We start from the raw sequence: 68,825 nt of genomic DNA, 5'->3' as shown, positions 1-68,825 counted from the left end.
TTTATTTATTTTTTTTGGTGAGGATTTGATTACCTCTATAATTAAAAAAAAAAAAAACAAAAACAAAAACAAAACTCATTACCTAATTTAAATAAGGTATCATTTCTTTAATTGAGCGTTATCTCTACTCATTTCATCGCTTTGTCATTTCGTCGCCTCCCCACTGGCCACTACACAAGATTAGTGCTTTTAGATTTTTTTTTTCATATTGGTGCTTTGGATGTTATTATATTACGATCAATTGTCTTAAAATTTTTTATTTTTTATTTTGTGTTTTGGAACATTTATTTCAATTATAGGGTCATAAATAACCAAACAATCATATCTAGAATTAGACAGATTCTAAGCAAATAATTTCTCCAAATTTGACATCTTGTAGTATATATGTACAATTCAGGCCCGGATTTTGGGTAGGGAAAACTGGGCTACCGCACACGGCCCCAAATTTTAGAGGATCAATATTTCATCTTTACTTAGTTAGTTTAGAAATAAAAACTAAAAGTTTTCAATTAAATTTAAAAGGTGTTATGAAGAAATGGTAAGAGTGTGTGGTTATTGTATTTTAATTTGGAGGTCTAAGGTTCAAAACTTGTGAACACTTTGCGCACAGTAACATTTTATCACATTATTTTTACCCGTGCGTTGCACGGAATAGATTTGTTATAATCTTTAAAAATATTTTGATCAATATACAAATATAAATTATAATAACGAATATTATATAGTGCAATTGATGAAATTTATTGTATTGATTATGTTTTTTTGATGTTATCCTTGTTTTTTTGTATAATCACGAGCTGCTAACCTAGATGAATGTCCCTGCCTGGTAATTAAACATATACAGTTCGTTCGAGATGTGAAAATATCTAGCTATTTGAGTGGGGCCATATACTTTTTGACCTTATATATTTTTCCAGTAACAACATAAACTAGGTGTTATTATCAAATCACATGCCTCTTGGCATCATGCCCACCAAGAACATGAAATTATGCCAACCAAGAACGTAACATGAAATCATAGAATTAATACTGACCGGAGAAAGAGAATCTACAGATACAACACTTTAATTTGTTCACAAGGTGTTAACCATTTTCTCTTTGCGATAGTCTAGGACCAAACAATCACTTATTCATGTAAATTACATTTCCTGTGGCTTACTACAGTGCTAAAATTAAATGGCAAATTATGCTTTCCAAAAACTATAGTTCTATAATTATAAATATAGATTTGTGAACATAATTATAAACATATAATTTTGTAATTATGAATATAAAGATTCAATAATTGTGAATATGAAATTAAAAAATTATGAATATATTGTTTTATAATTATGAACATAGAGCTCTATAATTGTGAATATAAAATTCAATAATTATGAATATATAACTTTATGATTATGAACATATAATTCAATAATTATGAACATATAGTTCAATAATTATGAACATAGAACAGTGTCCACCTTGCAAGGTGGACACGGTTTCACAACATAACGATTGAAACTAAACATGGCTTTAAGTTACCGTAACAGTCAACAACTTCATAATATTTTTGCCTTAGTTTGGGATTAATTATTAGAATTATTTATTTATTAGAATTAGTTTGGGTACTAGACTTCATTTTTTATATAAATTAAGCTTCGGTTTTTCGGTCGGTTATTAATTTTTTTGAAAAAAATCGATAATCGACCGAAATAACCGACTTTTTTTAAACTATATAACCGAAACCGAACCGATAACCGAACATTTCAGACGGTTCGATTATTGGTGATCGGTTTTTCGGTCGGTCCGGTTATTTTGCTCACCCCTAAACATCCCCAAAGAATACAACATACCATCCACATAAGATTTTGAAGGGAATGTGATTCCGATACATTTCTTAGATTATCCAAGATTACCATGTATATTTAAACATTTTACCCTTTTAATTCTAACTATTATAAAATATATATTTTATGTGGACTTATTATATGTATCATTTTTATTAATTGTTTTTGTAATTATATATTTTATTTTATTTTTTATTACACCATATTAACTTATAAAATAATTTTTTTTCACAAGTTATATTAGTTAATTATATCGAAATGAAATTGTAGTTGTGTTGAACTGAAACTGTAGTGTATACAAAATAAAACTGAAGAACATAGTTATTTTTTGTGAAGATTCTGTTTCTTTTCATTAAATAAAACGACATCGTTTTGACAGTATCGGTTTAGACACACTGTAGTGTCTGACCCGCGGTGCATGATATAATTTGCTAATTATACCAGAAACTAAAACTAAAAAAATAAGTGTAGAACAATTTTAAACAAGAGATTTAAATTAGCCCGAAATGAAAGACAAAAAACAGTCTCATAGCCCAAATTAATTGAGCCCAGCAATTCAAATAAATCTGTTGTGCATCACTAAAGCAAATCCAGTGCATTGGAGGCCCACTAAAGTCCACCTTGAAGCCTTAAACACATCTAGATCGAAATTAAATGACCCAGTCTCGGCCGGAAAACACAAGCAACCTGCTTCAAACAACACCGGAAAAACACCATGGGCCATGAACGCCGAACAGAACCTCGCCGGATCTATGTCCACCACCATTGCAACCACCAACATGACCGGAAAAATCGGGGACCATCGGATAGAAGGCTGGGATCACCCACGACCATCTCATGAACGTCGGTTATTTCATAATAACTGACGTTTTAAGTTGTATTAATTAAATAAATAAATAAACATACAACGTCGGTTTTAATTTAGCGACGTTGTATGTTTACTATACAACGTCGCCTACAACAACGTTGCTTTTTAGTCGACGTTAAAAGTCTTTAATAGTCGACGTTAAAGGCCTTCTTTTTAGTAGTGTATATATGTAATCATGTGACTCCTTAACCAAAACGTACTAGTTAGTATAAGTTCATTCACATGCATTAATGGATTTTGGACCCATTTTAATTTTGAGGAAATGTCAGTTTAGGTTGAGAAAATGTGGTCCCGGCCGCATGGTTTTAGATTAAGCATAGTTTGCGTTAGCTGGCAGAAACAAAGACGGTGATGGTGATGGCGAACGGTAGCAAGGGAGATTTGGAAAAATATTTTGGAAGTTTGACATTTTGAGTATATGGTAGCTAGCTAAGTGTTTGGAGGGTTTTAGGTATAACGAACGCAGTAAGTTTATATCTACTATCTAGCTACTTCATGCCTTGAAAATGTAATATGATTTTATCCTTTAAATCCTTGTATTTATCAAAGTATAAATATCCAGACACCCGCCATACTAAAGAAATGCACTGTCAAATATTGATAGATTCATTTTATTTTCTTCTATTTTAATGTATACATTTAAAACGTACACTTGTTGATATGGATTGAAGAAGATTTTCCCTTTAGTTGAAATTTGGCATTTGATGGTGGATGTCTACCTTATAACGCTGCTACTGGGAATGAGAGGCACATGCATGTAATAGCTGCTCTTGTTTCACTACATTATATTCACATAAAAAATCAATTTTTATTTTCCTACCTAGTTTGAAGCTAAGGTTTTTAGTTGTTAAAATTACTTTTTCCCATGTGTTTGGAGTGTTTTGGGTATAAGGAATGAAAGTTTGACATTTTGAAATCAGAAATGTAAATTAAATCAAAAGTCAACGGTATACATAACATCGGGACATACAACTATTATATCATGCACCACAGTGCATGATCTATCATGCACCACGTGTCAAACACTATCAGGGCCGGTTTTTAAATTTTTGTGGTCCTATTCGAATAAATAAGCAAGGCTCTACCAAAATTAAAATATTTAAAACTAATACCGTAATTTCATTATCTAAATATATAACAAAAAAAATTATCCGTGCATTGCACGGATAATTGGGCAATTATTTGCTCGAATTCATGGAAGGATAACATAAAAAAACACAATGGATACAACTCATTTCATCAATTGCAGTATATGATATTCATTGTTATAATTTAAAGATTATAACAAATCTATACCGTGCAACGCACAAGTAAAAATAGACATATTATGGAATAATAATAATAGTGTGCACAAGTTTTGAACCTTAGACCTCAAAGTTTAATAAAATAAATACATGTTACTATCGTTTCTTTATAAAGCATTTTAAATTTAATTAAAAAACTTTTAATTTTTATTTCTAAACTAACTAGGTAAAAATAAAATATTGATCTTCTAAAATTTGGAGACCTATGCGGTAGCCCATCTTGCACAGCCCAAAATCCGGGCCTGGACACTACAGTGTCAATCGTTATATCCTACACCACGGCGCACATAGCACTGTGCGCCGCGCGCCTCCCAAAACGACGTCGTTTTGGGGTCGTGTTGGGAGGCGCGATAGGAAGTTGCTGAGATTATGTGTATTCGTTCACAACGTTATGTGTATTCGTTCACAACGTTATGTGTATTGGTTCATACAGTTATGTGTATTTTTTATACAATTATGTACATTGTTTTTATACAATTATGTACATCCGAATCAGAAAATTTGTGTGTATTATGTTAAGAGTTGATGTGTATTATGTTAAAAGTTTATGTTTATTATGTATTATGTTAGATTATGTGTATTATCTTTTAAAAAGAGTATGTATATTTTGTTATAACATTATGTGTATTCATGTATAACATTATGTGTATTCAAGTATAACATTATGTACATTCTTGAACAGCGGGTTTTTTTTTAAAGAAAAGCCTACTGCCATTCACTGGGGTGGGAAATTTCAAAAAAAAAAATAATTAAAACGACGTCGTTTTGCATCTGGGCGCATAGTGCAATGTACGCCGTGTGTAGGATATAAATTGCCCTACAGTGTCTCTAAACCGACACTATTCTCACGTATTATTTTTATATTATCAAATGAAACTACAGTTAGATCAAAATGATAATGTAGTTGTTGTGAAATGAAACTACAGTATATATAAAATGAAACTGAATAACATTTCACATATTTTAGTGTATATTGTACAATGAAGCTGTAATTATATTGAAATGGTCATGTAGTCGTGTTTTAATGAAATTATAGTGTATATAAAATAAATTTAATTAACATTTTCACATATTTGAGTTTATAAATATTGAATGAAACTGTAGTTATATCGAAATGAAATTGTAGTTGTGTTGAATTGAAACTGCAGTGTATACAAAATGAAATTGAAGAACAGAGTTATTTTTTATGGAGATTCTGTTTCTTTTCATTAAATAAAACGACATCGTTTTGACAATATCGATTTAGACACATTGTAGTGTCTGACCCGCGATGAATGATATAATTTGCCAATTATACCAGAAACTAAAATTAAAAAAATAAGTGTAGAACAATTTTAAACTAGAGATTTTTAATAGGCCCAAATGAAAGACAAAAAACAGTCGCATAGCCCAAATTAATTGAGCCCAGCAATTCTAATAAATCTGTTGTGCTTCACTAAAGCAAATCCAGTGCATTTCCGGCCCACAAAAGTCCACCTTGAAGCTTTAAACACATCTAGATCGAAATTAAATGACCCAGTCTCCGCCGGCAAATTGTCATGCACCGCGCATCTGACACTATAGTGTGTCTAAATCGACATTGTCAAACGACGTCGTTTTATTTAATGAAAAAAATAGAATCTTTGCAAAATTAACTATGTTCTTCAGTTTCATTTTGTATACACTGCAGTTTCAGTTCAACACAACTACATTTTCATTTCTGTACAACTACAATTTCATTCAATATTGATACACTCAAATATGTAAAAATGTTATTTAATTTTATTTTATATACACTATAATTTCATTAAAACACAACTAAATGATCATTTCAATATAATTACAGCTTCATTGTACAATATACACTCAAATATGTGAAATATTATTTAGTTTCATTTTATATATACTGTAGTTTCATTTCACCACAACTACATTATAATTTTGATTTAACTGTAGTTTCATTTGATAATATAAAAATAATACGTGAGAATAGTATCGGTTTAGAGACACTGTAATAGTGAATTCTCCCCCATATCTCTTTTGATGTAGATGCTCTTATGCCTATCCAGTTTTTCGGTTCTTTCCACAACGTGCTCATTGTTTGCTGACTGCTGTGTATTCATTGCAAATTTTGGGTATATATAGACATACATTTACAAGACCACCTTCACACTCACCCCAACTGCACATCACTATTCACATTCCTTCCAGTTTAAAATGTCTGGACAATTTGTGCTTGCATCTCATATGTCTGGCCAAAATTTTAATTTTAGAATTCTACATTTTTTTATTTTGAGTCTAATTTACCAACTTTCAAATTGACCGGACAAAAAATCCTACAAATTTGTGAGGAGACTAGAAACCTTCATGGAAAAACTTGTAGATCTTGAATGCAAGAGATAACATAAAGGTTCCTACTAAATTTTAATTCAATTATTAAGCTGGACTAGCTCCAGGATCTACTCTAGACAGAATAAATAAACTAATTATAAAAGCAATAAATGGAACCATGCACCAAGAAATGTTTACGCAGTTCGGAGCCTCAGTCCTACATCTGCGGGGCCACTCACGTCACCCAAATTCACTAGATGAACAACAGGAATACAATAGGAGAGTACATTACACTCTAAAGTATAAACTACATTACTCCATAGCCTACTTCAGCAGCATCTTGGACTTGATGTGCATGTTATCTTCTCCGCAACATGAACCAGTTGAGAAACCTTTTTCACTAGTAAATATTAAGTAAATAATCAGGACAAAGTATGAGGAATAATAAGAATAGATAGGCTTGTTAAAGTGCAAACTTGAATGCTAAACAAAGTAGCATTTTATAGAGTATATAGAAACTTCCTTGGCCTGAAATAATGCAGTCATTAACTCCTCAATTTAAGCTGCATCTCTTGATTTAAAATATCATGCAAATAGGGTCTTGACCAAAATTAAATCTTGAATAAGCTTGTTAGGAACATTTGTAGCTATATTTTGATAATACCAAATTAAGCCCTCTATAAATTTAAAGTTATTTTGATATAACCCGAGTCACTTATGCTGTGAACTCAGAGTCTATAGAGTAGCAACAATTTTCTAGTCAATAGAAGTTAGTGTGACACCCCGTAATCCAAATTCAATTAAGGGATTAATTAAGTAATTAATCTCAATCCAATTGATAATTTAATTCCTTAAATTTATGGATGGCAACGGGGCGGGGAGTATACTCCCCGTTCCCGTCCCCGTCCCCGCTACCCCGATCCCGTCCCTGTCCCCGTCGGGCATTTGAAAAAATTCCCCGTTCCCGTCCCCGCTGGGCATTTGGCGGGGACGGGGAATACCCATCCCCGATCAACCGATAGTCAAAGTGCCAAATTAGTACAATTTTTTAAAATAAAAAAGAAAAAAATTAAAATAATATATAATATATTCGAATATATACACAGTATCAGTATGTATGTATATGCTTTATGCTTAATTCCACATTTAATATTCAATATTGAATACACAGTACACAATATATGGTTTATACTTACCGTTTAAATGAAAATTTTAAATATAAGTATGAGTGTATCGTGTATGACTTACCTGTGCGACATGCAGAAGCAAAACTTCTAATAATCAAATTTCTAATTACTAATATATATATATATATATATATATATATATATATATATATATATATATATATATATATACAATACAATTCTAATAAGAGCCAATAATGTTAGGCCCTTAACTGGAATAAAAAAAATGTCAGTACTACTTGTTTCTTAAAATGAATACTTCATAGTATTTTGATTTTAGTATTTTTAATGATTTTGTTATAAATATTTCAATTAGTGGCCATTAATCTTGAGACTCTTCATTTGCCTTCTACTTAATATCTTGTTTATGATAAGTATGTGAAAGGTTGTAATAGTCCCTATAAATTGAGGGTGAAGGCTTAATGAAAAGATGGTCTTATGAAATTGTGTTCTATACATTGTGTTCTTCATCTCCCTTTTTACTTATCTATTCTATATACTCATATACATACAATCACGAAGCAGTACCGTGCAAACATCACGCGAGAACTGAGCTAGTTGATAGGCAGAATTACAACACGTTATCAGCACGAGTCTCTATCGTAATCTTCGGTGAACGGTATGCATGGTATCTTGTCTTGTGCATTTTATTCCAGAATCTACGACTTTGTTTGTTCATAGCGATCATCCATATATATATATGTTTTTGAGTATGAATTAGATTATCTTCAATCTTTGTTTATGAGGATGAGTACTATATATATTCCTTTTGATTTTATTATATATATATATTTGTATGCTATGCAACCATTGAAGTTAAATGCGCAAAGTACTTCAATTTTAAAAATTCATTTTACTGTCCTGGATGGTGTTAGGAATTCCCAAAAGGTTAGTCCTTTATTGCTTTTTTCTCTAACATAGATGAGAGCAAGTGTTCATTTCAAATACACAAATTGTGAGGTAGTTTGATCATAAAGTATTTGTGCAGAATAATTATAAGCATGCCGCATAGTGTAAAGCATTATACTGTCACTTTTTTCTCTCAAATTCACTTGTCTTGTTCTCTAAAAAATTTGTCTGTTGTTCTTTGCAGTTAATTAATTACTTGCATATATCAATTAATGTATGTTGTGCATAAGAATATTCAAATTAAATTGTACAAAGACAAACATGGATGTTGATCATGCTTATTTTGTACTTTATTGCTGCAATATGAGCATGGTATTTGAAAGGTTGCAATGCTTCGAAATGTTTTCATGTTTGTAAATGAAAAATGATGTTTTCCTTGGATGGATTCGAAAGGATATTTTGTTTTATGTCAAAAGGTTAAATACTTGAAAGGTCATTTTTATGGTCTCTTGTGTGTTTTTGAAAGGTTAATTTGTTCTTTCAGACTTTACTTTTTGACTTCATCTCTGAAAGTGTGATTTGCATCTAGAAGATGTCAAATTCCTTATTTTTGCTATGAACATGTGATATTATGAATGTATATGAGAGCATATGATATATGTTTTGTAGATTATGCATTCCATTGTCAAATGTGAATTTATTGAGCTCACTTATGAATGAAGCAATTATTTAGCTTGGGCTCTTGATATTGAAATATATTCGGCATCTAAAGAATTGAGCCAAGTTTTTTTGTTGTTACGTCACAGAGCACCGATGCCTAGAAGGCACAAGCTCTCATTTTCATATGTCACCACTTGAACCACAATCTTAAAAATGAGTATCTCATTGAAAAAGAACCCCTTGAATTACTGGAAGTTCCTGAAGGACTATTCCGACCAAAAGTCATCAAATGTTCTTCCCCAAGACACATTTTGACTAGTTTAATCTCATGTTTAATTTTAAGATTATAAGTCAGTGATTAACTATAATTTAGCTATGCACAAAATAGTCTCAGAAGTGAAACTCTAAACAAGAAGTTTTAGAGAAATATTTAATTGAAAAGACATTGCCAACTTTTCATGCGAGTAATTTGTACTCCAGCAGTAGTACAACACAAAATTATGAGAAGTATCCTAAGCTGACTTTAGCATTCCTTGGGTTGGCATGAAAATTTTTGTGTACGTTCTTGACTTGATGAACTACATATTTGCAAAATTTTGAGCCAAAATGTGTTACCATTTTTCCCCAGAAAATTCTGAAATTCAGATTTTCTTGTTGGGGACATCAGTTTTATATGCTATTGTGGTCTGACCTACTTCATATCATAAATTCCCCCTAGAACCTAGTACGTGGTATAAAACCAAACATTTTCCATCTGCGTTTTATTCACAGTGTGCAGTCTTTTTCCTATATCACCACCATAGCGTACCTTTTGTGGGCATGTATATGTTGATTATAAGCCTCCGTCTATTATTTAAATCATTAGAGCCCATGATATGGGATCAATATATAAATAGGTACGCTAACTGCACAGTTTATGAAGATCATTTCACGGCATTAGGGGGAGATAAGATCTCAAATTTAATAGAATGCCGAGAAATTCTATGGATGTTTGATCTTCAATATTTTAATCCACGTACTAGGTAGACTGAATTAGAAGTTCATAAGAAGTAAACTGAACTGGAAGTTCAGAAGATAATTAATCTGTCAATATATATATACTGATAAAAGGAGTGACTAGGTCCCATGTATCTTCCCGAACATGGACCGTATGTATTTACCAATGCTCCTTGACGCTTGAAGCGTAGAGACATGTTGGTATAATCCGCGGAAAGCTAAATCTAGTAGAAAATGGTGTCACTCTTGAAATCGCTTAAAGAAGTATGTCATGAAGACATTCGTCCTGAAGGCGAAAACCCCAGTAAAATTTTAGATGCACCCAAAATCATAATACTGGGGATGCGGAACGACCAGATAAAAATATCTTTGGGAAATGTCTAGAGTCTGGTTGAATTAGAAATTGCCATTATTTTATATATATGGGAGAAATTTATGAAAATGTTATAGTTGTCGACAACAGATGGGTGTTTGTACAAAAGAGAAATACAAATAATCTGGTGGTATGATATAAAGCGAGACTGGTAGCTTAAGGGTTTACGCAGAGACCCTAAATTGATTTTGATCAAATGTTCTCTCCCACAACAGATGGCATTACGTTCCGCTAATTAACATTATTGCCAGTGAATTATGAATTTAGATATGCAGTTGATGAACGTCATGACCGTAATTTACTGGTCATTAGACGCTAATATTTATTTGTAAATCCCCGATGGATTCAACATTTTTGGAATGCGAAAAGTGAAAATCGCAAACGTGTATCATTAAATTACAAAAGTCTTTGTAAGAATTGAATATTATTAACTGAGTGTTTTTCCTCCTGAAGAAGGAATGCATATTGAATGATTGAGTTGAATGTGTATTTTTCCTCCCGAAGAAAGGAATATGCAAATATGTACCATTATGTGTTCGTTAAAGAATTGCTAATGGAGTTATTTGTTTATTATCATAGTCGATATTGATGGTTTAAATATCATTGAAGCACATAGAGAGCTTGGTGATATCAGTTCATGCCGAAAGACAGAGTTTTGAAATAAAAGACTTGGAAACCCAAGTATTGTCTCGACCTGAAGATCGAGCTTCTCCTTTGAAGAAGTTTTATACACCAGTTAGCCTATTTGAAAAATGTCTTGAAGATGTTTTATATGGATAAGTATCTTTTACTTATCACACTAACAGTTGTCCAATAATCTCTTGTAGTAGATAAGGGACCATTTAGACTCGAAGATGCTAATGAGGATATTTTGGGACTAGAAGTCCATTACTTCGTTGTTATTGGAGCACTATTATTGAACTATAAGTTCCATAATCGCATCAGGCCTGATATTGAATTTGCGATGAAATTGCTAGCAACATTTAGTGTTCCCCCTACAATGAAAATTGGAAATGGTATTTAACATATCCTCCAGCACCTTCGAGGTACAAAGTTTTTGACGTTTATGTGAGAAACTCCTATGTGGTTTTGATGGGCTACTTGGGCACTGGTTCTTTTATTTGATCCCTATAATGCCAAGTCCAAAACTGGTTATGTTATATTTTTACCCCCAATGTCCCATATGAGGACAAATAAGATTGGGTTGCACAAGCAAGTAATAATTTTGTTAAGGGGAACCTTACAAAACATGTTGCACGTAAGTCCTTCTACACACATGAACTCTAGAAGAGTTGTAAAATTCTTGTTGAGAATGTTTTCCCCACTGAACAATCTTGCAGATATGTTCACTAAGTCTCTACCTACATCCACTTTTGAGTAATATGTTCATAAAATTAGGATGCGTGGACTTAGAAGATTGTTATCTTCAGGGGGAGCAACAACCCCTAACTGCACTGGAATGGACAATCTAGAAGGCTTTTGAAATCCTGAAGATTATGCTCCAAAAGCATATGGTTGTACTCTTTTTCCCTTAGTTAAGTTTTTTCCCACATGGTTTTCTTAGGCTAAGGTTTTTAATGAGGCAATCGATGTTGGTGCACTTGAGTGGATAGTCCTGAAGACCTTTGAAATCTTGAAGATTATGCCCGGAAGGCTTATGGTTGTACTCTTTTCCTTAGCTAAGTTTTTTTTCCCACTGGGTTTTCTTAGGCTAAGGTTTTTAATGAGGCAACCGGTGCAACACAATGGTTTAATATACTTCGTGAACTCTTTTCCTCGTCTAGTTTTTCTCACTGAGTTTTCTAGCGAGGTTTTTAACGAGGCATGAGTATAGTTACTTAATGGCCAAGGGGGAGTGTTATAAATATTTCAATTAGTGGCCATTAATCTTGAGACTCTTCATTTGCCTTCTACTTAATATCTTGTTTATGATAAGTATGTGAAAGGTTGTAATAGTCCCTATAAATTGAGGGTGACGGCTTAATGAAAAGATGGTCTTATGAAATTGTGTTCTATACATTGTGTTCTTCATCTCCCTTTTTACTTATCTATTCTATATACTCATATACATACAATCACGAAGCAGTACCGTGCAAACATCACGCGAGAACTGAGCTAGTTGATAGGCAGAATTACAACAGATTTTTCTTATTTACCATTTATTATATTATTTTATTTCCTTAAATAACCTTAAATTCCGTTAGGATAAACTTTATTAACGGAATATTCCGTTAACTATTTATTATTCTTAACTTACTCATTAATTTCTATAAGAAAGGTCTTAGGTTCGAACCTCATTCTAATTAGAGTTAGCATAATTGTTAAGCATATACTACGAATATGTTAAAATGTATTAAAAAATAAAATATAAAACTTAACATAAACTTTGGTCAAATAATTAGTCTGACTAAATACATAGCATTCAATGATTATAAATCAAGAACTTTGATAATCATTTAATTTTCTTTCATTAAAAAAAATAAATAAATTTAAGTTCAATTTTTTCCCGTTTAATTAATCTTCTTTTGATTATTGAGAACAAAACTTAATATTTCAATTATGCTTTTATCAATGCATGAAAACTTCTAAAGAAATTTGTAAGTTAATTTTTACTATATTATTATAATAATATCTATTGTAACCTTATATTCTGAATTATTTATTATCATCATCTATTGACAGCAATTGTCATTGACAAACTCTCAAAACAATTTGTCTCAACAACGAATGGAAATATTTCATTATTGTGGATGAAAAGTATGTACGCCACTTTATTCAATCGTTATGCTGTGGAACTATGTCCACCTTGCAATATGGACACTATTTTATGTTCATAATTACTGAACTATATGTTCATAATTATAAAGCTATATATTCATAATTTTTGAACTTCATATTCATAATTATTGAACTCTATATTCACAATTACAGAACTCTATGTTCATAATTACTGAACTATATGTTCATAATTATAAAGCTATATATTCATAATTTTTTAACTTCATATTCACAATTATTGAATCTCTATATTCATAATTATAGAACTATATGTTCATAATTATGTTCACAACTCTATGTTCATAATTATAGAACTATATGTTCATAATTTTTGAACTATATATTCATAATTATGAATAGTTTTGGAACCGTGTCCACATTTGTCCACCTTGCAAGGTGGACACGGTTCCACATCATAATTTTCCCACTTTATTGCTCTTATTACTTAAATTAAAAAATAAATTAGTAGCTACAACAAAAAATAATATATATGCATTTAATTCATTTAGAATTAGATATCTCACAACACATGAAACATGTAGGTGAAAACTACCACTACCAAATATCAACATCTGCTTGTAAGATAAATAGTTCATAGCACAACTAAGATATTAGTCATATACACAACAAGACAAATCTAAAACTTCATACACCATAATCTCATTGCATGATGAATCCCTCTATAATACTACCAATAAACCAATTGCACGTGACACACTACCAATAACCAAAAAAAAAAAAAAAAAAAAAAAAAAAAAAAAAAAAAACATGTACTGAAGATGAAAACAATAACAATGCTACCTAAAAGAGAATTAGAAAAATTTAAACCAAAAATAGTATTTATTTAGACTATCGCTTTTAGACTCAGTACTTAGATTAACGTTATTACAAAGTTGCAAACATTTATTGTTGTGACAGTTATATATAATCAATCTCTCATATATTATCATGCATTTATATACTTTAAATTACCGATTTAAATAAACAAATTCAACATTTATTTACCTATGCATGAACATCTTCTATATAATATTGCATTGATATACTTTGAAATACTTATTTAAAAATAAGTATTGGGCATTATCCTATTCGCGCAAAGTGCGTAGAAAAATTAGTATATATATATATATATATATATATATATATATATATATATATACTAATTATTCGGGGACGGGGACGGGGCGGGGCAGGGAGGGGTATCCCCGTCCCCGTCCCCATCCCCGCCGGGGAATTTGTGAAACTCCCCGTCCCCGTCCTTGATCCCCGAATTTTTTCCCCGTCCCCGTCCCCGTTACGAGTACAGGGCACATTGTCATCCCTACTTAAATTCCTGAAAATTCAATAGTTGGGGACTAGTAATTGACCCGTCAACCCAAAGTCAAGAGTTGTACCTAAAGCTTTGTGAGTAGTTCCCCTTGTTCCCCTACACCTCTTCATTTTAGTAAGGGTAATAAAGACCTTTCATCCTAAGTTAGAATTGCAAGCTAACCTAGAGGACACTCCTCATTCTTTTCCCTTACACTTTCTAAACTTGAGCTACCCCTTCTCTTTAAAAGTTAGATAGCTTTTCTTTCAAGCCAAGTTGGGGTTTTACCAAATCCTCAAAGTTTGTCTTCAAGATTTCACCTTTCCTATCTTTGAGCATCTAGGAGGGTAAGATCTATGTTTATCTTGTGTTTTTAGTGTTTTCTAAGGTGTCTTTCCTTAAAGATAGAATCTTTATGATCTTTTGGTATGTTCTTGAAGTGGCTGTGGAAGGTGAACCTTACTAGGAGCTTGGTAAAGTGTTTAGTGAAGGTTTTTGTCTACAAGAGGTAACCCATGCTCTACAAAATCTATTTTCCTTACCTATATGATGATTTCTTGGATTCTACATATGATTTTGCTATAAATTGTGAGTGTTGATGCATTGTCTTGTGAAAATGCATATCTAGAGCTTGTTATTAGGGTTCATGTATGTCATTGCTTGGCTATTCCTTTGATCAAGTCATTTTGTTGTATTTGGTGAGATTTGGCATGTTTTGGACTTGAATTTGAGATTGGAGTTGAAAATCCCCGAAGGAATTGTTTTTGGTACAGGGTGTGTACCCGCGGGCGGAACGGCGGGCGGGGCACCACTCATCGCCCCACCCGCGGGGTACAAGGCCTCGTGGGAGTGGTTCCCGCGGGAGGAACCACGGGTGGAGGTCCACCCGTGGCTCCACCCGCGGGTACATATATGGAGTTTTTCGGGGATTTATTCCCCGTGATTCTTTTGACTCGGTATTTGATCTTTTGACTTCCCGATGTTCTTTTGTGGAACTACTTGAGTGTCTTCTTGATGTTTCGTATGTCTTGAACTATATGGTAGGAATCCATGTAGGTTTTAGTGTCTTGAATCGTGCTAAGTATTCAACATTGTGATTCGTTGAACCGTGATGAATCTGGTGTGTTCTTCGGAACTATGTTTGGTTTACCCGTTTGATAAGCATGCTAGTTCGGTGTTTAAATGCTAGCATGTGTGTTGTTTGTACTTTCCTATTGTTGATGATGACTTGTGTTAATCGTCGTTGTTGTTGGACTGTGATCCATTCCTTGATTGAGTATGGTTTCATATCATATCTTCGTTGTGATCCATTGATTGATTCCTGTTGATGGTGTGGTGTGTGTGGCAATACCTGGATTGCACGATTAATGGTATGGGACATTAGTCACCAAGGTACGGCAGTGGTCCTCGTGGTGGCTATGACGCGATTATGGAGTTTGTGACCTATGTGTAAGGTTCACGTATTTCTTGGGTGGCATGCGTTGCCGTGTGTGTTCGGTATCCTCGTGTACTATGAAATCGGTGGTCTTGTTGGAGATTTTCGGAGAGGGGACGATGGTCCTCGGGGGAATAAGGTTGGACTTGGTGTACAAAGGTCCTGGAGGTAAAGGTTGGAACTAGATATAAGGTTAAGGATACCCATAAGGTTGGAACCGGGCATAAGGAAGGCATATCAATTCGTGATGGGTGATGTCACAAAGGCTTGTATAGCCGTTGTTGTGTGTTTCTCTATTCGTGACGAGTGATGTCTCGAAGGCATGTGTTGCCAATGGTTTTTTCTTTATTCTCTTGTGTTATGCATGTCGGTTGTTAATCTACTGTGTGATGGTAGATTATGCCTTGAGCCGTCCTTGTGAGTTGTTATTGCTTCTTGGTGTCTTGGGATGTGTTCCCTTATTGTTGCTGTGAGTGCAAAGAGTCTTGTGATTGACTTCTATCTTGGTTTTTAAATTGATATATACTATATCCCGTTTCACAAATGATTTTGTATATATATAAACTATCTACATATGATATTTCACATGTATTGGTGGGTTACCAGCATCATTCGCTGACCGGGCGTCGTCCCATATCTTATATGTTTCTTTCAGGTGCCGAGTAGACGAGAGCGCGGTCTAGAGACTGTTAGATTAGACCCCGTGAACTTTGTTATGTTTGGCCTGTGCGCCGATGTTAGACTTTAGTCATTTTGTCCTTGACTTTATTTTGGATAATGGATTTTGTGCAGATGTTTACGCCTGTGCGTTCACTGTTGAGTGAGCGTGGCATAGCACTCTACGTTTTCCATATATTCCATATCTAGTCTTCCGTTGTGTATGTTTTTATGGTTATAATTATCTGCGTGATTAAGTTTATATTGGTATGGAAAATCGGGGGTGTTACAGTTAGTTCCTTTTTACAACAAATGATAGGACAATTGAAGACTTTTTGAAGACAAGAAGATCAAGAAAAGACCAAAAGGTTGCAAGTGATTGAATCATGGAAGGATCCACCTTTTGATGATAGCAAGAGCTAAATGATTGAAGAAATATTATTTAGCATCAGAAGTGACTAAGTAAGGACAACTAGTCACATGCTCACCCGAATCCTTCCTAAGGATTCGTGTAGACTGCTCAGTCTTCCATCTTTGAATAGTCTAATGTTGTTTGCACAAATCCCCACACTCAAGAAGAAAAGAAGTCATAGGAACAAATCCCCAAGTTATGAAAAGCCTCATGAAGCGACATGAGACAAAACAACCGTCCTCACACCTCTTGAACCAATGGCTATATTACTGACATTTCACATGTCTTCGTTACCACAAGGGCATTACCCACTGGATTATAGGGTGATCTGAAGTTTGTTCTCTCTTCCAACGGAACAAATTTCCTCTATAAATAGCATCTCTCATCAGCCTAAGAAGATATGACACAATACTCATATCTGCTTACAAAGTTATTGATGTGAGTCTAATTGTGCATATTTTTTGTATTAATTTAATTATATTTGTTAGGCTTAGGTTCATAATTTTGGTATTTTAATTGCATAATCCCTTGTTTTATTATTTAATTATGGTTTACACTTGTTTTGAATGTTTTACGGTATTTGTTAGTATTTTTGAACTATTATAAGTTAAGGTTAAGAGCGATGGAAGTTTGAGGACAAATTTAGAATCAAAATGAACCGAAAAATACATGCACAGTAAGTTCAATGCATCCAAAATTTCTAGTATGTATTATGAGTCAAGCAAGTTTCGACGCGTCGAGAATGACGCTGCGCGAAACAATTAAGTAAGGCGCAACAACAAATTAAGGAGGGCGGCGAGCCGGCGACATATTCCAAATTCAAAGAGCGCAATCCCCAAGCAATTAAAAGTTAGGCATTTATATTATATTCCAAAATCATTAGGCAGCAAAATTTCCAAAATTAAATAAGAGAATTACGATTTAGTTCTGGTTTGACTCCTCCTATAAAATCTCACATTCTTCAACTTTAACAGGGTGTTTGGTTGGAAGGGGGAGGGGAATTATCTGGGAAAGGAATTGTAATTTCGTGGGAGTTGAATTACTGGGAATAAAGTGAGAATTTAAATTCCAGTGTTTGGTTGACAGGAATAGAATTACTGGGAATTTCAATTTCAATGTTTGATATACATGGAATTAAAAGGGAATAAGTAGTATAAAGTCCAAAATGTCCATTGTTGTTGTTAAAAGGAAAGATCAGACATTCATTTTAGGTTAAAAAAGAGAAGGGTAATTTTGTCTCATCAGTATTTTTTTTTTCTTCCTAAAATCACAGGAATTAAAATCTCAGGAATTAAAATCCCAGGAATTAAAATCCCGGGGGGAATTGAATTTTAATTCCATGAAAATGGAGGCATTGCAATTCCATGGAATTGCAATTCCCTCCAACCAAACTACGGAATTTAATGGCCTTTGAAATTAGGTGGGAATTAAGTGGGAAGGGAATTTAAAATCCCTCCAACCAAACGCCCTGTAATATTCATCCAGAGATCTTTGGAGACAAGGAGGTGAGAATTTAAGAGCCACAAATTGTCTTGGTAATCAAGAAGAAGACTAGGGAGATTTGGGAAAATCACCGGATTCATTCTTGTAACTCTCTTTGATGATTTGTAACTTCTTTTATATCTTTGCTATGTATAATTTAGCCATGCTTACTAAATTCAATTAGGAATTCTTGGGTAAAAGTGTTGATGAACCTATGTACCTGAGCTTTCAGATTCTTTAATATATTATTTTTTGGGTTATAACTTGTGTTGTAATTGTGTTTTATATTGTTGTTGCTAGTAGTTAAACGGCCGTAATTACTTGTTTCGTTTGCTTTCTTTGTGTCACAACGGGAGTTGGGCATAATTTAGGGCACACACAATTGCACTTAATTGTTGCACCTTGGGAGAGGGCAAATTGGTTAAGGAATAACTCTTGATTATTGCACATCGGGAGATGATATTAGTTAGGAATTAATTATGAATGATTATTCTTGTCTTATTGGGTGTTTATATCACGGGAATGGATATTCATTAGTGTTAGAAACTACGGGAGTAGCTCTATACCATCTTTGCATTCTCACACCTGTTATACCCAGATTTAATATTGTCCTTAAGATTTGGCACTAAGTGATTAAATACTTGAATCCCAGGAATCTCATCTTCTCTCTATTGATTTCAAAACCTGAATCTTGTTTTTTTTACATTAGTTTTATTTTAATCAACCATCCATGTCTTTCGTTAGGATTAGCTTCTTGTGAATAAATTAGTAGTGCTTGATACAACCACTTCCCTGAGGATCGATAACTCGTACTCCGAAAATTATTTGTTTGAATAAACATTCTGCGGTAAGATAATGTATTGTATGATTTAAAATAATGTACTTTTATGTGTTAGAAAATGTACATTATATGTGTTTTAGAATAATAATGAAATTTCTGAGGTAAGATAATGTATTTTATGAGTTAGTATAATATACTTTATGTGTTAGAATAATGTATTTTATGAGTTAGAATAATGTATAATGTACTTTGTGTGTTAGAATGATGAAATTTTTTGGGTAAGATAATACATTTTATGAGTTAGAATAATGTAATTTATGTGTTAGAATAATGTATTTTATGAGTTAGAATAATGTACTTTACGTGTTTTTAGACCATGGTTCACACAACAGTATGATTGGAGTCAACTCATATGGGTCGAATTGGCACGTATTGATACCTAAAGGGTTGGCTCAACTAAATTTGCTCAAAAGTCAATGAAATTATATTGTGGTCAATGGATCGCGAATAAATGTTCATTTTTAGTATATTGAATAATGTTCACTTTTAATATACGGAAAGTTCAATTTGTTATAGTATAAACAAAAAAAAACGTTTTCAATAAATAAATAAATAAATAAATATTTAGGACACAAAAAATTAATTGACTTTCAATATACTAAAAATTGAACATTCGATATACTAAAAGTTAATCTTATGTTAATGGTCCATCTTATGAGTTTAATTTTACCGTGGTTTAGGGTATAATGATTGCAAAATTAACAAACATGCATAGGACAAGTAACATGAAACAATGTCACTCTAAATCATCACTCGAGCAAAATGTAAAGCTTTGATGAGAACCAAATATTGTGCTATGATGTAGTATATTGTATTGAGAAACATAATAGGGTTAATGCTAGCTGGGTTATCCAAATATACTAGCACCATCATGTTTAGTCTTAATCTTATTTCAAAAGTTAAGTAGAATCTAACCAAACCCGACAACACATGACGAACAAAACAACAAGAGACTTTATAGTCATTACACAACCATGACGAACAAATAACGAACTAGAATCAAACCAAACCGGACAACCAAACAACAAACTAGCATCCCTAGCTAATAAATGAGCCACAACATTAGCAGAACGCTTAACAAACAAATTTCTACACTTTTAAAGCTTCCACATTGTCACCAAGTGATGCCTCATTACCAGTCGTTTGGGCATTGTCTTTTTCAATGACGACTGAATTATTGAAACGAACCGCCTCCAAGGCCTTGTCAAAGTGCACACCCTTAATCTCACGGTACTCCTTCCATGATATGGGGCGATACATGGAAAAATCACCGTCGTTGATCAATTTAAGTGGCGATGAAATATTGACATCAATCTTTGGGCCGAAGAAAAAGGGGATGGAGATGCGGTGATGGGCCTCACTCACAATGGCCCGATGTGTCACGCTTTTGAACCGTCCATTAGAGGTTATTTGCAACAGGTCGCTGACGTTGACGACAATTGCATCAGAAATGGGCTCGACGTCGACCCAATTGTGATTGGGCCCAATCACTTGGAGGCCTCTATCGGTGTTGCTTTGGTATAGTAAAGTTATAAGAGATGAGTCTGTGTGGGCGACCATGCCCAATGCGCGGGTTGGGTCTGGGCATTTCGGGTACGAGTTCAAATGTAGGAATGCTTCGGTGCTTTTGGGGTTAAACCATTCCACATCTTCATCAGATAGGCCCAATGATTTGAATATTAAAGAAGTTATCTTTACAGCCAGGCCCATCAATTTTTCTTGGTAATCGTCAATGGCAGTGCTGAAACAAACAAAGCAGCAATGTATATATCATCGTTTCAACAAATATAAAATTAAAAAAAAAATGATTACGCTTTATATTCATCTTGTTGAGCATATTTACCAGATAAACAATCGATTATGATTCACATGTTACTTATAACCTATCAAAAAATAATCAATCAATTTTTTATTGATCTTTAGTTGTATATGACCCTATAATCAGAATAAATATTTTAAAAATACCTAAATAAAAAATTAAGATAATTAATTTAATATAATGACATACAAAGCAAAGCATCAATATGATCAAAAAAATTAAAACAAAAATCGAAAAGTACTAATTCAAATTTAAATTAGATGAGCCGGCATTTTTTCTTACCCGAATGGGCTTATGGGAATTATTTGGCTATGGGACTTTAGGGAGGCCGAATGGGAATTTATTCTTGTGATGGTCTTTGTGGTATGAAAAAGGGATTGGGACCGCTGAATTGGGCCTGGTTTCAATGGGCCGGTAGAACAGATTTGGGGCGTATTATATGAGGCTTGCCTGATTAATTGATGTGGCAGTATTGGGGTTGTATATGGTGAAAATAATTTTGGTGAAATAGCCGAATGGAATTAATTCGATTGGGCTTAAGGCTTGGGTGGAATTTTAAGGTTGTCTCCATGGGCTTGGGAAGGCCGAATGTATGAGCTTGAGGAGATATGGGCTTGAGCTATGTTTGAGGTGGGGGAATAAGGGAGGTCCACCTAGTTGGGTGGACCTCAAGTGTGGCAAGGTTTGTATCTTGAGGCATGAAGGTGCATTATTAAAGCAAAGCTTTTTAAAGTGGAGCTTAATAATGTCATGGAATTGATTCTACTATGGAAAATGATATTCCATGAATGGGGGAATAAGGGAGGTCCACCAAGATGGGTGGACCTCATGAGTTGCATTCGGCCAATTTTGGCCATTTGGGTGCTTTAGGCCATTTGGCCCTTGTGTTTGTTAGATGTTATCCTTGTGTAGATCTTAGACCAATTTTGGTCCTTGTGTAGTGTTTAGACCTTTTTGGTCCTTGTATATGTTGGTGAGCCATAAGTCACTTTTGGGCCTATGGCGTATCTTGTAAGGCCTTGGGCCTCTTTTAGTGGTGAAATAAAGTTCTTCAGTTCGGAAAAAAAAAAAATTGAGATGGAATGATATCCTTTTTAATTAAGGAATAAGATTTTTAATTGAACGGATAATCAAATCCATAATTGTGTTTTAAAAAGTTGTAAATGGAACACTAATTATGATTTTGATCACATTCCTAATGTATAAATCCATTAATCAAACACACTATTAACATATTTTGTAAAGAAAAATGAGTATTTAAAAATTAAAAAATAAAAATAAAAAACCGCATGATGAATACCAAAAAGGGGAGTAATCTTGAGGCCAAACCCGGCGTACAATCTCCATAGGCGATCCCGACATGGTGAATCCTTCCATCCACATGAGACTGTTAAAAACGCGTGAAATGGGGATGATGCCGTAGCCAGTGGGGCTGCCCGGCGAGCGCAAAGTGAGGAGCTTCTGCTCCCTCGGCAATGCAAAGAACCGGCGAGCCTGATTCTCAATTTCGGCAAAAAGCGCCACTGGAATCCCGTGGTTGATCACCTGAAAAACACCCCAGTTTTCACAAGCCATTTTTATTTTCTCGACGGCTTGCAGGTCCTCAAGATCGATCAAGGGAACAGATTCGTCGCTTGAAGAAGAGTTGATGCAAGGGGAGTCAACCCAAGTGTGGGTATCGGGAACTTGGTCGGCGTTTTTGAAATCCATGGGGACGAGATGATCCAGCTCTCTGTTCATGGTTACGTTGAAAGCAGTGAAGAGAAAAGTTGGAGGTGCTATTGTATTGTTGCAGTTCTTTTTTCTCAAAATGAAGAAACTTCTCAAATTATATATTGTTCCACGTACTAGATTTCTCTCATTTTAGTTACATTCTTAAATTTCATTTCATTATTTCCCAATAAAGATAATACTTTCCGTTACGTTTTTAAAATTTGTTTTCCAAAAAAAAAAGATAATTCTTTCCGTTGCGTTCTTAAATTTTATTTTTTAAATAAAAATATTTCTTTCCATTACGTATTTACGTTCTTAAATTTTGTTTTCCAAATAAGGATAATTCTTTCCGTTACGTTCTTAAATTTCATTTTCCAAATAAATAAAGATATTTATTTCCATTACATTCTTAGTTTTGTTTGTCAAATAAAGATATTTATTTCCATTGCACATTCTTAAATTTTGTTTGTCAAATAAAGATATTTCTTTCCATTAGGTTCTCGTTCTTAAATTTTGCAATGCTTCTTATCATTCTTAATTTTTCTGCTACTAAATTTCCTCCCTGACACAGTGACACCCTCCCATACGGAGAAAAAATTCTTTTTTTTTTTTTGAAAATGAATGCTACTGGTTCTATTACATTGTAGTATCTGTTCATATACTTTCTCAACCTACTGAAACACAGAGAACCAATAACGCCTCCACTAAGGCTCGAACTCATAATCTTCCAAATGGAAGTCCAACCCGGATACCATTGGACCACATAGTCCTAGTGGAGAAAAAATTCTTTAAGAAACTATCTTTTAAAGAAATGATTTTTTCCCTCATCTTAGTAAAATATTTTAGTATTGAAATTAGAAATTGATTTCCTTTTACAATTTATTCTAATTATAATTAAAATTTTAATATATAGATAGAATAAATTTTATTATGTAAATTTTATAAATTGTCAAATTATTATTGTTTATAAAGCTATATATTCATAATTTTTGAACTCTATATTCACAATTACATAAATATATGTTCATAATTACTAAACTATATATTTATAATTATAAAATTATATATTTATAATTTTTTAACTTCATATTCACAATTATTGAATCTATATATTCATAATTACAAAATTATATGTTCATAATTATTTTCACAACTCTATATTCATAATTATAGAACTAAATGTTTATAATTTTTGAACCACATATTCATAATTATTAACCGGTTTGCTTTCGTCTCCCGGCGGGAGACGAATAGCTAGACCTTCGTCTCTAGTCATAGCGGGAGACGAAGAGATTGGAGACAATAAATTGAAACATCTGTGCTCTAGTCATGGCTGGAAACGAAGAAATGGAGACAATTAATTAGTTGTTTTGACTTTGAACCTTAACCTCTCCAAAAGATAGACACTTTGAAACCCAAAACAAGTAATTAATTAACTACAAAGGGCCTTTCAAAAAAATTAACTACAAAGGGGTTTTGAATTTTTGAAATAAAACCTGGGAAAAGAGTTTATTACCAAAATAGTCCCTCGACTATTGTGAAATTACCAATTTGATCCTCGACAATTTTTCTTACCCAATTTAGTCCTCTGACTTTGAAAATGTTAACCATTTTGGTCCTCCGTTAAAATTCTATCCATAAACTGTTAAATCTAAGGACAAAAAAGTAATTTCATATATTTTATTTATTAAAACTTTTCTTCTTCCTGTCTACCAACTCCTTTACTGTTTTGGGAATCCGCAAGCAATGGTCATAGCTTCATTATCATATCATTAAATCATCATTAATCCATAATCATCCATAACCATCTGTATAGCATCACCATCATCTTATTAATTCATAATCTCCATTAATCACACCAAAACATCACCAATAAACACCATCAAACTTAATCATAAACAACATAATCTCACCTAATCCTCCAAGCCTTGCCGGAGCTAAGACGCCACTACCGGCCACCACGCACTGCCAGGGAACTGCTTACGCCGAACCTTCGCCGCCGGAACAAAGGTCGTCGCTGCTGCTTGCTGCCTTTCTTTGCCGGGAGAAACTGTGTTGTCGAACAAGAGGGAGAGTCACCATCCCCCACCGCTTGCTCTGCTCGCCGAGAAACTAGTCACCGCCGGACTGCCACTGCTTCGCCGGAAACAGGGGAGGGAGGTCCTGTTTGCCCTTGTCTCCAACTGGTTCCGTTCCCATCATCAGCCATGGCACCTGGTTCTCCTTCCGTCGAGCAGCACCAAGTTGAGTCTTGGAATTTTATGCTTTCTGGGTATGTGAAATGTGGGTTGATTGATGAAGCAAGGAGTGTTTTTAAGAAGATGGTGGTGAAAATGTTGTGTCTTGGAATGTGATGTTAGTGAAATGATATTGCTTTTCAAGGATATGCAGATCAGAGATCAGATATGAAGCCTGATGATTGTACCCTTGTGTATGTTCTGTCTGCCTATGCTGGTGTTGGAGGTTTGAGTCAAGGGAAGTGGGTCGCATCTGTGCTATGACCATTGCTTGCGGATTCCCAAAACAGTAAAGGAGTTGATAAACAAGAAGAAGAAAAGTTTTAATAAATAAAATATATGAAATTACTTTTTTATCCTTAGATTTAACAGCTTATGGATATAATTTTAATAGAGGACCAAAATGGTTAACATTTTTAAAGTCAGAGGACTTAATTGGGTAAGAAAAATTGTCTAGGACCAAATTAGTAATTTCACAATAGTCAAGGGACCATTTCAGTAATAAACTCTAAAAAAAATGAGGTGTATAAATACTAGAGGGGGAGTAATCTTAAGGCCAATATTTAACTTACTATTAGGAATAATTGTAATATTATTTTGATGAGCTAAAATTGTAATTTTAGAATTTTTCACATTTTATTTTGAGTTTAGTTTACCAATTTTCGAATGGATCCGGACCAAAAATCCTACGAATTTGTGAGGAGACTAGAAACCTTTAGAGTCTTCGTACTTAGGATATATTTGCAGCAAAAATACTAAAAGGTGTTGACAGGTCACTGGCCAAGGCATGTTGATAATTCCCCCCAGAAGCTGTGTTCGAAACCAGTACTATTGACTTTTACAGTCCATGAGTAAAGAAGGAAAGGATGAAGACTGCAGAAAAGGGGAAGAATTATTACGTAAAAGAGGAAACTAATTTTGAGTTTACAAGGTGCACAAGAGTGTGAATGATAATGCGCAAATCATCGGAGCTCTCGCATGAGTCTTGACGGAATACGACCATAAGAATTAAATTGACGAAAAATAATTATTTTCGGGGACCAAATCGATGAATACGCGATTGAGGGGCTACATTGACAAGTTGCTAATAATTGAGGGACCAAATCGTTAATTCACTTTTTTTTTTTTTTTTTTTTTTTTTTTTTTTTTTTTTTTTTGTAATTGTATGGTAATGTTTTGCATGCTCATATTCTATGTCTAATGTCTTTCTAATTTTTTTTTTTTTATTTATTAGTCTATATGGTGAAAAAACTCCTCTACGGGGTATTTGTTTAAATATCAAGTTTATTTTGTGCAAACACTTTTGACGAGTTCACCAGTGGTTCTATGATTATGAGTACGATAAATGATGTGTATGAGAGGAAACGTGTGAAGCAGTGTCTGTTAGATGAGTTCTCTTCAACAGCGAACATTAAAAAGAAAATGAGTGTAGTCGTTAAGAATGCAAAATTAGTTGATAATGCAGTCTTAGTTTCATTTTTCTGATTGAACTATCAGTTTTATAGTTGATCAAACCATATTGAATATTTGTATGTTTTATAAGTTATATACATGTTTTCTACCATCAAATAGAATTAAGATTTACAGTTTTGTACCATCGAATATAAGTTTGCACCTAAACTTACAGTTTAGTTTTTATAGTGTGAGTTTAGGTGCGATATTTTCTTAGCCTGCAGTTTTAAAATACATCTGATTTGCTGCAATAGAGTTATATCAATTTTTACTGTAAATAACCAATTGCATCAGAGTGTTATATCATCAGGGACGAAGTCAGAAATTTGATTGAGGGGGGCGAAGTAGGACGGATTCAGAATTTTTTTCGAGTAAAATTAAAGAGAAACATTAAAATAAAAGATATAATATTAAAAAAAGAAATTTATCTAAGAATTTTTTTTATAACCATTACTTAAGAAATATAATTGTAATTTAATAAAATAATTTGAATAGAAAACACATTATAAATTATACATATCACTATTAATATAAAAGAATGATATATATATATATATATATATATATATATATATGTATGTGTGTGTGTGTGTGTGTGTGTGTGTGTGTGTGTGTATTAAATATTAAAAAAGTAAATGTGTTAAATCCATAGGAAAAGGACAAAACCTTTTCTATTACAAGGTTTTGAACTTAAGACCTTTTCTATTACTATAAATATGTTCTACCAATTAATCTAACTCCTTACTTGTTGATACTTACTAATTTTTTTATACTAATACTAAAAAATATACTATATATACATATACATATTATATAGGGGTGGGGGTGAGGGTGTGGGGTGGGGTGAGCGGGGCAGCTGATCCCCCTGCCCCCTCTGCCTCCGTCCCTGATCATTTGCATTAAAATTTACATGTTAGTCGTGATGTTTAGGTATAAAATTTAATTCTATAATATAAAGAGTGGTTGTCCAGTATAACATTTAAACATACATAAGTAACCACTTTATAAAATTTAATTCGAGTAAATTTCAATTTTGTTTATATGACTATTGAGATCTTGTTAATTTTAATCCATGACTTTCAAAATTAACAATTTAGTACCCTAACTATTCAATTTTTATTAATTTTAGTCCGTCCGGCCAAGTTACCGGTCAATTGTTGCCGGAATCTTTTAAATCATTTTAATTTGTTCAATGATGGGGGCAATATAGTCATTTCATGTTAATTTCTTCATCATCAGCTTACTCCGGCGAGGGCGGCTCAATTCTTCTGTCCGGCGGCGATCTTGAAATTCCGTTCGGGTGGAGCTGAACAATGTAGGTCTATAAATCCTCAGAGCGGTGGGGAACAAAGCAAAGAAAAACAACAGCTAAAAGGAATCTGGTTCGGGTTTGGGACTCAAAGTTTTCAAACGTGAGTCGACGAAAATGTCCTCTGTACATACTTTCTGATTCAAACGTGGCCGGAAAACCTCCATTCTCATAGTAGACGACGAAGAAAGTATGTGCAGACAAGCCTAATTGATTTAATTAAATTAATTAAATGCTTGTGATGATTGGTGAATGAAGTTGTTCCCGGAAAGTTCAAATTTAAATAAATAAAGAAACAAACTCCAAAATATGGAATTCTTAATTAATTAGTTTGAATAATAATGTCTAACTGGTATGGTATAGTCGCATGATTTAGGCAAGTAATATACTTTCAAAATTTTCAAACGTGAGTCGACGAGAATGGAGGTTTTCCGGCCATGTTTGAGAGTAGGGCGCCGTACAGAACATAAGTAAAAGACCAAAATGCCCTCATTATTTTATCATTAAATTTTTTTCGGTCACTTTTCGTCAATTGATAAAAATTGAATAGTTAAGATACTTAATTGTTAGTTTTGAAAGTCCTAGATTGAAATTAACAATACCCCAATAATTATAGGATCAAAAGTGAAATTCACTCAATTTAATTCTATAATATAAAGAATGGTTCCTATTTATTATATGCTTTTGTCATTTTGTATTAGTTTCAGGAAATCAAGTTTGAACACATTGTCAGAAGGTACAGATCAGAATACAAGAAGCTTCACTTCCTCCACCATTATATTGTAATTCTTGAGTCTTTAGTTTGGTGTATTTAAATGTAATATATACTTAGGTTCTTATAGTATGTATCTTTTTAGTTCCTATATATCCTTAACGTACTTCTTTGTATATCTTATGTAGATTTAACAGTGTCTGTGATGTTGAAGGTAGATAAATGTTATTTTAGTAATTAGTATGTAGTTTACAGTCACAAATGTTAAGTATAAGAATTAAGAATGGATTTTTAGTCACAAATAAGTCTCACATTGCAAACTTTCTTTTATAATGTAAATGTTAATCTTTTTTTTTTTTGAAAATATATGTGGTGCTTTATTAAAAATATGTCGAAATAATGTCTGGTGGGAGAAGATCCCAGTACATAGCAGTCGATTGCTGGTATGCTGAAGTAGCTAAGACATGAACTATAAAATTGTCTAGTTTAGAAATAAAATGGAAAGAACAAGACAATCATGTTATTCTATTTTATGTTAATCTATTCTTATAATGTAAATGTTAACTACAATTGTGGATAGGATAAAGATTCATTTCATTTGTGGATAGGATAAATGTTAATCTATTGTAGTTAACCTATAGTTCACCAAAAACATCTATCTTTTTTATATATAGGATAGGATATGATAAAGATTAGGTACCAAAAAATATTAATCATCATAATATATAAAATGTATTCAGACGTTATCACATGTGGATTGTTACTAATGGAACCCGTGTTTGTGCACGGTCAATTGTATGTTGTTCTTTCAATTCAAATGATTTAAAAATTTTAATATGTTGTGTTGCTTCAATACAAATGATTTAAAAGTTTTAATCTGTTGTGATTTAGAAAAATGTTGTAAGTAAACCACTAATGTGATTTACAAATAATTTTTTTATAATTTGTAATTTTGAAATATATTGAGATATGTGCATGTGTTTACACTATTGCATCACACATACGTACACTTGATTCACGTTTCCTATTTTGAGTAACGACACCAACCTCCTCGGCCTGGTTGGATTTCTGAGGGGGAAATAAATTAAAGCTTTGGCTTGTAAGCTCCCATTTTGGCTTGTAGTTCCAGTGGTGATGGCAATTTTTATCATGCCTGAAATGATGAGCAGCAATCGCGTTGGTTATGCATGGACGAATACATGAAGCCCAGCTGTACGGGATGAGTTAAAAAATGAGGTGCATGAATACAATAAAAGGGAGTAATCTTAAGGCTACTATTTAATTTACTATTAGGAATAATTGTAATAATATTATTTTAATGAGCTAAAATTGTAATTTTAGAATTTTTCATATTTTATTTTGTGTCTAATTTATCAACTTTCAAATTGACCCGGACCAAAAATCCTACGAATTTGTGGGGAGACTAGAACCTTCAGAATATTTGTACTCGATCAGGATATATTTACAGCAATGGTACCAAAAGGTGTCAACAGGTTATTGGGTAGCTTTTGTCTATAATTCCCTAGTAGATCAGAATTAGTTTTTACAGTGCATGAGTAAAGAAGGAAGTATGAAGACTGAAGAAAATGGGGAAGAATTACGTTTGACAGGTTACGTGATCAAAATTTATAAAGATAAAGAAATTTCTCAAATTATATATTGTTTCACACACTAGATTTCTCTCATTTTAGTTACATTATTAAATTTTGTTTTCCAAATAAAGATAATAATTACCGTTACGTTCTTAAATTTTGCAGTGTTTACTTTAAACTATTATAGAATGTGTTATGTAGGTGACTTCTATCAAGTGGCAAATGAAAGAGCATCATGAGAAAAGTAGGGTAATTACACTACCACCCTCAAATGCGTGCTGCCGCCGCAAAAGTCATAGAGGACAACAAGAAAGGAGTAGGTTTCAAAATGAAATGGACTATGGGAGATATCGTCGTCGTTGAGGAAACTCTCAGGAAAAAAAAAAAAAAAAAACCTATTGTAAGGCTCTTGTAATTTTTTTTTTTTTTTATGATATGTTAAATTCAATATTGTGTTTTTTTTTTTTAATTCAATCGTTATGAATTTAATTCGAATTACTATGATTTATTTATTGAATTCAAAATATTATAAAATATTTTGTTATTAATACATTTACTTTATTATTAACTTAACAATATTATAAATTATTATATTAAATTATGTCATATACGCCACATATATGTCAAATAATTATTATTATATTAAATTAACAATATTGATATACGTCACATTACATAAGTCTAGAAAAATACATATGCTTCAAAGTTTTATACGACTTTAAAGAAAAAGTGGCAACTTTTAAAGTAAGAGTAAGAGCAAAAGCTTTCAAAAAAAGTGAGAACAAAAACGATAGCGTGACATTCTTGTCCATGTCATTGTTTTTGTCGGCAAACCAAGCTATGCCTCGAAAGGGGGGCTATTTCTTTTTTCCCCAAATGAAGAAACTTGTCAAATTTTTCGAATAGGAAGAGCAGACAAAATAAAAATAAAGTTCATGAATACCAAAAACAAGAGTAATCATGGGGCCAATATTTAAACTCGACTAAAACTTAAACCCACAATCTTTTATATGAAAAGTAAGTTGGTGACATTAGACCACAAGTTCCTTGGCGTAATTCAACCAATTAAATAGTGCCACATTAGGAAGGAAACTATGTGAAAAAAATTTCTAGGGGTGAATAACATTACTATTTAAGAAACTATATCTTTTAATAAAGTGATTTTTTACTCTCATCTTAGTAAAATATTTTAGTTTTGAAATTTGAAATTGATTTCCTTTTACAATTTTGTCTAGTTATAATTAAAATTTTAATATATAAATAGAATAAATTTTATTATGTAAATTTTAATATATAAATAGAATAAATGCTGCCTCACGAAAAGGGAAAGGGGTTGTTTCAAGCCTTTTGTCTGATAAGGAACTAGAAGTCCCTAAACAGAGCCATATACCTAGAGCGGAAGTCAAGAAACCCGGAAACATCCAAGGTATCTCCAAGCCTATAATGAATGGAACAAATATGGGAATTGAATTGCAAAGCAGAAATAGGATATCCATCAAGATAATAGATAATGTTAGCAATAGAAGCAGGAATGATGAGAAGAATTGGCAAAATGTGTTAAGATTTTACCTGCAGTGCCTCCCTTGTGGATATATTGGATCCATAGTTGCATTTCTGATACCTCTCCAGTGTCTTGAGCATTTATGCTGAACAAAGATGAAGAAATCACAGTGAAAAGGATGTTCAAAAGAAGAAGATGAAGAAGAAATTAAGGACAATAATAAATTTCAAAAAGTAATTTTTGCAAGATTCTCATCCTTGTGTTTATAACAACCAAGAAAAATTGTTACCTTTTACATGATTTTTCTTCATCTTTTGAAGAAAAGATAAAAGAGGAGTGGGAATTTGAGAGAATTAGAATTAAAATTAAAAGTTGAAGAGATTTACTAAAGGAACCTGAAGACTATTCAAGTTACTGGACATAATACTGCTTGTATCCAAATTAAAAAAGCAAAGATGAGATTAGTCATATATCATGAACTGACTTCAAAAGTGATGGTTGATGATCTAGTAGAGAGAGATTGAGAGAGAGAGAGATCTCAAAGGACCTTTGGAAGGAACCATGATCCCAATTCCAAAAAAGCAAAACCCTAGTTTTAGATGATGGTTTAAGGCCACAAATCCAAAGCTAATTTCAGTCTAAATTTTGCAGCACTGTATTGAAGGAACATCTATCTTTCTCATCTCAAATTGTGTACTAAAAAAGGGAATTTTTTTGCAGATTTCAAGAAGCCAGCTGCTTGCTGTAATAGCTCAAAGGTGGGGGAGAGATCTGAGTTTGAAGATTTCACAAATGCTTCTTGAATGAACTAAAAAGCAAACAAAATTAGTAGACCTTAAGATTAGGGTTCTAGACAAGCAAAGAAAGAGCAGAAAGGTGAAGACTTGATCCAAGGATTGAGAAAAACCACATATATAAACAAGAAGCTAGGGAGAAACTGATGATGGAATTGGACCTAAGGAATGTTTAATGCCAAAACCAATATGTAATTACAAATATGTAAACTCTAATCTTCAGTTCATCATACTCGCCTTCAAGCATGCCAAAACCAATATGCAATTACAAATACGTAAACCCTAATTGCAGTGCGTGTGTAAATTGTAATGCACGTGCGATGCACAATCCAACCGGTTAGCTAGTTGAACACATAGCAATATAAACCCATTTCTTTACCTCAACTCTCCCGTTGTGGCCATGTGGGACTCATGTCAAAAGTAACAAGTGCAGAGAGAAAATGAACCAAACACACAAAGACTGTTTTAAAATAATATTATTTGATTTTAAAAAATAAATTTTATTATACTTTTTTTATTTTAAATAAAATAATTAATTATATAAAATGGTTAATTATACAATTCTATCTCATTTTTCGAAAATGAACCAAACACACAAAAAAAAAAAAAAAAGATAGTCATTGCCAGGGCGGTGTGTTTCTCACCAAAAAAAATAAAATAAAATTTTAAACTTTCTTTTTTCTTTTTCTTTCCTAATTTTTCTCTTTTGTTAATTGATTTTGAATTTGAATGATTGAATTTAGTGTATTGCTACTTTGCTACTTCAAGTTACTTCGATTGAAAACTTATAACAAATTGTGATTAAGTTAAGACTTAAGTATTTTGTATTTTATATTTTTTGTATTTGTGTAATACTTTTAACTTATTTGTGGGGTTTTAAAAAGAAATTGTTAAATGCCTAATTTTTTTATTTTAGTTAATATTTGTATGTAATATTATTTTAATAGTTTTGAATAATATTAAATTTTACATTCTAAAAGTTAAAAAGTGGATTAACAGGTTCACACATTTGCCTTTTTTTTTTTTTTTTTTTTTGAATGCTACTAGCTCTATTACATTGTAGTATCTGTTCATATACTTTCTCAACCTACTGAAACACAAAGAGCTAATAACGCCTCCACTGAGGCTTGAACTCACAACCTTCCTAATGGAAGTCCAACCCGGGTACCATTGGACCACATAGTCCCGGTTCACACATTTGCCTACTTGTTCATCAAATTGTAAGTTGAGTTTGTAAATCTCCAAACCATTTAAAAAATGGATCGTCCCGTCCTAACCCATTTTTACTATCCCATCATGGGTACGGTCCACACAGCTGTGTAGACCACAGTCTAAAATAGCATCGTTTTGATGTTAAAAAATTCATTGCTCCGTGTACATGTCAGAATAATAAACATTTTGCGGTAAGATAATGTATTGTATGATTTAAAATAATGTACTTTTATGTGTTAGAAAATGTACATTATATGTGTTTTAGAATAATAATGAAATTTCTGAGGTAAGATAATGTATTTTATGAGTTAGTATAATATAATTTATGTGTTAGAATAATGTATTTTATGAGTTAGAATAATGTATAATGTACTTTGTGTGTTAGAATAATGAAATTTTTTGGGTAAGATAATACATTTTATAAGTTAGAATAATGTAATTTATGTGTTAGAATAATGTATTTTATGAGTTAGAATAATGTAATTTATGTGTTTTTTGGACCATGGTTCACACAACAGTATGATTAGAGTAACCTCATATGGGTCGAATTGGCACGTATTGATACCTAAAGGGTTGGCTCAACTAAATTTGCTCAAAAGTCAATGAAATTATATTGTGGTCAATGGACTGCGAATAAATGTTCATTTTTAGTATATTGAATGTTCATTTTTAATATACGGAAAGTTCAATTTGTTATAGTATAAATAAAAATAAACGTTTTCAATAAATAAATAAACATTTAGGACACAAAAAATTAATTGACTTTCAATATACTAAAAATTGAACATTCGATATACTAAAAATTAACCTTATGTTAATGGTCCACCTTATAAGTTTAATTTTACCGTGGTTTAGGGTATAATGATTGCAAAATTAACAAACATGCATAGGACAAGTAACATGAAACAATGTCACTCTAAATCATCACTCGAGCAAAATGTAAAGCTTTGATGAGAACCAAATATTGTGCTATGATGTAGTATATTGTATTGAGAAACATAATAGGGTTAATGCTAGCTCGGTTATCCAAATATATTAGCACCATCATGTTTAGTCTTAATCTTATTTCAAAAGTTAAGTAGAATCTAACCAAACCCGACAACACATGACGAACAAAACAACAAGAGACTTTATAGTCATTACACAACCATGACGAACAAAACAACAAGAGACTTTATAGTCATTACACAACCATGACGAACAAATAACGAACTAGAATCAAACTAAACCGGACAACCAAACAACAAACTAGCATCCCTAGCTAATAAATGGGCCACAACATTAGCAGAACGCTTAACAAACAAATTTCTACACTTTTAAAGCTTCCACATTGTCACCAAGTGATGCCTCATTACCAGTCGTTTGGGCATTGTCTTTTTCAATGACGACTGAATTATTGAAACGAACCGCCTCCAAGGCCTTGTCAAAGTGCACACCCTTAATCTCACGGTACTCCTTCCATGATATGGGGCGATACATGGAAAAATCACCGTCGTTGATCAATTTAAGTGGCGATGAAATATTGACATCAATCTTTGGGCCGAAGAAAAAGGGGATGGAGATGCGGTGATGGGCCTCACTCACAATGGCCCGATGTGTCACGCTTTTGAACCGTCCATTAGAGGTTATTTGCAACAGGTCGCTGACGTTGACGACAATTGCATCAGAAATGGGCTCGACGTCGACCCAATTGTGATTGGGCCCAATCACTTGGAGGCCTCTATCGGTGTTGCTTTGGTATAGTAAAGTTATAAGAGATGAGTCTATGTGGGCGACCATGCCCAATGCGCGGGTTGGGTCTGGACATTTCGGGTACGAGTTCAAATGTAGGAATGCTTCGGTGCTTTTGGGGTTAAACCATTCCACATCTTCATCAGATAAGCCCAATGATTTGAATATTAAAGAAGTTATCTTTACAGCCAGGCCCATCAATTTTTCTTGGTAATTGTCAATCGCAGTGCTGAAACAAACAAAGCAGCAATGTATATATCATCGTTTCAACAAATATAAAATAAAAAAAAAATGATTACGCTTTATATTCATCTTGTTGAGCATATTTACCAGATAAACAATCGATTATGATTCACATGTTACTTATAACCTATCAAAAAATAATCAATCAATTTTTTATTGATCTTTAGTTGTATATGACCCTATAATCAGAATAAATATTTTAAAAAATACCTAAATAAAAAATTAAGGTAATTAATTTAATATAATGACACCCAAAGCAAAGCATCAATATGATCAAAAAAAATTAAAACAAAAATCGAAAAGTACTAATTCAAACTTAAATTAGATTATTAATGAGATGGAATGATATCCTTTTTAATTAAGGAATAAGATTTTTAATTGAACGGATAATCAAATCCGTAATTGTGTTTTAAAAAGTTGTAAATGGAACACTAATTATGATTTTGATCACATTCCTAATGTATAAATCCATTAATCAAACACACTATTAACATATTTTGTAAAGAATTATGAGTATTTAAAAATTTAAAAAAAAAAAAAAAAAAAAAAAAAACCGCATGATGAATACCAGAAAGGGGAGTAATCTTGAGGCCAAACCCGGCGTATAATCTCCACAGGCGATCCCGACATGGTGAATCCTTCCATCCACATGAGACTGTTAAAAACGCGTGAAATGGGGATGATGCCGTAGCCAGTGGGGCTGCCCGGCGAGCGCAAAGTGAGGAGCTTCTGCTCCCTCGGCAATGCAAAGAACCGGCGAGCCTGATTCTCAATTTCGGCAAAAAGCGCCACTGGAACCCCGTGGTTGATCACCTGAAAAACACCCCAGTTTTCACAAGCCATTTTTATTTTCTCGACGGCTTGCAGGTCCTCAAGATCGATCAAGGGAACAGATTCGTCGCTTGAAGAAGAGTTGATGCAAGGGGAGTCAACCCAAGTGTGGGTATCGGGAACTTGGTCGGCGTTTTTGAAATCCATGGGGACGAGATGATCTAGCTCTCTGTTCATGGTTACGTTGAAAGCAGTGAAGAGAAAAGTTGGAGGTGCTATTGTATTGTTGCAGTTCTTTTTTCTCAAAATGAAGAAACTTCTCAAATTATATATTGTTCCGCGTACTAGATTTCTCTCATTTTAGTTACATTCTTAAATTTCATTTCATTATTTCCCAATAAAGATAATTCTTTCCGTTACGTTTTTAAAATTTGTTTTCCAAAAAAAAAGATAATTCTTTCCGTTGCGTTCTTAAATTTTATTTTTTAAATAAAAATATTTCTTTCCATTACGTATTTACGTTCTTAAATTTTATTTTTCAAATAAGGATAATTCTTTCCGTTATGTTCTTAAATTTCATTTTCCAAATAAATAAAGATATTTATTTCCATTACATACTTAGTTTTGTTTGTCAAATAAAGATATTTATTTCCATTACACATTCTTAAATTTTTTGAAGGTCAACCAATGGGTTGTATTCATAGATAAGCTGAAATAGCGTCAGGTGAGATAGTATCCCAATACATAGCTGTGTCATACTGGAAAGCTGTAGTAGCTAAACTATGTGCTAAAATATTCTGCGATCTAGGTAAAAAATTAACTCGACAATAATTAATAGTTGCTAAATAATTCCTGCATTCATCAATTGCATAGCCAACATACGATCGTGTGAGCAGCTGTGGCGACGCGCGTTAAGTAATTCTGCAGTACCTGGCAATCTGTATAAAGCTCTATATTTTGCTCTCCACGCTCGTGTAGCCAAGATAGAGCCTCTTTAAAAGCATATGCCTCGGCCATGAGTGGGGAAAAACAATGTGGCAAAGGTGCGGAGTACGCTGAGACAAATCGACCACCCGGTTCCAATATTACCACACCTACTGTTGCTGTGTTGTCCGTGTGATGATATCCAGCATCGATATAACACTTGGATGGTGGCGGTTGCGTCGGAGCGTGGGTGATCGCGGCAGTGTGGTGTGCATTGGTTCCGGCTTCGTGAGCAGTGGGGTGCGCTAAGGCGCTGGCAGTCACGGGGCTCGGGTTTCCTCCTTGCACATGAACCCGACGCCATGCAGCAATATCGGCCAGGGCCGTGGCGAGCACTCGTCGTGGTCTGGGCAAACATGCATCCCAAACCGCACCATTCCGAGCTCTCCATATATGATAAATAATTGCAGCTGCGTAGGCAATACCATCAGAATCTAGAATATTTAATATTTCACTAAACCATTCATAAAAAATATTTGTCACAATATTTGTAGATGGAAGGTTAGATAGTGCCCAAATGGTCTTTGTGTAATCACACGAAACCAATGCATGCATAATATCTTCATTTGCAACTCCACACATGGCACACACCGGATCAATCTCCACTCTTCTTATAAGCAAGTTTTGGGTAGTAGTGAGAATATCACTCAAAGCCCTCCATAGTAAGATTTTCCACTTGGGTGGTATTTTTTGTTTCCACAATGTGAGCCACTTCATAAATCCCACATTAGCCATATTCTCATAGTTCCCCATCATACACCTATACCCATGTTTAACCGTATAATTGCCCTTGGGGTCCCCATGCCAATACCACATATCATCATAGGCTGGGGAGACCGGTATTTTTAAAATCCTACTCACATCCCCGGGGTCAAAAATATCAGTAAGTAAATCATAATCCCAAGTGCCTGTATCTTGGCTAATTAAATTGATTACCCTGGCATTACTCAGTTGGGGTGGCATTTCTGTTTGGATCATAGGGTCATCTTCATCCTGCAACCACGGGTGTCCCCACACTTAGGTAGAATCTCCATTCCCAATTCGTTTTCTGACCCCACTACAAATTAAACCCTTTGCTGCCATAATGCTCCTCCAACAGTGACTTGGATTGTTCCCAAGAATCGCATCAGTAAAAGGTTGGTTGGGATAATATCTTGCCTTATAAACTTTTGAGACCAAAGAATCTGTATTGGTCAATAGTCTCCAAGCTTGCTTTCCCAACAATGCCACATTGAAAGCTCTTAGGTCTTTAAAACCCAATCCACCATACTTCTTTGGAATACATAACCTATCCCAGGCTTTCCAATGGATTCTCTGGTCAGTCCCTGAGCCCCACCAATACCTATTCATCAACCGCTCAATAGCCATACAGATATTAGCAGGCAACAAGAATACACTCATTGAGAAGGTAGGCGTAGCCTGAGCCACACTTTTCAATAAGATTTCTTTTCCCGCCTGTGATAAAAGTTTCTTGTTCCAAGATCCTATTCTCTGTCTGATCTTGTCCTCTATATAAGCAAATGCCGCTTTCTTATTTCTTCCAATGAATGATGGCAGTCCAAGATACTTCCCAAAGTTAGGAGCCTGAACCACACCCAATACTTGCGCCACATTTTCCTTTACCTCCTCTGTTGTATTCTTACTATAACATATACTGGACTTATGATAATTAACAACTTGCCCAGACAGACTTTCATATAGAGCCAGACATCCTTTAACTTCATTTGCCTCCTGCACAGTTGCTTTAAAAAATAATAAGCTATCATCAGCAAAGAACAGATGTGAGATAGGCGGAGCACCTCTCGCTACCCTACATCCATGTATCAAACCCCTTCCTTGTGCTTGTTGTAGCAATATAGAGAGTCCTTCAGCACAAATTATAAAAAGATACGGAGATAAATGGATCACCCTGTCTTAAACCCCTGGTTGGTATTAGTGATTCACTCCGTGCCCCGTTCACCAGAAAATTATAGGATACCGTCGTAACACACATCATAATTAGATCAATCCACCTATCATTAAATCTGAGGGCTATCATCATACCTTTCAAAAAAGGTCATTCCATTCGATCATAGGCTTTCGCCATATCTAATTTTAAGGCACTCCAACCAACCATTCCACATTGTTTCCTGTTCAAATAATGGCCTACCTCTGAGGCAATCAAAATATTATCCGTTATTAACCTGCCTGGTATAAAAGCACTCTGGGATTCAGATATGATACTATTCATTAGGGGTTTCATCCTCCGGGTTATCATTTTGGCCATAATTCTATAAATCACATTACTAAGGGCAATTGGTCTCAAATCAGTGACCCGTTCAGGAACATCCTTCTTAGGAATTAAGACAACATCAGTATTATTCAAACCAGGTGGCAATGAGCCTGCATTCAGACAACCTACAATAAAAGTCGAAATATCACCCCCCACAATATCCCAAAAATTCTGGTAAAAACCCGGGTTCATCCCATCCGGCCCTGGTGCCTTATCAGGATACATTTCAAATAGAGCATCTTTCACCTCACCAACCTCAAAGGGCCGTACCAACAACTCATTCTGTGCCTGAGTGACTCGTGGCGTAATATTGTTATAGATCAGATCACCGCTCATGGGATTACTAGTTGTAAAAATGTGTTTAAAATAATCCAGAACCACACCCGTCATATCATCCCCTTCCATCCATTCACCACGACTATCAATAATTTTAATTAAAGTATTCTTATTCCTTCGGTTCGAGGCATACCTGTGATAAAATTTCGTGTTGGCATCAGCATCCTTGAGCCAGTGCTGCTTGGCCCTCTGCTTCCAGTATGCATCCTCCTGCATCTCCACTCGGCATAGGTCCGTTTCCAGGCGGTTATACTCATCCAGGGATGCATGATCAGTACATCCCTTAAGTTGATCTTGTCTCTTCCGGAGCTTCTCAATCTTTTCCCCGAACTTATGGTAACGGTCTCCCCCCCATCGGGTTAACCGGTTCCCATAGTGTGCAATACAACCTTGTGTTCCCCTATCCCTTCCTTCCTCCCATAATTCAGCAACTACCGCTCTACATCCCTCATCATAGAGCCATGCCATCTCAAAACGAAATCTTCGGCCCCCACCCCTCCTATTCCCATATTGTCGAATCCCCATGAAAATAGCTGAGTGATCTGACCGTCTAGTCCATTGATTTGCAACCGTGACCCCATTTACAATATCCCTCCAGCGGTTAGTGACTAGTACCTTATCAAGTTTTTCCTGAATCCATCCAGGAGTGCCTTTGCCCGTTTGCCATGTGAACTGATTACCACTCATTGGTAGTTGTGCCAAACCACACTGATCAATAGTCTCTCCAAAGCCGCGTAAGAGCCTGTTCGGGTGTGGATTTCCACCCTTCTTCTCATACTGATATAGGAGATCATTAAAGTCGCCAATCACAACCCAGGGTAGGTTAGATTGTGTTGCCAACTGTTTCAATAGATCCCATGACTCAGTCCTCCGTGTTCGTTCCGGATAGCCATAATAACAAGTCATTCTCCAATTTGGAAAGCCACTTATACCAACCTCCACATCAATGTGCGTTTTCGAGTAACCCAGTAATCTTGCAGTATTATTCTTCTTCCATAGCAATGCTAAACCACCACTACGGCCAGTATTATTAACATAAAAAAGACCCTCGTAACCAATCTTAACACGAACACGTTCTGCATGTATTCGTGCCACTTTCGTTTCCATCAAAAACACAAAATCAGGCTTCTTCTTGGACACCATGTCCACAACTGCACGAACTGTCCGTGGATTGCCCAAGCCACGACAGTTCCAACTCAGAGTACTCATTGTTGTGGGCGGGTCTGGGAACCAGAGCCCGCCTGATGCAAGTTTTTTGAGCTATCTGCCATGTTAATATCTGTATCAGTCAATTGTCTATTATCCTGCCTGCGACGCTTAGCCAACGCCGTTACCCCCTCCTCCTCCTACTCCGTTCGGCCCTGCTCCTCTACTGCCGGATTTTCCGGTGCCTCGCCCACGGGTTCCAGGCGGATCGGTGGATCATCCGCATTTAGCAACCAGGGCTCACCGACTAGCCGTGGTCCTCGTGTCTGACCAGCCCGCATCCATACACCATACGGATACTGCTCAGGAGTCATAGTCGAATTTCTAGCTTTCAAACAGAACTTTTCCGAATGCCCCAAAAGTCCACAGAAAAAGCAAAAGGTATGTAGTCTCTCGTATTTGAAATTCACCCATCCCCAAGACTTGTCACGGTGAATCAATTTCATCCTTCTCTTCAGGGGTTTGTCCACAGGCATACAAACCCTAATTCGGTAGAAAGCTTTGAGAGGCCCTTTCATCTGTCTTTCATCAATCTTTAAGAATTTCCCCAGAAAGTTCCCTGGCTGTTCAAGGACCGGTACCGTATTATAACCAACTGGCAGATTGTACACATGCACCCATAAATCCACAGTATCCAATACCATATCCTCCGGCAACTGACCATCCTTCACCTCCTTACACAGCAGCGTACAATTCTCAAAGGACCACGGTCCCTCTTCCATAACCCTCTGTACATCCGTTATGTGATGGAATACAAATTGAAAAAGGTTCGGTTGGAGTTCCGTGATATGCACACCACTTACCGGTTTCCATGCCGATGCCATAACCTGTCGCATATACTCAACTTTGATCAAACATTGAGTCAGGAACCGTCCGACTAACATCCATGATTCCGCCACCGTCGCTGCGCCATCGTCGACCGCCGGCGCTTCCACACCGGCGTCCTCGTCTTCAAAAACAATCTCCGCCCATCGGTCCGATAATCCAGCGATCGTTGCTTCAGACGCAGCCATGCATGCAGCTGTTGGAGGCCGTCGTCCGAACTATTTTTACGTTGAACAGTCATCGAACTGCTTCGGTTCACCACGGCGAGAAAAGCAAAACCCTAATTACGGGAGAGAATTAGAGAGAATCCCTGACAGAGAGGGAGAGAGTCACACATTCTTAAATTTTGTTTGTCAAATAAAGATATTTCTTTCCATTACGTTCTCATTCTTAAATTTTGCAATGCTTCTTATCATTCTTAATTTTTCTGCTACTAAATTTCCTCCCTGACACAGTGACACCCTCCCATACGGAGGAAAAATTCTTTAAGAAACTATCTTTTAAAGAAATGATTTTTTCCCCTCATCTTAGTAAAAAATTTTAGTATTGAAATTAGAAATTGATTTCCTTTTACAATTTATTCTAATTATAATTAAAATTTTAATATATAGATAGAATAAATTTTATTACGTAAATTTTATAAATTGTCAAATTATTATTATTATTATTATTAATATATATATATATATATATATATATATATATATATATATATATATTTGAATGTTACTGACTCTAGCACATTGTAGTATCTGTTCAAACATATTTTGTCAACCTAATGAAGCACATAGAGTCAACAATATTTCATATCATAACCTTCCACATGGGTGAAGTCACTACATGTCATCTGAGCACAAAGTGCTTGGCAGCTACATATTGATTTAATTGTAAACAGGAAACGAAATTTCCTAATAAAAAAATAGATACAAAAACAACATCGTTTTTGGGCAGGACACATAATACATTGTGCATCTTGGTGCACGATATAATTTGTCCAAAAAAAATATGTGCGGTGAATTTAATTGAATGGGTGAGGCCTTAAACTTGTTGAGGAAAGAATAGAAACTGTCACATTATATAAATGGGCGTGGTGTTCAATTGGGCTTTTCTCTTTGGTCCATTAGGATTTCCCAAACAGATTATGTTATTCAAATCAATTTTTATATTTAAACTAGTTTTTTACGCGCTTTGCGCAAATGGATAATGCCCAATAATTATTTTAAAATAAATATTTTAAAGTATATCAATGCAATATTATATAGGAGATGTTTATGCATATGTAAATAAATGTTGAATTTGTTTATTTAAATCGGTAATTTAAAGTATATACATTGAAGATAATATATATATGAGAGATTATAATAATTGTCATTAAAATAAATGTTTGTAACTTTGTAATAACTCTAGTCTAAATACTTAGTCTTAAAGCGATAGTCTAAACAAATACTATTAAATCCTCTAATCCCTTGTAATTCTCTTTTGGGTAGCATTGTCATTGTTTTCATCGTCAGTACATGACGTTTTTTTTTTTTTTTTGGTAGTGTGTCATGTGCCATTAGGTTACTGGTGGCATCATAGAGGGATTCATCATGCAATGAGATTATGGTGTAGGAAGCTTTAGATTTGCATTGATGCGTATACGACTGAGATTTTAGTTGTAATATGGACAATGATGTAAGAACAATTTTGTCCGATAAAAAAAATAATAGCATAATATTTGTAAATTAATGTACAATTATACCATTATAAAAAATATAAAAAATATTAATACCGTAATGACCTAAATCATTCCAATAATGCAAAAGCATAATTGAAATATTAAGTTTGTTCTAAATAATCAAAAGAAGATTAATTGAACACTAAAAAAAAAAAAAAAAAAAAAAAACTTAACCTATTTTTTTTTTTTTTTTGAAAATAAAATCAAGAAAATCAAATGATTTTTAAAGTTACTGATTTATAATCTTTGATGCTCAACTTTGAATGCTATGTATTTAGTTACCTAATTATTTGACCAAAGTTTATGTTAAATTTTATATTATATATATTTTTAATATATTTTAACATATTCATAATATATGTTTAACAATTATGCCAACTCTAATTGGGATGCGATTCGAAACTAAGACTTTTCTTATATAAATTAATGATAAGAATAATAAATAGTTAACGGAATATTCCGTTACTAAAGTTTATACTAACGGAATTTAGGGTTATTTTAGGGAAGAAAATAATATAACAGAGGATAAATAAGGAAAATCATTAAAAATTACTAAAATCAAAATAATATCTACCATTCATTTTAAGAAACAATAGTACCGACATTTTTTTGTTCCAGTTAAGGGCCTAACATTATTGGCTCTTATTATAATTGTAGATAATTGTAGATATCTGGTATACATACTTTCTAAACCTACTGGAACATAAAGAGTCAATACTCTACACTGAAGTTTAAACGTGAGACTTCTTATTTGAGAGGCCACAGCTATAACCATAAGACCTTTGACAAATTATCAAATAATTGTATTTGACAAGTGACAACATGTTTATAAGATATTTAAATTTAAATCAAACTTGATAAAATAATTGTATTGGACAAGTGACAACATGTTTATAAGATATTTAAATTTAAATCAAACTTGATAATTAAATATTGCCATATTGTACCCACATTCAAGGGAGGATCCAGTATCATTGCCCCTCCTCCCCGAACGCAACTCACCCCTTATATATATATATATATATATATATATATATATATATATATATATATGTTTGCATATAAGTAATTTATATAGATATAAATTATTTAAAGGTGAATTAGCTTTGACTGTAATAGAGTCGATAGTATTCAAAAAAAAAAAATGTATGTGTTGTAATTGAGGTCAAGATATCGAAGCCACTTTGCATGATTATTGATTTTTTTTTCTCATTTGTTTTAATCTTTCGCTCTTACTGGAGAATTTTTTTTGGCTCCGCCCCTGCCCACATTTGATCCACATTCATATATTTTAATTTGTACAGAACTCTCAGTGTAAACATGCAAATTTTTTCGTTTACACCAAAAATTGTTATTTATGGAATTAATTAAACCGGGGGTCCGGATTTATTAACCCAAATGAATAAATAAATGTAACAAGTATTGGATTAAAACGATAATAGGGGTACGAATATAGTCACGGGGACTGATATTGTATTAATTGACTATGTAACGCTATTACAGAGGTATGAAACGTGTAATAGCAAGGCAAGAAAGTGTCTAGAACAAAAGATAGAACATGCCTTTAACAAAACAATTACTAGGCTATCTATGCAAAGAAAATTTCACCTAATTACGGCTAAATTCGTGGAGCGCCACGGGACTAAATCCAAGCTCATGTGTTGGGCCGTGAGACTAAGTCAAGACCCATCATTCTGGGCCCGAAGGTAAGCTCCGAGCTTGAGACTCTTCTTGGACTGCTCGGGTTATACATTCCTGGCCCGGGTCTCTATTATTATTGGGTCATTTCCAATACAAAAGAAAAATAAAACTTTGTCAACATGGTTTGAATATGACCAATGACGTGTTATGTCTCTATCACACAAACATGATGGTGCTATATCATATTGTTTTGTTTGGAAATTGGAAGTCATTAATTCGTTCAACAATCCATAAAACGACATTGACTAAAAATTTGTGGTGTCTCCATTGTGGGCAACTAAATCGTGTTTTCAAAACAACTAAATCGTGTTTTCAAAACAACTAAATCGTGTTTTTAAAACAACTAAATCGTGTCATACGTGTGAGTACAATATTGTGCAAAACAAAACGCGTTCAGCCATCAGAAGGTTGATTGATTTTTGTTCCTCAATCTACGTTTTATTTCTTTTCTAATTTATTAAAATCGATTTCACTTACCAGATACGCAATCAGAAGGTCAGTCGTCGACATATTTGTTCTTACACTACTTTAATTTGAAACCAATTTCATCGTTATTTCATTTCTCTGTTTTTCATTTTTTTAATTTTTCAGCTTTTCATTTCTCTACTTTTCTAATTTTATTTTACAAATTTAATTTTTAAATAAAAAAATCAATATACAATTACAATTACTAAATGTGTAAAATTAAAGGTAACAAAAGTTTTTTTATTAAACATATTACGAAATAAATTACAATTACAACTATTTCAATTACGCAGAGGGTTATGGGGAGTTGGAGGGAACTAATGCTATATACGCGAAAGAGAAAAAGGAAAAGGAATACGCAAAGAGTAGGAGTTACAATAAACTAATTACATTTTTAGCGTTCGACTGACGTAAAGATTTGTTGGCCTCCCTTGGCCATGGCATGGTTGGCAGGGTGGCACGCCCCCCGGCGGGACATTGGCACCCCACCGCGGAGGGGGTGGTGGTGAAGGGGTATGGCGGCATGGGGTAAAGTAGCGATGAAGGCATGCGAAGGAGGCAACGTGTGTGCGTGGGAAGAAGGGAGGGAGAAGGGATGTGTGGATATACTTAGTATAGTAAAATAGGTAGTCTTTTATGCTATAAATAGTAAAATAGGTAGTCTTACCTCCTTCCTGGAGGCAAATTATTATGTGGACTCGGGGTCTAAAATACACAATTTATATACTAACACCTTGTTTGGTTTGCTGGAAAATATTTGAAGGAAAATGGAATTGAAACTCCATGAAAAATAAATTCTAAGAAAATAGATTCCATTGTTTGGTTGGTGGAAAAGAAATTACTGGGAATATGAATTCCATTGTTTGGTTGAGTTTTGAATGGTAAGGAATAATGTGTATAATGACAAATATAACCCTACACAACAATAATACTATAATAATAAGAGTAATTAATAAATAATGGTGAGGCTAAAATTGTAATATTGGTTTTCCATGGAAAACCTTTTCCATGAAAAACAAAATACCTAGGATGAGCTACGAATTTTTTTCCTCATTCTCAAGGAAAACTTTTTCCAATGAAAAATGTTTTCCATCCAACCAAACAACATAAAACATCATTTTCCTTCACTTTTAGGAAAACATTTTCCATGGAAAATGTTTTCCATCCAACCAAACACCCCCTAAAAGTTCACAATTTTGTAAAAGGAAAATTGTGAACATTAAGTATGTAATATACATTGTGTATGTAAATTGTGAATATTCAATATGTAATTTGTATATTTTGGATCCGGGTCCACCTTGCGGATCCATGGTATAATTATGAATCCTACTATATGTACTTTCAAATCTTACTTCCTCAAATTTATTTTCTGATGTGGCGGGTATTGATATGTTATTTTCTTCATGCAGACTCCTGTAAATGTGTGTACATCAAAATTTTAAGTGTGAAAGTTGAGAATAAGAGTACATATAATATTTTCCTATAACTATTGCCTCTTCGACATCACTATTTGATTGCTACTTATATTAGCTTGGTGGCTTTTGGTCTCTACTTTCTACGGATAACTAGGGTTCAACTGTCAGCATGCATGTACAGCCTGGCCATTGTGAGATACTTAGTACAGAGTAATAAATAAGACTTCATGTACCAAGTGGCTTGTAGTCCACTGGTATTCGATTGGCCCCTTGGTGAAGGCTTAGATAGTATATGTAGGTGTTCCCCTTTTTTTTTTCTAATAAAAAAAAAGACTTCATGTTCTACTTTTCTGAGTGAATTCCATTTTTGGTCCTACTGTTATAGGGGTGTTTTCAATTTTAGTCCACTTTAATTTTTTTTTTTGTCACTTTATAACCACTATTATTGAATGTGTTTCGCTTTTAGTCCCACCGTTAGTATTTCCATCAAGAGGCCGTGTAATCTAGGGGTATTTTGACATTTCTTCTCGTCCAGACTATGTTTGACTAAAGAAATGAGAACATTAAACTGAAAACCTAAGAAACCTCGTCGGCCCATGTTGGAACGAACGAAACAATGTAGCTTTGGCTTCCCATTCTCGTTGTTCGAAGAGCCATCTTCGAATATCGGAGGAGGAGGACGAAGCGCCTGGATTAAAAGAGAAGAGGCAAACATAAAATGACAAAATACCCTTTAATTTGATTATACGTCCTCTTGACGGAAATATTAAAAAGACATAAAAAGACAAAATACCCTGGATTATTATTATTCACTTTAATTTTCTTTCATCTTTATTTAATTATTTATGATGATTATGAAGTTCCTAAACCCTTGATGTTCCTTAACTCTGAAATGCACCAAATGGAGGGAAAAAATTTTCCCCTGAATTCTACTAACAATCCCCTTAATGGGGATGCTCTTAGAAACATAATATAATTATTGCAATATTAATTTTCAATTATGGATCAACAATTATTACTCAAATTAATTTTGTGAATTATTCTCTATTATAATAAACTCTTTTTTATTATTATTCACTTTTATTTTCTTTCATCTTTATTTAATTAATTATTTAAGATGATTATGAAGTTGAGAAGTTCCTAAACCCTTGATATTCCATAACTCTCAAATGTACCAAATGGAGGAAAAAAAATTTCAACTTAATCTGCTTTATTATATATAGAGATACTAGTTACCACATTTAAAAAATGTGAATTACTCTCATACTAGTAACCATTATTATTCAATTCAACTGCAATATAATAATCCACCATCATTACTATCACTTCCTACATGTGAGATAATCATTGCCACAATGAAACCACATCCAAGCCATAATAGAAATGCAACTTCCTATGACTTTCACTATTCTCCCAAAGCTTTGGCCCAATTTGGTAGAAATTTGACCTATAGGTCAATTTTGACTTATTTGACCATTATTAATTGTTTGATTTAGTTAAAATATCAATATAAATATTTGGTTAATTAGCTTTTTGCAACTTCAAAAGGCTAAAATTCAAAAAGTTACTCCAATCAACATTTTTAATTAGCTTTTTTAGAAAAGAAATTATACCAAACAACTATCAGCTAACAGTTAATTTACCAAACACTTTTCTACAAGCAGCTAATATTAGCAACTATTTATTCCATCTAATTAACACAATCAGCTAACAGCTAACAATCATTTTATCAACAAGCCTTTATCTTCATCAACTTAAGATTGTGTTTTTTTTGCTCTTGATCTGTTATTTTTTTATTTTTGTTTTTCAACTTCAAGTTTTAACATTCAAATTCATTGTCATTTTTGTCAAAATGCTTTAGTAGTCCTTTAGTGACCTTACACAATGTGCTTGAAAACATCTATATCAATCCACCTAAAAGCTTCATAGTAACTATTTGTCTAACAATCCAAAAATAATAATTTTGAATCACATCTCAACATATAATTTTCAAAAAAAAAATGTAAAAGTAATTATTATTTTTTATATATACATCTACTCGGTATCATGGACATTCTTGATATCATTTACTAGGATTTGCATAAGTTTAATCAAACCCGAATTTGAACCACCATATATTTATCGAACTAGTCCACTGGAGCTTGAACCAACCCGATTTCGAGCTATAATTCACTCATTTACAGCTATTAGATACAATCAATTGAATCTCTCTTAAGAATTTCCATTCACTTCAAATTGATTCTCTTTCCCGCTTCCCCACATTCCTTAATTCGCTCAAAGCCTTAAACCCACACTTGCATTTATTTATACAAATACATATCAGATCTCAAATTCCTTCGGATAAAACTTGGCAATTCCAGTGGCAGTTTTGTTCAAGAAACCTACGCTAGTCTTGCAGCTGTACGAGGAAAAGCCGAAACCCTAGGGTTCTTCGATTTAGTCTACAAAATGGGGGATGGGTTGAAGAATTTCGACGTAGAGAAGCTCATGTTGTGGAGCAACGACCTCGTTGAGGTCTTGAAGGATGGCGAAGATGTCAATTCTTTGAAGCAGCTATTGGAGCAATCTAACTCCCTTCAATCTCAGTGCAATACTGATTTTAACAACACCCAGAGGTCCATCGAAGGTAATTAGTAAATCTTCTCTCTTTTTTGGCTTTACTTGTATAAAGATACCGTTTTTATGTAGTTCAGTATTGTTAAATTCCAATTGTTACTTGAGATAACAAGTAATTTGTATGAAATGGATGAAATTAGATGCGCAGTTACTCTGGTTAATAATTCAATTTCTCACTTCCCTTTGGGAAGGGGCAAATAATTGAAACTTGGAGGGAAGAAGGGTCAATGGAGCTAATTTGTTGAAGCCGCTATTCGGGTGATGCTTATTAGAATGTAGAAATTTTCTACTTTCCTTTTCTGTTAGTGTTCATGGTTTTCGTAAAAAAATATCTTGCTTAATTTGAAGACTGTATATTTACTGGTTTGGCTGTGTAGTGAGTTTCATAGGTAAATTATTTTGATTTTGAGGATTTCAGCTTGCCAATTTGCTCTGATGTTAAAAATGTGTTGTGTTGATTTTTGTGCGTAATGTGCTTTAGATTATGAAAAGAAGGTAGATATGTGCAAACGTAAAACCCTGGAAGCAAAATCTGAAGCTTCAACTGATGCTGAAATAGAATCACTACAGAAAGATCTTGAAGAGGAGCTTCAAAGAGAGAGCCTGTTAAGAGAAGAGCTGAGATGAGTATTTTGACAGCCCTATGTTTGCTGGCTTTTGATATCTTAGAAACTTTTGTTTGTGTTATTGATCGGTGGTTTGTATATTTGTAATGTCATCACGGTTATTGCAGAAGAAATGAATGATTTAGAGCATCAAAGATTCTCCATTGAGGAACAAGGAAAATCCCTTAAGCAACTTGAGCGAGATGACTCAAGAGCAGAGTAAGCTCATCTCAATATATTTCAGCTATCAATATATCAGCCACATTGGTTTCTGCCTACTTTAAAAGTTTCATAAGTGTGATGTCATACGTAAAATTGCAAATTATATGAATAACGGGTTACTATGGATGCAATGCTTTATGATGCAAACCAATTGCTCTGCTATCACATGCACTTCTTTAGATTTATATATTATTCCAAATTGAATTTTTCATACTATGCAATAATCTGAAATAATGATTTTGATGTGAGATATCATATTTTATCTTTTGCCACTAATTGCTTGCAGAACCCACCCTCCTCTCCATTAAGTAATAATAATAACCCTTTTGTTCTGATTTTGCAGGATGAGGTTATCATTGTTTGCTTCAGTTACGAATATTATCCCAAGCTTGGATGATCAATCAAAAATATCGGGCTGTATCCTTATTGAAAAATTAATGTTTAATCTATTTTTCCTTTATTTCTTGCCATGTGGCTGTTCTCGTTAGAACTGTTCGCCATCTGCTGCAACTGGATAGTCCTTCACTCAACACAGATAAAGTTCAGAGAGATAAAAATGTGGTTGAAGATTTTGACTTTGACCCAAAAGATATGTCCGAGTTTGAAACTTGTAACCGCATTTGGAAGATGATTAACTTGGACACATTATAGTTTTGTGAGCACAATTCTGTCTAATGTTGTGTACATGTATGTTTAAGTTGCCAATACAGTTACGATTTCTTTTGCAATCTTGTGCGGTAGCTGTTCCTTTGTGATCCTTCTTGCACAAGTACAAAACAGCTCTATAACTTTGTATGAGTTTGGAATCTATTTTTCTTTATTTTTCTTTTGCAAATTTTTGAGTCACAGAATGTTGGCATTTATCCTTCTTCCCAAGAACATCCCAAATTTCTCATGATCATGGAGGCATAAAAGTGCCTGGATAGATACTAGATACTTTAGTTATGATGTGAGGAGCCTTTCATAATCAGAGAAACAATTAGGATTTTAAAAATTCCTTCTTTTCCCTTCCACCTGGTTGTTTTTGTGCAGTCAAAGGATTTCTAGACAGGAGAAGAACGCCGAAAAGAAATATGATATGGGAAATGGTTTAACAATTTAACCTCCCAATATCCAATCAAATGGAATCTCTTGTTGATCAAGAAAGTTTACCATTTTTTGACTTCTTTCACAGTAGTTTCACAATCAAAGTAGTATTGTTTGACCTTTCAATTAGATAATTCTGTTCACATTTATACTCATCATAACAATGGCTGCACAAATGAAAAGGAAATTATGGGAAGCTGATGCTTCAAAGGAAATTTCTTGAAGTCAGCCTTATTGAAAATAACAACAGGATGGAAAAACACAAAAAAAAAAAAAAAAAAAAAAAAAAAAAAAAAGGAGAGTTTTTAATTGGTAAACTTTTCCAAACTTCTGCATCTTAACCTTGACAACAAATTGTTCAACTTTTTTTTTTTTTTTTTAGTAAATTAGGAGGAGGTGTTGCTCTACTCATCAAACAATTCATTTTCTTTAGTTCTTTGTCAATGAACTCTTTTTTGTGTTTATTTGCTTTTTGTTTTTCCTTCATTTTATCTCTTTTCACATTCATACCATATTTCTGCCAAGAATGTCTGAGACCAAACATCCATCAGTGCTGTCAATTTTATGGTTTTCTGGATTGACACAAGAATACTTTTATTCTTTTGTTTTGTTTACTAAAAACCTGACATTTCAAGAATGGTAAAGCAAAATTCAAATTTAACAAAGCAATAAAATCGTTTAAAATCTCCGCTCTGACCTTTTCATTTATCTTTGGTGGCTTCTTTGCTGCTTTATATATTGCTGTTGTTCCTTGTACATACAACTATACAAGAGCCTTAACTTTTGTTTGCAGCAAAAACTTGTGGGCCCAGATGAGAACAAGAATATGTGTCCCCTCTGTTGTTTCTTGTCTGACATATTGTTGCAATTTTGTGTTCTTTTGTCATGCTTTTGACACCCTTAGAGAAGGCCAAACCTTGCAGAATGGTGAAACCTTAGTTTCTGCAAATGGAATCTTTGAATTAGGATTTTTTGGTACAGGTGATCCTGGAGGGAACCACTATTTGGGAACTTGGCTCAAGAAAGATGTTCATAAGAAGGCATTTTGGGTAGCGAACCGGGACAATCCAGTTTATGGCGAGACTGGAAATTTGACAATAAGGTATGATGGGAACCTGGTGATCTCTGATGTTAGGATTTATCCTAATATAGTAGTAAACTCTGAAATGTTGGCAACGGGTGGGAACACAAGGGCGACGCTTGTTGATTCTGGAAACTTTGTTCTTTATGAAGGGGAGAAGGTTCTATGGCAGAGTTTTGATTACCCCTCTGATACCTTTTTGCCAGGCATGAAGCTGGGATGGTTAGGCATCGATACAAACCAAACAAGAAAGTCATTTCTTTTATCATGGTTGACTCCTTCTGTTCCTGCCAGTGGCCCTTTTGCTTTAGGCCTTGATTCACACAACAAATCAATTTTCAAAGTTTGGCGTCGGAGCAGTATGTCTCAGGAGATCGGTTTCTGGGATGGTCACAGTTTCAGATTCTTCTTCCAGAGAGTATCAGACAGCTACAGCTTCACCTTTGTGTCAAACAAGAAGGAGATTTACCTTACATTTAACACGAACGAAGGGAAAAGCATGTCTTGGTTTGTTCTGACATCAAGCGGGGAAATCAATGAGTTTACGATGTTGGATGGAGGGGTGGAAATTGTGAATTACACCCTTTGCAACAACAGGGAGGCTCCTGAAACCAAAGGGTGTTTGGTTCCATTGCCAAACATGTGTGGTGGTAACAATAATTTCTCGGAGATCAAAGGCTCTATACCCGTCTCAATGGTTGTTTCTGGATCCACTGGTGTAGGTCCCAGCGACTGCGAAATGATGTGCCTAATCAACTGTTCTTGTTCCGCTTTTGCATCGTTTCAGGACGATGGAACTGGATGCCAGCTTTACTATGGTGACAAACAAGATCTGCTAAAAAGCATCGGTGGAGGCAACAGCATCCTTTATGTCCGAGGGGACGTTCCTAAAAGTTCAGGTGAGGCTAGCTTACTGTAAAAGACTTGATATTATAATGTTATTTTCTGTATTACTGATTAAATGTTCCACCCAACTCTCCTAGGGATTCAAAGGAAATGGAAATTGGCTATTATCATATCAACTTTGGTTGTTTTAGTACCACTAGTTCTCAGCTCAGTATGGTGTTATCTTGGATACAAAAAGGTCAACCATATAGGTAAATCCCTTTATATTTTATGCCATTTTTCATCGAATGAACATTATTTAGTCGACTTGATTGTGCGGAACAGGAATCACCAGGGAAGGAGATGACATAAGAGACAGTGCATCGCTGCTATTGTTTCAGTTTGGTACTAATGTAGCAGCAGTTGATACAGAAAATAGTGCAGATGCTGTTGAACAAGGCAAGTGGAATGGTTGTGAATTGCCTCTAGTGAGCTTTTCTTGCATTGTAGATGCCACTGGCAATTTCTCCGCAGAAAACAAGATTGGGGAAGGCGGTTTTGGTCCCGTGTACAAGGTACGTAGATTACAAACATCTCTGCTACGCTTAGAAGTGAAGGATGTGTTCCGTCTCAACTAAAAATCTAAGCTGATAGTTAGATTGCACATTTATGTTTATATATATATATATATATATATTATATGTTCAGCACGCCCCCTCACGTGTGTGAGCCAATTACTTTTTGATGGGCTCTAAGCGACACGTGGACCTTACTCTCTTTTTTATCTGGTGGCACAGAGATTTGAACCATGACCTCTTGCATGAGGTCAGCTCTATTACCAAATTGAAGAATATGCTTTGTCTCAACTAAAAGTCGAAACCGATAATTGGACTGTATAGTTATGTTTATATATTATATATGCTCAACACTTAGCTCCCCGTATTATCTTAGACCAGAGATTGGGTTTTTGTTTATGACTTATGAGCTCTTGCAAACAACTTGAAAGTTGAAACTATGATTTCAGGGTAAATTACTGGGACATGAGATTGCAGTGAAGAGGCTATCAAGACTGTCTGGACAAGGACTAGAGGAATTCAGAAATGAGGTTAGAGTAATTTCCATGCTGCAGCATAGCAATCTTGTGAGGCTTTTGGGATACTGCACTGAACAAGCGGAGAAGATAGTACTCTATGAGTACCTGCAAAACAGAAGTTTGGATTCAATTCTTTTCGGTTCGTGTTCATATTACATCGATCTGCTACATATTTATATGGTCTGGAACTCTGGAAATGCATTTTTTGTATAGTATCATAAGACCTTTTTGCTCACAACTTCTTCTGCAGATGAAACAAAGAGTGTGATGCTAGACTGGAGAAAGCGGCTGCACATAATCGAAGGGATTGCTCAAGGTCTCCTTTATCTTCACAAGTATTCCAGATTAAGAATTATCCATCGAGACTTGAAAACGAGCAACATATTATTAGATACTTATTTCAACCCGAAAATATCTGATTTTGGCATGGCAAGAATCGTTGATGAGAGCATTCCAACAAAAACCAAAAGGATTGCAGGAACATAGTAAGTAAACAATTTTTGATAGTTTTATTCTTCCTTAAACAATTTTTTTTACTGATAATCCTTAAATATGTTGGATATAGTGGCTATATGTCTCCCGAATATGCAGTGCACGGGCTATTCTCCACGAAATCTGATATATTTAGCTTCGGGGTTATTGTACTAGAGATCATTAGTGGGAAGAGGAACACCACATTTTACGAGGCCAATGGTTCTCTGAACTTGCTGGGATTTGTGAGTAAACCTATGATGTTTTCTCCTTGTTGAGCATATAATACATATATAAACATAAATGTGGAGTCCAACTATCAGCTTAGACTTTTAGTTGAGGTAGAGCATCACTTTCCTTAAAAACATGTTTTTAACGTTGCTTTCAGGCATGGGAAACCTGGAAAGAAGAGCGATGGGTGGAATTCATGGATCCAACATTGGCTGACTCATTCAATCTGGATGAGCTCAAGTTATGCCTTAATGTGGCTCTCCTATGCATCCAAGAAAAACCGAAAGACAGGCCAACAACGTCGGACGTGGTTTCGATGGTGAACAATGAAAGAGGTGGTCGTTTACCGGTACCGAAACGGCCTGCTTTCTCAACTCTAACGGAGTCATACGTTGAATCAAACCTGGAGGGGCAAAAGCCTTCTTGTAATGACATTACTTTCTCTGCAATTGAAGGGAGATAGAAGGGTCAGTTTATTACTTCTTTCTGATAGTTTGTCTGTATTAAGATGGAGCCATGGCTAATCATGTTTATGGATTTCAAGGTGGCTCGGCTCTCAACTTGAGAACTCTAATTAAGATGAGTCATGGAGACGTTTAATTGTACAGAATCTGCAATACAAATTCTTTTTATTTATTTTTTATTTTTTATATCTGATTTTTCTGCTATACACATATATACATGTATTTTTTTATGGCATAGAATGTGTTTGATTATCTCAAATATAATAATAAATAATATTAAATATATTAGTTACTCGCATGACAGCTGAGTTGGTCACATCTCAGTTGACCAAGGATCAAATTTTACCTGCAATAGTGTGGGGACAACCTCTTAAAATGAGGGTTTTTTTGAGAAGAATATATTTGTTAGTTGTCATTTGTCCCTCGAAAATGACATCCTTACCAATCATTCATCACAAATCTTGTGGTGGTGGTTTATTGATATGAAATTTGTAGTATTTACTTTTTAAAATTGCTTTTAGAGAAACTACAGCATTGTCATTTTTTTTTATCTTTTTTTTTTTTTTTAAACTTTTGACCAATCAATTAATTTGGAAATATTTTATCCCATACACTTTATTTCTGAACTCATTTTAATAACTAAGATACTCAATTTTTCATATTTAAAAATATGCATTGTGGTCGCCTATTATTCTATTAATTACGGAGTACTACATAATATGCACACTAACAAATACGGAGTAACAATGGTCAATGGAACTTAACTCCTTTACTAAAATAATAAATATTACATGTCATTGCATGTCTTTTTTTTTTTTTTTTTTTTTTAAATTTAATGTTGTTAAGTAAATATTTTATTACTTATTAATATTACATTTGATTTTGACCTGATAATCTGATATGTTTCACAAACAATGATTTATGAGACGATTTCACACAAATTTTTACCAAAATATAAATTCCCTTGCGTTACCAATTTATCAGTGGGCTAGGTCTATTACATCTCTGCAAAGAATTTGTTGAATGGATTAGGGATACACTAACGTTCATCAAGCCCATGTAGCCTATGTTCGCAAATTATGCTGTAGACTCGTGTCCACAATGTGTCCAAAACGATATCGTTTTTAAGAAAAATGTGATTTTTTAGTTAAAAAAATATTAATTTTGTCTCGCTGTTAACGACGTTATTCGTTTGTAGCATTATGAATGTACAGTTATAGAATTATGAATGTAAGTTATGGAATTTTGAACACAGAGCTCTGACATTATGAACTTAGAATTATGAACATATAGTGATAAAATTATAAACATAGAGCTCTAAAATTGTGAGCATAGAGCTCTAAAATTGTGAACATAGAGCTTCAAAAATTATGAATTTACAGTTATTGAATTATGAATGTACAGTTATGAAATTATGAACACAGAGCTCTGACATTATGAACTTACAATTATGAACATATAGTAATATAATTATAAACATATGCTCCTATAACAAAGTGGTCTAAAATTAAAAATAAAAATAAAAATAATGGAAAATAATGGTGCCACTAACGGCACCGTTACCGTGTCCACAATACATGCTGAACACGGGTCCATAGCATAACGATTGGCATATGTTCCTATGACATGGATTGGCCTATTCATGGAACGAAAATAGACCGCAAATTATACCACATACCATAGTTCATTTGTATTGTTGATTCTGATATAAAATTATATTCAAATTATATGTGTCTGCAGTTAATTTATTATGTATTTCAATTAACATATTATACACCTATAAATAAATTAAATGTATATAATATGTTAATTGCAGAAACACAATTTATTAACTGCATGTATATACTATGTTAAATAAAAATACATAATATGTTAATTGTAATAGGTATATAATTTATTAACGAAAGACATATAATATGTTAACGACAGACACATAATATAAATGTTGTTTTGAATTATGGTCCATAATACAAGGTACAACCTAGCTAGTCCATGGTATAACAATTTAAAATTGACATGAGTTATGATGGGGACATGGGATCCCGGGAGGCCCATTTTATTGGGAATGTTTGGCTCAACCGTCCAAACGAGGTGTCCATCTTCATAGGTGAGGTGTTGACCCAATAAGAATAATATAATGAAAATCTATTGGGCTAAGGAAAGAATGATGCTTGGAGCAAAATATTATAATTAAGAATTGTTACTAAAGGGTATTAAACCCACAACCTTAAATATAACCACAACCTTAAATATAATGACACAAGTTCTAGGCCACCAAGCCACTCAAGATCTTGTGTATTAGAGGGCAGGAAGCTCCACTTATGCATGGGAGTACGCTAGAAGCAAAGTAGTGGGGGACACGTGTGTGACAAAGAATGAAGGTTGCCCCATGTCGTCCATTTGTCAACCATCCATGAGTCCTTCAACAATATAAATATGTACCATTCCCTCCCTTTAAAAGGCATCCATTGGCTCACCAAACTTCGGGTTCATTGGTCCGAGTCTTCTCCCCTCTGCTGCTATACTAGGGTTAAACTCCTAGCGGTAACATTTTTATATTATTTATTATTCGGACTGCCATTTTGGGCCCTATTTCATTATTAGGGCTATAACTTTTATTATTTATGTATTTTTTGGGCGGTCGTTTTGGACCAATGTCTCGGGCTTTGTACTTACTATTTTGGGTCGGAGATATAGCTACTATTTTCCTACCCTGTTCTGTACCTCTATACCCGATTTATGGCGAACCCAATTCCAACAAAACCATCAAGTTGTAAGATTTTACTCTTTGATTTCTCAAGATGGAGAGTGTGAAGCCTTGCCCACTTTTTATTAGGGGTGGGGTGGGGAGAGGGGGGTGTTTCTCACGTGAACCCTCCCCTATAATGTCATTTAAAAGATTCCATTTATAACTTTTTAATGATATTTGAGAAAAATAAATCTAAGTTGAAAAAAAATTAATAAAAAATTATAATGTTTTTTTTTTTTTTTTTTACAAAGGAATGGGTACACTTACACCGAGACTTAAATACTAGACCTCCCACATAAGGGAGCAATTGGATACCACTAAAACCACAAGGTCCTTGGTTAATAATAATGTCTTTGATTGCATCTTGCTAAAAGATCGTTATTACAAAGTGAGCCAAATAAAACTTTTATTTTCAACTTAAGTTTATAGTATCAATCCCTTATTTCCTTTCACCACTACACCATGATAGCCTTCTTCATTGTTTTGCACCACCGGTGGTCTCCATTCGTCTTTACTCAACATCTCCCATGTGAAAGCTCTCTTAATTATTAGGGTTATGCCATACATTATTGGTAGCAACTAATAAGGGTTATGCCATGCAATTCTGCTTTTAATTGGGTTGTGGGTTTAAATCCCTTATCCCTCTCACATCTTGAATATCCCATCATATCCCCAGGTTTTTATGTCTTTATTAAGGTGATCCTTCAATATTATGGAGAGATCATTATTCATTAGTAGTTGCCCCTTGGGGGAGGTGATGTTAATATATATTGCCTAGGTAACTTCATCCTCTTATTTGAGCTCTGCCACTAGTTGATATTTGGGATAGGCAGGATTAGCTCAAAGTTTGTTTGACCGATTATACATTTAGGTAGTAACATAGTTAGTTTATCAGTCAATTTTAATTTATTTGACAACTATTAACTGTTTGACTTGGTTAAACAATCAATATGAGTATTTGATTAACTAGCTTTTTGTAACAACTTATTCCTCCAGATTGCTAAAAAAAAAAAAAAAAAAAAAAAAAAAACTGCTCAAAGTGGTTTTAAGCTTTTTGAGAAAGTCATTTTGCATGTAATTAGCTATTAGCTAACATCTAATTCACCAAAATATTTTTCTACAATCCGCTAATGCTATAAACTAGTCAAACACTGCTCCTAGCAGCGTTTGAGATTTCAGCAGTTTGGAGCAAACCGCTGATAACCAAACATGGTTTCCGTCAAAACGCCAAAATGATGAATCCGTCAAAAATTTAGCGGATCCGTCATTAACCAAACAAGGCCACTAACCCATTAGCTAACAACTATTTACCAAACAACCTATTAATATTTATTTTCATAACACCACCTTATATTATTTACACATACTAGTAAATTTGGTTAACCAACCACTAAAATCCTTAAAAATCCAAAACTATTTATTGTGTCTATATTATGTGTCTACTGTTAACATATTAGACATTTGTTGATTTTGAACTGACTTATTTTGGACTTGAGCCCTACTCCCCTTAGGCCTTAGCTCTGTACATACTAATTTTGGGTTAATAAAATTGATGTTTAAAAAAAAAAAGTCAAACTAAAAAGATTTAGACAAAGTTATCAGATAATTTTAAAAAATGAAAAATAATTTAATCAATAAGCCTTCCAAATTACTATAGTAGCAGTTTTGCTCTAAGCTTGGAAAGTTGAAAATTTGTATATTGGTGTGTGTGCGCTTGTGTAAAGTATATATTTCTTTTCTTGGTAATAAACCATGTGCAGACCATTGATATCTCTGATCTTGAAGTATCTGAAATGAATAAATTAGTAAAATGTATCAACTTAAAAAACTACGTGACAACTTAGCATCCAATTCAAGCAGATGAGAGAAGGTGTTGGACCTACATACGAGTTGAAGCTACCCATGATAATATGTCCCCAGACAGTGGCTAAGTTATCTACAGAGAAATATAGATATACTGTATGCTTCCATGTCCTTCTAGTGTTCCACCTTTCACTGAATTGTATGGTCTTTCTGCATTTCCAGAAGCCTTGTGTTCTTCTTTTAATATATATTTATTCTTTTATTGTTGGAACACTTTTGGTGTGTAGATGTCAGTTTTGCCATCTTTGGTCAAATCACCATTTCGCAAACTCAGTTGGGGTAATGATTTTGGTAGCAATCTCTGCGCTGATATGATGTGTGTCTATACGTCTTGTCCTTTCCCATTGAATTTATCTGTTTGATTTCTATCCAAGATTCTTCATAACTGTAAAATTTCAATCATACATATTATTTTCAGTAATGAAAAAAAAACCTCAAGTTATTATTTAAAGGTATGAATTAATTTCTTGAAGAGCGAATTCAATCCTATAATTTTATCGTTCTTGTTTGATAAATTCACAGTGAAAAGTGATTTCAGTTTTGTTTAATAATGTAGTTTTTTTACACTTTTGGTCCCACGACTATAGTGGCACTAGCAGAATTGATCCACGACTTTTGAACTTTGCAATTTTAGTCTACGACTATTGATTTTTTTGTAAAAATGGTCCTTCCGGCCACTTTTCCGTCAAAATTCCACCGGAATTTTTTTTTTATCCATTTTTAACTGGGCTAAAATTGACATTTTACTTATCTCAAAATATAAAGGAAATACATAAAACGAAAAGGTAAAAGCGATTGCATTTGAGAATCTCCGTCGCTTCTCTCGCCGGAAATCTATACAACGAAGCTTTTTCGATGTCTTCGGATGATCCCGCAGGCGTGCTGGCTCCGCCTCCAATGCTGCTGCCGGATAACCCAACTAGCCCGGGGAACGCCACGACCGCTCCGCCGCTTACTGACAGCCTTACCTGCTTTAGGAACTCCGCCGCCTGTGGCAGTAGTATGTAGCCCAGTAATATTGTATGTAGTCAAATGTCAATTTTTTTCTTTTATTTTTTGAGATAAGTAAAATGTCAATTTTAGCCCTGTTAAAAATGGATAAAAAAAATTCCGGTGGAATTTTGACGGAAAAGTGGCCGGAAGGATCATTTTTACAAAAAAATCAATAGTCATGGACTAAAATTGCAAGGTTCAAAAGTCGTGGATCAATTCTGCTAGTGCCACTATAGTCGTGGGATAAAAAATGCAAAAAACTCTAGTTTATAAATCAATTTTGACTTATTTGATCACTATTAGCTATTTGACTTGGTTAAAGAATCATTATGAGTTTTTGATTAATTAATTGTTTGTAATAATTTATTACTCCACAATGCTAAAATTTAAAAAGCTGCTCAAAACATTTTTTTATCAGTTTTATGAGAAAGTAATTTTGCATGTAATCAATTATCAGTTAACAACTAATTTACCAAACACTTTTCTATAATAAGTGAATGTTATCAACTAATCAAACTCACTAATCAAATCAGCTAAGAACTATTTATCAAACACACGTTCTCCTAAAGTTATTCCTCACATATCTTGTCAGGGGCTCAATGGGACACTTGAGTTTTTTTTTTTTTTTTTTTTTTTTTTTTTTTTTTTTTTGGTGATAAGAATGAGACACTTGAGTTAGATTCTCAACGGTCATGTAAAAAGTTTGCTCGTAAATTGAAAAAAGAACCAAAAATAGGCCTAACTGATGTCATTTGTGCACGAACAAAACAAAAGCCAAGTAAGTTTTTAGTAGTAGTTCATGAGATCTTTCGTTTCTATATAATAATTTGTAAATCGTACTAAGAAGATTCGATGTCATAGAATTGATCAAAAATGTATTGACAAGAATCGAACTTGTAATATTTATGTACAAAAAATAATGATCCACCCACTTAACCACTCTTTTTAGGCCTATAGATGAATTTTACACCAAAAGTAGAGAAGCCAATGGGTCAGAAGTGGGTCAAGAATGGCTACATCCACCTTATACTTTCTCCACACACCATACCCTCGACCTGTATTCGGTGAACATTTTCATAACTCAACCGCCCCACCAGGTGTAAGTGCCAACTACGGGTACCCACCACTTATTATCTTATTATTATTATTTATTTAAAATAATAGAAATATTCAAATATGATAACTAAATAGTCAATCTTTTTCAAATAAACTTGTTATTTTAGAGCTAAAAATAGTAAAAATTTAATAAAAGTTATATAAACTTTTGTAACTAACTACATACTAATATTTATTTTATTACGGAGTATTATATATATACACATACACATGGTGGGTCGGGTGAGGATCTAGACGAGTTTTGTACATAAAACTCGAAGTCAACCCGACCCACAACGGGTTCAATTATTTTAGGTTTTATAATGGGCAATGGCTAACGGTTACAAGGCACAACGACCTCCTAATAACTACAACGACTCCTGTCAATAAGTGTCTTAACTCCTTAATAATTGAGGCACTCTTCTCCATAAGTGTGCTGGCCCTCCATAACTCATACTCTTTGATGATGCGGTGTTCTTAATAAGTGGATGGACTCTTGCAACCGTTCCACCTACTCTTTCTGTTCCTGACCATTACGTTACTGTTTGATTGTCTTCACTGCTTTGACTGGTTCGACCAAGAGTGCATTGGGTCGGGTCTAGTACCTTGTCCAATTATCCTATCACTAGCCCCCTACTTCCGAGTTGCGAGTGCATCAGAGTCAGCTAGGGATTGATAAGAGTGTTGGACTTATCGGATACCCTGTCACCAGCCCCTACTCCTTATTTTCTTTATTTTATTATTATTATTATTATTATTATTATTATTATTATTATTATTATTTTTTATTCTTTAATTTTTAATTTTTATTATTTTTAAATGTATTCTTTAATTTTAATAACTCGACGGATGGCCGAGGCCATGCATCGGATGGTGGCCCTAGGCCTCTGCCTGTTTTCTCTGCTCCTAACCGTTACTGTTGATTGATTTCACTGCTTTAATGGGTTAGACCAAGAGTGCACTAGGTCGGTTCCAGTATCTTGTCCAATTATCATGTCAATTATATTATGGTTGACGGGAAGTATGTTACCGGAAATATAATATGAGAATAATGAATTGTTGTATTGCAAGTGTTTCAGTACAGAATTCAGCGTGTCTCTCCTAGCTAAGGAGATGTCCTATTTATATCAAGTCCTAACGGTAATGACATGATGAGACATAATGAGGAACCATTATTTCTCTCTCTTCAATGGCACATAATGACCCGTGGTAACGTTCCACCCATTAGTATTCTACCTGTTGGAGATCTGCCCGTTGTGTTTCCATGTGGTGCCGGGTCAGATACCCGTCTACAACCCAGGTCGGGTGCTAGCACCATTACTCTGTCACCAGCCCCCCTACTCCCGAGTCTGCGAATGTGTTTGAGCTGGCTTGGGAGTAAAACTGAATCATTCTGACACTGTATAGAATTCTAGACAATCTAGAATATATGATTTTATTTTCCAAATCATATATGCTTTTTTATTTTTTTGTATGCTGACCGAGACGGGCTTTGGCCTTGGCTGGCCGAGGTGCGCGCCTCGGCCGATTGTGGCCGAGGCGTGCGCCTCGACTGACTGTGGCTGAGGCGTACGCCTCGACCGATCGTGGCCGAGGCGTGCGCCTCGACCGATCATGGCCGATACGGGCTTCGGCCTATTATTTATTTATTTATTTATTTATTTATACTGGCCGAGACGGGCTTCGGCCTAGGCTGGCCGAGGTGCGCGCCTCGACTGATTGTGGCCGAGGCGTGCACCTCGACCGATCGTGGTCGAGGCGTGCGACTCGGCCGATCGTGGTCGAGACGGGCTTCGACATTTTTTTTTCCTGCTTGTTTGTTCGTAGCTTACTTTGACAGGCCGTAGGCTTGGTCAAAGGTCGGCTCTTCCATAGAGTAGTGAGCGATGTTAGACCTGGTACTATTCTTTAGGTATAACGATTTTGTAACCAAACTTTGAGTTTGACCAAGAAACGCCCTTCCGTCGGGTAGCTAGCTAGACCAGATCCAGTGCCGGCCCTTAGGGAGTAAAATGCGATAATTAATATTATTGTTAAACGCCCTTCCGTCGGCGGTTTTTTTTTTTTTTTAAATGACGAAAAAGTTTCGGAAGGCATAACTTTTGACTCGGTTGTCCGATTTGGACAATTTTTTTTCAATTTGGACAATTTCCGAAGGCGGTTTGGTCCACTAATTTCTCAAAAAAATGCTTGTTTAGCTCTTAATTTTAGTTTTTTATGTATTTAGATGCTTTAAACAATCTTTTGAACAATTTTACAACCACTCTCGTAAATAGTTTCTAAGAAATAACTATGGAAACCTTGTGTTTTATTACTAAATTTTAATAAAATTTTAATTCTTAATTTTATTTTTAATTAAAAAAATAAAATAAATTAAAATAAATTAAAAAAATAAATAAATAAATAAATAAATATAATCGGCGCCTAGACGCTAGGCGCCCCCTTACCGCCTAGGGGGCGCCTAACGTTTTTTGCAACATTGCCTGAGGCATTGCCGTTGTTCAAGTTGCAGTAACCATGAGAGCTGCTGGACACCATTCTTTCAAGCTTGCTGTTGAAAGGGAGAGTGAGTTGTGTGTGTAGTCGCCTGCTTGATTATTGGACTCAGGCTCTCAATGAAAGCACCAATGACGGTAAGTATGTTACCGGAAATATAATATGAGAATAATGAATTGTTGTATTGCAGGTGTTTCAGTACAGAATTGAGCGTGTCCCTCCTAGCTGAGGAGAAATCCTATTTATATCAAGTCCTAACGGTAATGACATGATGAGACATAATGAGGAGCCATTATTTCTCTCTCTTCAATGACACAGTAAATGACACGTGGTAACATTCCACCCATTAGTATTCTACCTGTTGGAGTTCTGCCCGTTGTGTTTCCATGTGGTGTCGGGTCAGGTACCCGTCGACAACCCGGGTCGGGTGCTAGCACCAATACTCTGTCAATGGCAATTAACTAAGCAAACTATTGTAAGGTTGAATGGTTGATTCCTATATATAGAAGTGCATCATGTTAAAGAGCTCTAGATTATGTATTCTTTGAGTAAGAGTCAAATTTTGCAAATGAACCCCATGTTGAGTCCAGATTAGTCTCATAGTGGTGAAAAAAATTAGATACCATACCAACAAAATCATTTAGAACCCTAAAAAGAAACAAGTTTTTATTTTATTTTATTTTTTAATCATGAAAATGACCATAAAATATTTTAGAAAAAGTGTTATGCGTTTTTTAAAGAGAAATGTGTCTGAAATGTAAAAAGAATTCGTTAACCATAGCTAGCCATTCTAGCTTGTAAATAATTTGATGTCGGGAGAAAGAAAAAGGTGAGGGAAAAAAACAATCAACTAAAGACTTTAATTGGATTTTGGTAGGTGAGGCAAGACATTTGCCTTTTAAATATTATTACCATATGAAAATTTATATATGCAACTGCAAAATAAATTTGGTGCTGCACATAATTATAATAATAAATTGAAGCAACTATGATAACAATATAGGGGAGAAGAATGTATGGGGCAAGTTATGGAGCTCTGATCTGAGGGATTGATTATATATTGGTGCAACAATTTCTGGCAAAAATGCTGCCTGAATTTGCAACCAAAAGTTAAAATGATAAGATCCTGCTGGCATAACAGGGAGAAATTGAAAAGAAAAACAAAAAATACTGATATGATATATTGATTGATTGATGCATTAATTTGATTGAAAGAGTATATAGAAATGGGCTACTTTATGATAATTCATGAAAAGTACAAAGTAAATAATGAGACCAAGATTCTGTATGATCTCATAATGTAGTTAGTAGGAGGTAATGTTGTCATGTCTCCCCTTAGCAGGCATTTTGGTTTATCTCTTCCTGATTTATGGGCTTCATTAATTAGTTAATTGATCACAATCTTGGCCATAATCATGTAAATTAATTGCCTGAATTTTGCCCACTTCAAGTAATCTGTAAGATAGATCATATTAGAGTTATTCTCCCACCATGCAATCGTGAACCTGTGTATAATTTGAGTCATGCATTGTGTGAATCAAGAAATTAAATGAAATGTTTATTATATGATCATGACAAAACTATTGTGTTATAAGCAATTTTTCAAAGGACAAATCCACTGTGACGTAGCATGTTTCAATGGCTAGTTTACAATAAGAATTAAATAAGTAATCCAACTGTATCAAATTCTCCCTTCATTTGAACTCTGATCTTAAATTTTAAAATTCTAATAAAACTGGCCTCAAACTTTTTTTTTTTTAAAAGTACAATTAGATTATTTTTAAATTTTAACTACTATTATAGGTAAATATTAAATTAACTACTGCATCAAACGTCAAATCAAAAAATGTTGACATGGCATCATACTATAAGATTCAATATATAATAATAGTAACTAATGTAAAAAAGAGTTGTATTACATGTATTCCCAAATCTTACTTCTTCACTTTCACTCCATTATGTAGAAACTAAGGATAATGATATTTTTATCATGTAGGTCCCCGAAAAAGTATACTTTAAAAATTTGTGAGAGGGAGTAAGAGTTGGGAGTAAGAAATCGAAGTCCATGTAGTATTTTCCATCCAAAAATTTTGTTTACTAGGCTACAAAAGCTTTCTACGTAGACCCCAAATTATACTATGGACTAGAGTCTACTTCCTATTATGGACCCTGGTCCAAAATGATATTCATATTATACTATGGACTAGAGTCTACTTCCTATTATGGATCCTGGTCCAAAATGATATTTATATTATATGTATATAGTTAACAAATTATGTACCTATAAATAAATTGGAGACACATAATATGTTAACTACCGTCTACAGACACATGTTTTATTTACCTTAACTGAGGTTCAAACCTTACACCTCCCATTTAGGAGAGCAACCCGATATCACTGGACTACAAGCCACTTAGTTTTAATGTTGTTTTTTAATTTGCCCAAATTTGGGCCGTAGATATTCTTCTTCCTATCTGAAAGAAGACAGATCGTCATCTTCCGATTTGAAAGAGGACAAATTGTGTCATCTTCCGAATTGGAAGAAGAGTATTGGACTCAAGAAAGTTGTATATGACAACAATTTTTGTTTTACATACATACATCAGTGTGAATGATAATTTTCTCTTTTGAATGTTTATTGCATTTTTTTTTTAATTATTACGTTGATAAGTGGTAATGTTTAGTACTTTTATATATATGCACAATTCATATCAAACTCATATGATTTCATGTTAATTGAAAGCTAAGTATATGCTTATTTGATTCTTTTGTGTTATTTAGGTGATTGGGAGGCATTATTGATTGCAATATCATGTAAATTAGAGTTCAATTGGATGTGTTTCGAAGTCATCTTGATACAAAGGCATGTTCTGAGAGTCATGAGAGGTCAAGAAAGTGAAAAAAGAGCGAATGGGAAGTATCATTACATGACCCGGGGAACCAAATGAACAAGCGAGCTGAAGAAATATGCATTTTAGAGTGAAAATCAGGGCTTACACTTGTCGTCGCATCGTAACTACTAGCGTGATTTCATTCTGCTCTGCATTTTTCTTTGTCAGGCGACGTCTCAGTATTTTGAGCATCTATGTTGCAAAATTCATTCCTTAGACATAACATCTATGTTGCAAAAGTGATGACATTTATAACAAAAGAATTGAGTTCGCTGTTATTATTGTATTATTTAATTACAAAAGAAAATATTGTTTCTCTATAATAAGTATTAGTTATTAACTCAAATGGAATTCAGAAACCTTCACACTTGGTCTGCGTTTTATCAATCGTTATATTATAGACCGCGGTGCACCCGGTCAAAAATGACACTGTTTCTTTAAGTAAAGAAACGGCTCGCCGTTAGAGTTAACGGAGTCCGCTTGTTTGGTGTATTAAACACCAACTGACACTACAGTATATCTAAACCGACACTGCAGTTATATCAAAATGATACTGTAGTTATAGTGAAATGAAACTGCAGCGTATATAAACTGAAACTAAATAACATTTCACATATTTGAGTGTATATTGTACAATGAAGCTGTAATTACATCAAAATGATCATGTAGTTGTGTTTTAATGAAACTATAGTGTATATAAAATAAAATTAAATAGCATTTTCACATATTTGAGTCTATAAATATCG

At 34.1% G+C, this 68,825-nt stretch overlaps 5 protein-coding genes across 8 annotated transcripts; 2 read left to right on the top strand and 3 right to left on the bottom strand.

Moving 5' to 3' along the window:
• Positions 1–20,307: 20,307 nt before the first annotated feature.
• Positions 20,308–22,870, bottom strand: LOC109186855 (gibberellin 3-beta-dioxygenase 2-like). The gene is made up of 2 exons (XM_019337024.1): positions 22,410–22,870; positions 20,308–21,031 (listed from the first exon to the last, which is right to left on the bottom strand). The coding sequence occupies exons 1-2, from the start codon at positions 22,847–22,849 to the stop codon at positions 20,380–20,382; spliced, it is 1,092 nt and encodes a 363-aa protein (XP_019192569.1). The 5' UTR covers positions 22,850–22,870; the 3' UTR covers positions 20,308–20,379.
• A 12,069-nt stretch (positions 22,871–34,939) lies between these two features.
• Positions 34,940–36,613, bottom strand: LOC109186853 (gibberellin 3-beta-dioxygenase 2-like). Its single transcript, XM_019337022.1, has 2 exons — positions 36,174–36,613; positions 34,940–35,591 (listed from the first exon to the last, which is right to left on the bottom strand). The coding sequence occupies exons 1-2, from the start codon at positions 36,611–36,613 to the stop codon at positions 34,940–34,942; spliced, it is 1,092 nt and encodes a 363-aa protein (XP_019192567.1).
• Positions 36,614–41,314: 4,701 nt separating this feature from the next.
• Positions 41,315–42,187, bottom strand: LOC109186211. The gene is made up of 2 exons (XM_019336143.1): positions 41,978–42,187; positions 41,315–41,902 (listed from the first exon to the last, which is right to left on the bottom strand). Exons 1-2 carry the CDS (start codon positions 42,185–42,187, stop codon positions 41,315–41,317), a joined length of 798 nt encoding a protein of 265 aa, XP_019191688.1.
• Positions 42,188–49,504: 7,317 nt separating this feature from the next.
• LOC109186124 lies at positions 49,505–51,575 on the top strand. The gene is made up of 5 exons (XM_019336034.1): positions 49,505–49,923; positions 50,395–50,537; positions 50,637–50,737; positions 51,084–51,157; positions 51,276–51,575. Exons 1-5 carry the CDS (start codon positions 49,746–49,748, stop codon positions 51,389–51,391), a joined length of 612 nt encoding a protein of 203 aa, XP_019191579.1. The 5' UTR covers positions 49,505–49,745; the 3' UTR covers positions 51,392–51,575.
• On the top strand, positions 51,488–56,096 carry LOC109186122 (putative receptor-like protein kinase At4g00960). 4 transcript variants are annotated; one of them, XM_019336033.1, is made up of 9 exons: positions 51,488–51,532; positions 52,808–52,928; positions 53,114–53,806; positions 53,891–54,004; positions 54,078–54,307; positions 54,757–54,964; positions 55,076–55,310; positions 55,391–55,541; positions 55,685–56,095. In XM_019336033.1, the coding sequence occupies exons 3-9, from the start codon at positions 53,116–53,118 to the stop codon at positions 55,988–55,990; spliced, it is 1,935 nt and encodes a 644-aa protein (XP_019191578.1). In that variant the 5' UTR covers positions 51,488–51,532; positions 52,808–52,928; positions 53,114–53,115; the 3' UTR covers positions 55,991–56,095. The 4 variants fall into 4 exon arrangements, with proteins under 4 accessions (XP_019191578.1, XP_019191576.1, XP_019191577.1 ...); XM_019336031.1 differs by lacking the exon at positions 51,488–51,532 and adding exons at positions 51,982–52,081; positions 52,112–52,138 and having other exon boundaries at positions 52,808–53,806; positions 55,685–56,096; XM_019336030.1 differs by lacking the exon at positions 51,488–51,532 and having other exon boundaries at positions 52,234–53,806; positions 55,685–56,096.
• The last annotated feature ends 12,729 nt before the right edge of the window (positions 56,097–68,825 follow it).

Source organism: Ipomoea nil, unplaced genomic scaffold (genome assembly GCF_001879475.1).
Source record: "Ipomoea nil cultivar Tokyo-kokei standard unplaced genomic scaffold, Asagao_1.1 scaffold1407, whole genome shotgun sequence".
In the NCBI taxonomy this organism is placed as follows: Eukaryota; Viridiplantae; Streptophyta; class Magnoliopsida; order Solanales; family Convolvulaceae; genus Ipomoea; species Ipomoea nil.
The sequence above is the reverse complement of the archived record's forward strand: the minus strand, read 5'-3'. Positions and strand labels throughout refer to the sequence as shown.

Excerpts from the sequence above, each read along its gene's own strand:
- LOC109186855 (XM_019337024.1), bottom strand. The coding sequence starts at position 22,849 with ATGAACAGAGAGCTGGATCATCTCGTCCCCATGGATTTCAAAAACGCC. Across the intron at positions 21,032-22,409 it reads CAAGATTACTCCCCTTTTTG|CACTGCCATTGACGATTACC; the intron begins GTATTCATCATG and ends TGTTTGTTTCAG.
- LOC109186853 (XM_019337022.1), bottom strand. The coding sequence starts at position 36,613 with ATGAACAGAGAGCTAGATCATCTCGTCCCCATGGATTTCAAAAACGCC. Across the intron at positions 35,592-36,173 it reads CAAGATTACTCCCCTTTCTG|CACTGCGATTGACAATTACC; the intron begins GTATTCATCATG and ends TGTTTGTTTCAG.
- LOC109186211 (XM_019336143.1), bottom strand. The coding sequence starts at position 42,187 with ATGGCTGCGTCTGAAGCAACGATCGCTGGATTATCGGACCGATGGGCG. Across the intron at positions 41,903-41,977 it reads TGGCATCGGCATGGAAACCG|AGGGTTATGGAAGAGGGACC; the intron begins GTAAGTGGTGTG and ends ACGGATGTACAG.
- LOC109186124 (XM_019336034.1), top strand. The coding sequence starts at position 49,746 with ATGGGGGATGGGTTGAAGAATTTCGACGTAGAGAAGCTCATGTTGTGG. Across the intron at positions 49,924-50,394 it reads CACCCAGAGGTCCATCGAAG|ATTATGAAAAGAAGGTAGAT; the intron begins GTAATTAGTAAA and ends AATGTGCTTTAG. Across the intron at positions 50,738-51,083 it reads CGAGATGACTCAAGAGCAGA|GATGAGGTTATCATTGTTTG; the intron begins GTAAGCTCATCT and ends CTGATTTTGCAG.
- LOC109186122 (XM_019336030.1), top strand. The coding sequence starts at position 52,639 with ATGAGAACAAGAATATGTGTCCCCTCTGTTGTTTCTTGTCTGACATAT. Across the intron at positions 55,311-55,390 it reads AAAAGGATTGCAGGAACATA|TGGCTATATGTCTCCCGAAT; the intron begins GTAAGTAAACAA and ends TGTTGGATATAG. Across the intron at positions 55,542-55,684 it reads CTCTGAACTTGCTGGGATTT|GCATGGGAAACCTGGAAAGA; the intron begins GTGAGTAAACCT and ends CGTTGCTTTCAG.